At 41.9% G+C, this 72,089-nt stretch overlaps 1 protein-coding gene across 4 annotated transcripts; it reads left to right on the top strand.

Annotated features, from left to right (window-relative positions):
- The first annotated feature begins 816 nt into the window (after window positions 1-816).
- LOC132396322 (uncharacterized) lies at window positions 817-26,942 on the top strand. Of its 4 annotated transcripts, none has more exons than XR_009512951.1 (5): window positions 817-925; window positions 9,929-10,080; window positions 15,728-15,806; window positions 23,001-23,135; window positions 26,528-26,942. XR_009512951.1 is itself a non-coding variant. In XM_059973838.1 (5 exons), exons 3-5 carry the CDS (start codon window positions 15,241-15,243, stop codon window positions 26,848-26,850), a joined length of 555 nt encoding a protein of 184 aa, XP_059829821.1. In that variant the 5' UTR covers window positions 817-925; window positions 9,929-10,080; window positions 15,191-15,240; the 3' UTR covers window positions 26,851-26,936. The 4 variants fall into 4 exon arrangements, 3 of the variants coding, with proteins under 3 accessions (XP_059829821.1, XP_059829820.1, XP_059829822.1); XM_059973838.1 differs by lacking the exon at window positions 15,728-15,806 and adding an exon at window positions 15,191-15,337 and having other exon boundaries at window positions 26,528-26,936; XM_059973837.1 differs by lacking the exons at window positions 817-925; window positions 9,929-10,080; window positions 15,728-15,806 and adding an exon at window positions 14,872-15,337 and having other exon boundaries at window positions 26,528-26,934.
- The last annotated feature ends 45,147 nt before the right edge of the window (window positions 26,943-72,089 follow it).

A 72,089-nucleotide genomic window follows, 5' to 3' on the forward strand; every position in this document is an offset into this window, starting at 1 on the left:
CCAGATGCAATACAATTCCTTGCACACATGAAGCTCAGGGAAAAAAGAGTATGCATGGTAATATTAGATGCAACAATAAATACAGCAATCTGTGCAAAACAGCAGGATGGTATTCAGAATGTAATGACAATTGAATTAGTGCAAAACAATTCTAAAGAGACACACGTGGAATAACTGAGAGAGGTAGAACAAAGAGTCTGAGAATGTGCCAGCATCACCAGAAAGGAGAAGTGGAGAAATGATTGATTTGGAGATCTGATAATAGTGGGGAAGAAGCTGGTCTTGAATGTGAATACTCAGATCAAGCAACGGATGCTATCAGCACATCATGTTCTCTATGTTCGTGAGGGAATTTGCCTCTCTGAAAAAAAGCCACATAGTTGCTTACAAATGTTAAGCTCTGCATAGAGGTTCCTTTTGCATTCACAAAAAAAGAAAATTGATAACTGATAGGTTTTAATTCCAGGTTATTGGAATTTAAATTCTCAAATACTCTGGTGGTCTCCAAATCAATAGTTCAGGACACTGGATACTTTTCCAATAACTCAAGCCTCTCATGTGTTATTCCTGAAGAAAATGGGAGTTGATATTGAATGAAAAAAAATCAGAGCATTACATTTCCACTCTGGTACTTATTTGATTTGTTAATGAGTAAACAATAAGCCATATGATTGTTCCCAGGAGGGAGGTGTCTTGTTCTGTGTGATGTGTTTGCCAATGTTTAATTTCATGGGTCAAAGATAACAGTGGGAAGAACACGGCTGTTTTATTGGACCCAGTATTTTCAGGTGTTTATTAAATGACTCTCAACAATGCTGCTGACTTCCCCTGGGTCCACGTGCCCCTCTCAGTGTTCCTCTTGTGAATGCACCTGCTACTGTGTCACCAGGTCCAAATCTTCAACCTCCAAGCTGTGCAATGTATGGTATGCATTACAAATCTATAATGCTTCATCATTACTAGCCAATAATAGATATTATTATTATAGAATATTAATAGATTATTATATATATTATTATTTATACTAATATAGACTATTATAATGTATAATATAATATAATACCCTAGAATATTATAATACATATAAAATATAATATAATAATATAGAATATTATTAGAATATTATTATTAATAGAATATTACATGCATTAAGGAAAAACAGTCAAATACACCCTTATACATCTTTTATTATAGGAAAGCCTATTAAAAAACATGTTTTTGAGAACTAGCAACTTGTTAAATGTTTTAGTGTGTGTTCTTTCTAAAAACGAGTGATCCAGGTGAAATTGTTTACTTCTGACTATTGTTCAATAGAAATAGAAATACATTTGACAGTAATAAATAGCAATTCTTGATTGAAACCTGAGTGAAGAATGGAAAGGCTGATGCAGTCATATTGAATTCCCACAGGGTAGTTTATGGCAGTTCTGATGGAGCAACTCAGTGAGTTAAGCAGCATTTGTGGAGGTGTCTGCTTTGAATCAGATGTCCTGAAGCAGAGTCCTAACATGAAATGTTGACTGTTTCTTTCTTCCAGAAGGAAAGGTTTCAATCCAAAATGCTGATGAACCATTTCCCTCCTTAGATAATGTGTAATGTGCTGAGTTCCTCCAGCATTGTGTGTGTTCCTCCTAACAAGCTTGCTTCTATCTTTACTTAACTTGCCAGACTGACCCTGCTCTTCCCTAATCTACCAAAGTATAATCAGTCAAACCTACAAGATCAAAGTAACTCTCACATCTCGTATACTGCGCTATCCAGGTAACTTGTTTTGCATCGTAAGTCAACTGTTAGTATTAGCCATTGGTTATAAATGTAGGCTAAAAAGAAGATAGAGTTTAGAAATATACCACCATAAGCTTCCATTTCCAATATACTTATTCTTTATTAATCAAAGTTCAGTTAATTTTATTATCTAAGTACAGATATATCACCATATACAACCCAGAGACTTATTTTTCTCTGGGCATACTCGGCAACTTTATAGAGTAATCCTGTTTGAGCAGGACGATTTCACTGTGCCTAATCACTAATTACACAAACAACAGATTGTCCAGGCTACAGCTAAAAGTATACTCTACTATGTTAAAATGCTATAACCCAACTTGGTAAAGCCTACTAGGGATATCAGATCAATGTTGATGTTTCAAAAGACCTGGGACCAGAGAGTTATTAATTCAGTGCTGTCTGTTCAATTCATTTCAGACAGCCAAGAACAATGGGATAAGAAAAACTGACACAAGAAGTTCAATTGTTTGGCATCCTCAAGTATTTGAGTATGGGTTAAAGGGAGGAATCTGCACTCAAGGCAAAGTGAAATAGTGAAATCTGTTTTGGTCTACACATCAAGGAGAGGGGGAGAGAGAGAGAGAGAGAGAGAGAGAGAGAGAGAGAGAGAGAGAGAGAGAGAGAGAGAGAGAGAGAGAGCTAGAGAGAGAGAGCTAGAGAGAGAGAGAGAGAGAGAGAGAGAGAGAGAGAGAGACTGTGTGTGTGTGAGAGAGAGAGAGTGAGAGAGCGAGAGAGAGAGCTAGAGAGAGAGAGAGCTAGAGAGAGAGAGAGAGAGAGAGAGAGAGAGAGAGAGAGAGAGAGAGAGAGAGCTAGAGAGAGAGAGAGCTAGAGAGAGAGAGAGAGACTGTGTGTGTGTGTGAGAGAGAGAGAGTGAGAGAGCGAGAGAGAGAGAGCTAGAGAGAGAGAGAGCTAGAGAGAGAGAGAGAGAGAGAGAGAGAGAGAGAGAGAGAGAGAGAGAGAGAGAGAGAGAGAGAGAATGAATTGATTCTTATTTTCCTGTGCCAGAAATCTGGTTTTCAATTGATGTTTTTAATTGATTTCACTGCTATGATTGTTTTTTCCAAGGGCTCCTAACCTCATTGTCAAGCAACTTAGACAACAATATAACCATCATTTGTAGCACCTGATGGCAATTATCTACCTACTTGTGGTATGATACAGTGCTGTAGTGATTTGTGATGTGACAGAAAGGACTTATCACGTGACCTGAAGTTCATTTGATCCTGTGGATAAAAGTTTGAGATTTTAATGAAGAGAGCTTTTTTTGGACTGGAAATGGAAGAGATGATAAGGTCTGGTATTCATTATGAAATAAAACAGTCTTATTGTTGACATATTAATTGGATTGAGACTGTATTGTAAATAGCCAGTGTTTTCTACCATTACAACATAGGCACCAAATCCTCTAATTAATTCATTGTCTTGTTTAGTACTATATTTTGATAAACACTAGGTGTCACACGGGATAATAAGACCATGAGTAGAATTAGGCCAATGGGCCTAGCTAGTCCGCTCCACCATTTTGTCATAGCTGATCCAATGTTCCTCTCAGCCCCAATCTCCTGCCTTCTCTCTGTATCCCTTCATGCCCTGACTAACCAATTAGCCTCTGCCTTAATTATACAAAAGGACTTGGCTTCCACAGCTGCCTGTGGCAAAGAATTGCACAGATTCACCACTCTCTGGTGAAAGAAATTCCTTTTCCTCTCCATTCTAAAAGGGTGCTCCTCTATTCTGAGTCTGTGTCCTCTGATCTTAGACTCTCCCATCATAGGAAACATCCTCTCCACATCCACTCCATCAAGGTCTTTCTCCATTTGATAGGTTTCAATGAGGTCACCCTCATTCTTCTGAATTCCAGTGAATACAGGCCCAGAGCTAATCAATCCTGGAATCATTTTTGTGAACCTCCTTTGAAACCTCTCATTTCAGTATATCCTTTCTAAGATAAGAGGCCCTAAATTGTTCACAGTACTTCAAGTGAGGTCTCACCAGTGCTTTTCAAAGTCTCAACTGTACATTCTTGCATTTATATACGAGTCCTCTTGAAATGAATGCTACCATTGCATCTGCCTTCCTCACCAGAAGCTCAACCTGCAAATTAACCTTTAGGAAATCCTGCACATGAACTCCCAAGTCCCTTTACATCTAATTTTATTTGTATTTTCTCTCCATTTAAAAAATAGTCAATCCTTTCATTTCTTCTACCAAAGTGAGGACCATGCACTGTAAACTGCCATATCTTTGTCCATTCTCCTAATCTGTCTAAGTCCTTCTGTAGCCCCTCTACTTCCTCAAGACTACTTGCCCCTCCATCTATCTTCATACTGTCTGCAAACTTTGCAATAAAGCCATCAATTCCGTCATTCAAATCACTAACATGTAACGTAAAAAGAATCGATCTCAAAATACTAGTCACTGGCATCCAACCAGAAAAGTCTTCCTTTATTCCCAATCAGCCTCTGCTTTCTCTATGCTTGAATCTTTCCGGTAATACCATGGGCTTGTTAATTAGCAATGTGGCAGCTTGTCAAAGGCCTTCTGAAAACCTAAATACACAATATCAATTGATTCTCCTTTGTCTATACTGCCTGTTATTTCTTCAAAGAATTCCAAGAGATTTGTCAGGCAACATTTTCTCTTGAGAAAACCATGCTGACTACAGCTTATTTTATCATATGCTTCCAAGTACCCTGAGACCTCATTCTTAATAGCCAGCGCCAACATCTTCACAACCACTAAGGGTAGACTAACTGGCCTAAAGTTTCCTGTCTTCTGCTTCTCTCCTTTATTGAACAGTGAAGTGACATCTTTAGTTTCCAGTCTACTGAAACAATTCCAGAATCTAGTGATTCTTGGAGGATCATTACTAATGCCTCCACAATTTCTTCAGCCACATCTGTCTGAACCCTGAGGTGTATACCATCTGGCCCGGTTGACTTGTCTACCTTCTGACTTTTAGTTTCCCAAGAACTTTCTCTCTAGTAATGGTAACTTCACACCCCTGACACCATACTACTAGTGTCTTCCACAGTGAAGCCTGATGCAAAATACTTATTTATTTCATCCACCATTTCCTAGTCCCCCATTACTACCTCTCCAGCATCATTCTTCCAGCGATCCAACCTACCCTCACCTCTCTTTCACACTTTATGTATCTGAGGAAAATTTTGGTATCCTCTTTTATGTTACTGGTTAGCTTACTTTCGTATTCCATCTTTAGCTTCTTAATGATTTTCTTAGTTGCCTTCAGTTGGTTTTTACAAGCCTCCCAATCCTCTAACTTCCCACTAACTTTTGCTCTATTATATGCCCTCTCTTGGCTTTTATGCTGGTTTTGAGTTCTCTTGTTAGCCATGGTTATGTCATCATGCATTTAGAATACTTCTTCCTCTTTGGAATGAATATATCTTGTGCCTTCCAAATTGCTTCCAGAAATTCCAGCCATTGCTGCTCTGTTGTCATCCCTGCCAGTGTACTTTTCCAATCAATTCTGGCCAACTCCTCTCTCATGACTCTGCAATCCCCTTTACTCCACTGTAATACTGATACATCTGACTTTAGCTTCTCCTTTTCAAGTTTCAGGGTGAATTTGATCATACTTTGATCACTTGTTCCTAAGGATTCTTTTTACCTTAAGGCCTCTAATCAATTCCAGTTCATTGCCAATCCTTAGTGGGCTCAACCACGATTTGTACTAAAAAGAAATCTCATAGGTACTCTAGAAATTCCCCCTCATGAAATCCAGCACCAACCTGATTTTTCCAACCTGCCTGCATATTGAAATCCACCATGACTATTGCAATATTGTCCTTTTGGCCTTCACTTTCTATCTCCCATTTTAATTTGGAAGCCATGTCCATTCTACTGATTGGAGGTCTGTATACAATTCCCATCAGATTCTTTTTAGCTCTGTAGTTCCTTCGTGATTCAATATCTTCCGACCCCATGTCATCTCTTTCTAATGATTTGATTTCATTTTTACCAACAGAGCAATGCCACCCTCTCTGCCTTCCTGCCTGTCTTTTCAATACAACGTATATACTTGGACATTAAGCTCCCAACTATAATCTTTTAACATCTTTTGAATAGTTAGCTGCCACCAATAGTCCATAACTCCTGAAAATGCTTGATTTCTGTAACTACATTTTCTTTTTTTTGTAATTTATTTTTTTATTCAAGTTCATCATCAAACAAACATTTCCATAAGATGTATTTCAGACATTGTACATATATATCATATAATCATATATATCACAAATCTTCACAAAGTACTTATCTGAGGTATATACTCAAAGAAAAGAGTGGAAAGAAAAAACAAGCAAAAGGAAAGAACTATGTACAAGTAGGGAGTGATTTTTTTTTACAACAGATTCATTGATTGGTGAGAATAAAATCAGGCCTATGAGGCATTATGTAGTTAAACCATTTTTCCCAGTATGAATCAAATTGTTCCAAATTGAATAAAATTCTCTTACGTTTGATTGGATTTAATAGCCCATTGACATTGAAAGAAATGAATTTTATCTTGTTCTTAGCCATCTGTATTTATCTGTCAATGTACCATTGAAATTAGAATAAAACTTAATCGATCTACTCCCTGAACAAATAAGAGCAAAGAAACGCAAATAACAACAAAAATGGCAACGAATGTGTGATTCCAAAGCTGAGGTCTCTAGTAGATGACCCTGCGTTGAGCTAGAGGAAATGTCTAGCTGTGGGGGATAACCTCTTCCTACTTGTGAGTTGAGGGCCCTCATTGCAGTATTCATAAAAGTCAGTGAACAAATCCATTATCCATTACTCCTATATACATACATACATACACACACACATATATATATATATATATACACACACACACATACATACCCATACACACACACATTACATGCACATATATATATTTTCATTTTGGTGGGGAAAAAGGAGTAAGTGAGCGAATAAAGAATAACAACTAAGTAATATAAAATCCACATTATAATAAGTATTTCTCGAGATAGGTATATTACTGTGTACTTTTGCTTCCGTTCAGCTTCTCAACATTTTTTAAAGTTAGCCAAACCTTATGGTTCTTCTGAAGGGGCTGAGGACTGTCTTTGGGAAACTCCCGGTCTCTTCCTGATATACTTCCCTTGGCCTCTTCCCGTCTCCTGCCTTCTCGATTCTCACACTATTTCCCAAGCGGAGCGGGATAATTCCTCATTCAGGCTTTCCCTCGTTTTTGTCATGCTGACGGGCAATCCTCTGGCCTTCATGTCTGTAGTCGCCTCTTCCACCGTCTGGTACAACCGCATCCCGTTGTTATAAAACACTCGAAGTTTAGCAGGGTACGGAGTTTGAAATCTAATCTTGTTTTGCTTCAGTACTCGCTTTACTTCAGAGTATTCTTTGCGTTTCTGCAGGACCGCGGGGGGATAAACTTGGTCAAAATATATTAATTTATCATTGTAAAACACTCTCTTCTTACCCCAGGCCCTTTGTAGAACCTGCACCTTGGTGCTGTACCGCAGGAATTTAATTATTATTGAGCGTGGCTTTCTATCCGGGATGGGTTTCAGAACGAACGCGCAGTGGGCACTCTCGACTTCCAGCTCCATAACTGAGGGAAGATCCAACGCATCCCGCAATAACGTTTCGACAAACTCCATCATAGATGAGCCCTCCGCTCGTTGTAGATTCTGATATTTTTCTGCCATGATCTTCCCTCCACGTCAATCAGTTTACTTTCTTGGTGATGTATTATTTTTATTGTCTTGCTCAGTATCCGTTCCACGTTCTGAACGTGATCTTCCACCTTCTCAATGCGAGTCTCTGCCACCACTATTTTTTGATTAAAGCTGGCGAGCTCTGCCTTAATATCACTGAGCTGCTGCTTTACATCTTTCTGGACCTCCCTTATCTCTCAGGATTTCGAAGATATTCACCACTTCGACTGAACGCGGCCCAGCAGCCGCCTTGCTTGCACGCGGTCGGGTCGGAGAGCTGCTCGCTGCACTCCTCTCGGATGCAGGCTCCGCAGTGTCGGTTTTTTAATTTCCATTTCTTCTCCCCATTCTTGCCCCTCTTTTCAGTTCAAATATTTTTTGAAAAATATTATATTTGATGGGATAACGGGGCTTAATACGCATTTTTCCGGAGGAGCTTGTGACTTAAGCTGCCATTTTCGACGATGATGTCACCGGAAACCCCCCGTGTGATCTCCTTCCAATGTCCAGATTGGTCACTGATCAAAGCTCTCTTTTGCTGTAGCAACCCATGCTGACTTTTTTATTTGGGCAGTGGACCTGAGTGAAACCCCCACCAACTCCCCTGGCAGTACATTCCAGGTATCAATCACTCTGTTAAACTCTCTCCCCTCAGATCTCTTTTAAAACTCAGGACTCTCATCTTAAAAGAAAGCCTTCCTATTTATGATATCCCTTCCATCTACCTTATTTATGCCTCTCATAAAGTGATATACCTCTGCTTCAGCCTTCATCCCTCCAGGGAAAAAAGCCCTACCCCATAATAAAATCCTTCCAATTAGGCAAACCCTGATGAATTCCCTCTGCACTCTCTCCAGTACAGCCACATTCTTCCAGTTGTGTGGTCATCAGAACCACACACCAATTATGCCCTCATCTGTGTTTTGCCATTTAACCAGTGTTTGATCTGGATTCAGCTTGTTACCTTGTGGAAAGAATGTGGAAGGATCTTCTTTTTTTTTTCTTTTTCAATCTTTTTATTAATATCAACATGATAAGATTAGTACATAGATAATGGGATTACAAACTTACAAAATTAAGATGAACATAAAAGGATACACAAGCAATAAGCACAATATAGTTAAGTCTTCCCAAATCATGAATGATATAAATATCATATAAATGAAACAAAATTATATATATATATATATATATATATATATATATGATATATATGATTATATATATGTTGAGAGGATCAGAGTGGGGACACTGATGATTCTGTAAGGATCTTCTAAAATTCTCCATTTCATTGAGTGTCCCACAAGTTCAGCAACACTGAATAGTGGAACAGAGGTTGGCGACAATACCCAGATCTAAACTCTCTGTAGCAGCCCCACCACCACACCCTGTTCAACTTCATTAATTCTCAAATGACATGCCAGCTGTGCTCATGTCAGAGCTGGTGTCTGTTATGCCCATTGTTAATGGGGCAGCCTAAGAAAGTTACAACACTTCTCAAAGGAAACATGACCTAATTCTTAAGTTATACAGCACAGAAAGAGGCCTATTGGCCCAGCATGTCCATGCTGACCAAGGTGACTTCCATTTGGATGGAGCCTGGGTGTTCTTCATAATAAAAGCATAAGAAACATGAGCAGGAGTAGGCCATCCGGCCCATTGAGCCTGTTCTGCCATTCAATAAGATCATGGCTGATCTGACCATGGACTCATCGTCACCTACCAGCCTTTTCCCCATCACCCTTAATCCCCCTACTATGTAAAAATCCATCCACAACTGTCTTAAATATATTTACTGAGGTAGGCTCCACTGCTTCATTGGGCAGAGAATTCTGATGATCCTAAAATAGCAAAAAAAAAGGATATGAAAACAACAAAAAAAAAATACCAGAGATGCTTTAACATGGAGCAGCAAACAATCTGCTGGAGGAACTCAATGGGTGTCAATAGCATGTGTGGGAGAAAAGGAACTGTTGATGGTACAGGTCAAGACCTGGCATCAAGACTGAGAGTGGAGAGCCAAGATGGTTATTATAAAGAGAAAGGGCATGGCAAGAAAGGAGTCTGTGATGATTGGTGGATTGAAGAGGGATGTAATATGACAGGCAGGTTGTGTCAGGTGGTGGGGAAGGGGGGGAGGGTGGGGGTGAGGATGAGGATGAGGGTGAGGGTGGAGCAAGTGCCAGATGAATGATTGATGAAGGCAAACTGAGAGAAAGGAAAGAGGAAAAGGGGGAAAATACAGATGGAGCAAAGTGGAAGCTGGGAGTGTGAAGGGTGGAGACAGCTGCTGGAGTTGGTACCAGTTTTGGAATCAGATAAGTTAAAGATATGAGAGTGGGAACCACTGATGAATACAATTTTGTGAAGGAAATTCACAATGTCAAAACACTGACATTTAAATGTTTACGATCATCATATCACTATTGAAGCGTTGCTGTGCCGGTCTGGCGAAGAGCTTTAAAAACCCAGTCTCCATAAAAGAGGGTCCCGTCTAGCAGAGTGGTCTTCATGGGAGCGGTTGTCATCCGAGTGGTCTGAGTCAGAGTGGAAAGGCTTTGGCTGAACCGGGATTTGGCAAGAGGTAAGTAGTTAAGTTCATTCCTTTTTCCTTGAATGAATAGCAGGTATGTCTGCAGGGCCAGTGTTCTGCTCTGGGCGTCAGATGTGGGATTTCAAGGAGATTTCCAGCTTCTCTGATGGCCACATCTGCGCCAAGTGCATCGAGATGCAGCTCCTTAGAGACTGTGTAAAGGAACTGGAGCTGCAGCTCGATGACCTTTGGCTTGTTAAGGAAAGAGAAGAGGTGATAGACAGGAGCTACAAGGAGGTAATCCCCCGATACAGATAAATAGATGATTAGAAAGGGAAGAGAGAATGTAAGATAGTACAGAGCACCTCTGTGGTTGTCCCCCTCAACAATAAGTATTCCATTTTGAGTACTGTTGGGAGGGGGCGAACTACCTGAGGTAATTATCAGTGGCTGTGCCTCATGTACAGAGTCTGATCCTATAGCTCAGTATGACAGGGAACTGAAGAGAAGGGCAGTGGTAATAGGAGACTCTATAGTCAGGGGGACAGATAGGTGATTCTGTGGATATGAATAAAAAACAAGGATGCTAGTTTGCCTCCAGGGTGCCAGGGTCCAAGATATTTCTGAGCGCATCCACAATATGCTGAAAAGGCAAACAGTGCAGCCAGAAGTCATGGTACGTATTGGTACCCTTGACATAGGTAGAAAAAGGGAGGAGGTCCTGAAAGCAGACTACAGGGAGTTAGGAAGGAGGCTGAGAAGCTGCTGCCTGTGCAACGTAACAGTGAGTACAGGAATAGAATGAGGCATGGATAAATATGTGGCTGAAGAATTGGAGCAGGGGGCAGGGATTCAGATTTCTGGATAACTGGCACCTCTTCTGGGGCAGGTGGGACATGTACAAAGGGAATGGGTTGCATTTGAATCTGAGGGGGACCAATATTCTTGTGGAACGATTTGCTAGAGCTGTTGGGAGTTGTTATGCTAGAGGGGTGGAAACCAATATGATAGAGCTGAGGATGAGCCAGAAAGTTTACAAGTAGATGATGGGTGTAACAAGAATGTAAGGAAGGACAAGCCAATGATTGGGTACAAAGGCAGACAGAGCAAAGAGTTAAAATGTACCACAGATGCAAAATTCAAAAGGGCAAGAATGCAGGACTGAAGGTGCTGTATTTAAATGTGCATAGCATTCAGAATAAGGTGGATGAACTTGTGGTTCAATTAGAGATTGGTTGGTATGACATTGTGGGCATCACTGTGTCATGGCTGAAAGAAGGCCATACTTGGGAGTTTAACATCAAAGGATATACTTTGTGTTGAAAGGACAGACAGGAAGGCATAGGCAGTGGTGTGGCTCCGTTGGTAAGAGATGGAATTACATTTTTAGAAAGAGGTGACATAAGGCCAGAGAAAGATGAATCTTTGTGGGTGGAATTATGAAAATGCAAGGGCTAAAAAAAACCATAATGGAATCATATATAGACCTCCAAACAGTAGCCAAGATGTGGGGTTGAGATTGCAAAGGGAGTTGGAAAAGGCATGGAATAGAGGTAATGACACAATTGTAATGGGCAACTTCAATATGCAATGAGATTGGGAAAAATTGGGTTGGTGTCAGATAGCAAGAGACAGAATTTGGGAAAGGCCATCTTAGATTGGGGGTTATGTAATAACCCAGATCTTATTAGGGAGCTTAATGTAAAGGAACCCTTGGGAGACAATGATCATAACATGATTGAATACATACTGTATTTTGAGAGGGAGAAGCATAAGTCATATATATTGCAATGGAATAAAGGGATTCACAGAGGCATGAGAGACGATCTTGCCCTGGTGGATTGGAGGAGGATACTGGCGGGGGTAACAGCAGAGCAGAGATGGCTGAAGTTTCTGGGAATAGTTCACAAGGCACTGGATAGATATGTTCCACAGAAGAATTTCTCAAATGGCAGGGCTAGGCAACCGTGGATGATAAGGGAAGTTAAGGGCTGCATAAAAGCCAAGGAAAGGACAGAAAAGGTAGCAAAAGTGAGTGTGAAGTTGGCTGATTGGGAAGCTTTTAAAATCCAACAAAAGGCAACTAAAACAGCTATAAGAATGGAAAAGATGAAAGATGAGGGCAAGCTAGCCAATAATATTAAACAAGATATTAAAAGCTTTTTCAATTATATAAAGAAGTAAAAGGGAGGTAAGAGTTGATAATGGATCACTGAAAAATGATTCTGGTGAGGTAGTAGTGGGGGGCAACGAAATGGCAGATGAACTAATTGGGTACTTTGCATCAGTCTTTACTATGGAAGACATTGCAGTGTGCCAGAGTTCTGTGAGTGTCAGGGAACAGAACTAATAGCAGAGTGCCATTGCTATTACAAAGAAAAACGGCAAAAGGCAAACTCAAAGGTCTGAAGGTGGATAAGTTACCTGAACCAGATGGACTACATCCCAGAGTCCCGAGAGAAGGTGCTGAAGAGATAATGGATGCAATGGTCATGATATTTCAAGAATCACTCGATTCTGACATGGTCCTGCAGGACTGGAAGATTGCAAACGTCACTCCACTCTTCAAGAAGGGAAGAAAGCAAAAGGAAGGAAATTATAGACCAGTTAGCCTATCCTCAATGGTTAGGAAATTGTTGGAGTCTGTTATTGAGGATGAGGTTTTGGGGTACTATGAGACCAATGGTAAAATAAGTCAAAGTCAGCATGGTTTCTTTGAAGGGAAATGTTACCTGACAAATCTGTTACCATTTTTTGAGGAGCAGGGTGAACAAAGGAAAGGCAGTGGATGACATTTACTTGGATTCTCAGGAGGTATTTGATAAGTTGCCACACATGAGGCTGCTTAATAAGATAAAGTCCAATGACAGTACAAGAAAGATATTGGCATGGATAGAGGAATGACTGACAGGCAGGAAAAAGTGAGTGGGAATAAAATGGACTTTTTCTGGTTGGTTGCCAGTGACAAGTGGTGTTCCTCAGGGGTCAGTATTGGGACCATTATTTTCCACATTGTTTGTCAGTAATTTGGATAATGGAGTTGATGGTTTTGTGGCAAAGCTTGTGGATGATATGAAGATAGGTGGAGGGGTAGGTAGTGCTGAGGAAGCAGTGCAATTGCAGCACAGGACATAGGCAAATTAGAAGAATGGACAAAAAAGTGGCAGATAGAATACAGTGTTGGGAAATGTACGATAACACATTTTGGTAAAAGGAAAAATAATGCAGACTATTACCTAAATGGGGAGAAGATTCAAACATCAGAAGTGCAGAGGGACTTAGGGGCCCTAGAATGTTCATTTACAGGTTGAGTTTGTGGTAAAGAAGGCAAATACAATGTTGGTATTCATTTCAAGGGGAATAGAATATAAAAGTAAGGAGATAATGCTGAGGCTTTATAAGACACCAGTCAGGCCACACTTGGAGTATTGTCTACAGTTTTGGGTCCCATATCTCAGAAAGGATGCGTTGTTATTGGAGAGGGTCCAGAGGAGGTTCACAAAGAGAATTCTGGGATTGAAGGGGTTAACATATAAGGAGCATTTGGCAGCTTTGGCTGTACTCTCTGGAATTTAGAAGAATCCATGGGGATTTCATTGAAATCTACTCAATGTTGAAAGGATTAGATAGGGTGGATGTAGAGAGGATGTTTCCTGTGGTAGGGGTATGCAGAACTGGAGGGCACAGCCTTAAAATTGAGGGTAACCTTTTAGATGGAGGTAAGGAGGAAGATTTTTAGCCAGAGTGGTGAATCTGCCACAGACTGCAGTGGAGGCCTGTTCCATGGGTATATTTAAGATGGAACTTGATCAGCCAGGTTTTCAAAGGATATGGTGAGAAGACAGGTGTATGGGGTTGAGTGGGATCCAGCATCAGCCATGATGGAACGGCAGAGCAGATTTGATGGGCTGAATGGCCTAATTCTGTTCCTGTGTGTTACGGTCTTGTTTCAGATGTTAGTTTGTCTGTGAGAAATGGTGAAATCAGTGGCCCTGCTCAGACCACCTCATGATCTTTCAACATCTTAGTGCTGATGATAAATATTTGACTGCTTTAATTGTGTCTGCTAAAAACTTTAAAAAATTAGCGAAGAAAAATCGAATTTAACTGCATTTTACACTTATATCCCATTCAAATGAGTTGGGTCACACAGCTTTAGCCACAACCAAGGGAATGGATACAAGATCCATGCAGATCCATGCTAGGGATGGAGGTTAGATACGCACATATCTGACCTCTAGTTCATTTGTGACCTCTGCCTTGCAATGGACTGGAAGTTAAAAGCAGGCTGACCATCAAAGAACATACCATCAACATGCACTATTGTACCAGCACAAGGTCTACTGTGTCAGTGTAACATCATTCCAGCACTTTGAAGTTAAAATGACTCAATCTAATATATTGCAAAATTAATATTGCATTCTGCATGTGATCATTAACATTAATACTGCATTGATTGCATTTTTAATCCTACCCACATTCTCATCATTTTCTCAAAGCTTCTACCACATACCCACAAAACAAGAGAAACCTGCAGAGGCCAATTAAACTACCAGTTTGTCTTCAGGATGTGGAAGGAAACTGGAGCACATGGAAGAAACTCGTGCGCAATGGGGAGAATGTTCAGACTCCACTCAGACAGGGCAGGGGGTCAGAATTGAAGCCAGATCACTAGAACTGTGAGACAGAGGCTCTACTGCACTACTCAGCTGAAGTAACTGATCAGCCAGGATCTGACTGGATGGGAGAGAAGGCAGATTGACTCTTCCTGACCTTTTCCTCAAATGTTCTTAGGTTAACTGGTTCGAGTAAAGATTAATCAAGGAAAGAGTTGTTGTTACATTTAGTTGAGACATAATGGATCTATCATGTTGGAAAAACTTCACCATCACTCAGAAAAGGAACAAAAGTTAATAGAAAACACAGGCGAGACACAAGAAAACAGCACAATTACCATTAAGGTAAATAATTGCGAAAGCCAGAGAGAAAAAAAGATGTTCAGAATGAATTGAGAAATTCAATCAAGTAGGAGTTTGAGAGAGAAAAAGAAATTTAGGACAGCTTCAGTTTGTATTGTAGAGGAAATTGAGAGAGATTGGGACACCTGTATTTGGTTCTTATACAAAGAATAAAATGATGTACCTGGTGCTTATTCTGGCAGCAGGTCTGTCACTGCACTCACTTTCATCTACTAGAAGAATCAATGCTGAAATGGTAAAGAACTGCCTACAGAACACACAAATAATGATGGACATCATGTGTGGACGTTATTCTACCAACCGGATTTTTGTCAGTTCCTATCAACCTGGTGAGTATTGAAACATCTTCTCTAGTTGAGAGTGGAGAAATAGTCAGCCACCAACAAGGTATTTACTGTAGGTGTCATAGTTATTGAAATGTGACATCATGATCATGAATTCAGTTTGCATATTGGCATTATCACTTAATGTCACTTAATAAGTGTTGATCTACGTAGGTATAAAAAAAAGGCACTTAATCTATATTAACACAAGATTGAGATAGTACTAGTGCTTGTTTACTCAACTGACATCAAGAGATCAAGACCTTTGATGCAAAGACACGTTTGAATCCCAATATGACAATTGGAGAAATTATTAAATGAATCTGGTATCAGCAATTTTATCCGTGAAGCTAATGGATTGTCATAAGACTGATTTCACTGATGTGTCCCTTTTAGCCACAGGTAAGGTCCCAGAAGACTGAAGACTGAAGAACCCATTTTTTCCCAGAGTGGAAATGTCAAAAACTAAAATTTAGTAAGTGAAGGGGGAAGCTCGCGAGAAAAGTTTTTTTTTACCAGAGACTGAAATGTGTTTAGAATCCATGAACGCGGGAGGTGGTAGAAGCATTACATTTAAGAGACATTTAGATAGGCACATGAACAGGCAGAATAAAGAGGGGTATTAATCATGCGTAGGCAGATAGGATTCGTGTTTATATTGTGTAGTTAAATAGGGTTTTTTTTTTGTCAAATTCAAGGATTACTTATAGTCATGAAATGCTCATGAATGTAAGCGATTCAATGCCATTGTGATATTTCCTGTGTTTGTCTGCGGTTTAGAAAATTTACCACTAAAGCTTCTTCGGACTCAAGAGCAATGATGGCGGCTGGAAAAATGCTCACCTCCAGAAGATATAGATGTAAACGTGTGGTCGCTCTGTCACGCTGGTAACACACAGGCTTCCGCACTGCTCCCCCGGCAATCTGCCAATCTCCCGGCAGTCCTCGTTCTTATAATTGAGAGGAAAGAGTTAGTGCTACTCATCAGGACTAACAAGGATTGTGCATATATTTCTGCCTTTTGGTTTGTTAAAGCATGGCTTAACTCAAACAAACCAGACAACTTGGTTCAAATGCCAGGATGCCAGCTATTTAGAGCAGATGGTAATATTACACTATGCAGCAATTCATGTGGTGCTGGTTTATTCATGTTTATAAGTAATAAATAGTGCAGGATCGTGTCTGTCATTCTTTATGTTTCCTCTGCTGACTTAGAGGTTCTTTTCATTTATTGTAAACCATTCTATCTATGCTGGGAATTGCACTCTGTTATCCTGGCTGGTATTTACATTTTCCACTCATGTGAACTCTCAATCTGCACAATGGCAGTTGGCTCTTAACATTAATGATTTGGAAAATAAATTTCCTAATACCTTTATTTTCATTATGGGGGGATTTTAACCTTTGGAAGATGAAACTATTGCCCAAGTGCCATCAGAGGATTCGCTGCCCCACACCTGAGGGCAGAACTTTACATCACTTCTATACCAACATTAAAGGGGCATTCTGTCCTAATCCAGGGCACTGCTTGTCAACTCTGACCATGGCATGATTGTGCTAGTTCCCAGCTATAATTGCAAACTGAAACACTCTAAACCAACCAGCACCATCAAATGGTGATGGACTCCTGATGCTGTTGGAAGGCTGACAGGCTGCTTAGGCTCCACGGATTGGAGGGCCATAGAAGGTTGGTGTCGCAGTATAGATGAATATGCTGACACTGTAACGTCCAACGTTAGTGAAGACATGTGTCTTCCTAAAAAGATCATTGTCAGGTATAATAATGACAAACTGTGGGTCACTAGGGAGTTGAGGATCCACACATCGACAAAGGATCATGCCTACAGGTCTGGAAATAGAGCTCTGCCAAACAGCAGTTTAATAAAGCACTGAAAGTGGTGAAAGCCACTTGCAAGGATCAGCTAGAGATAGGCTTTAACAACAGTAGCCGGCGAGTCTGGAGTTCTCTACAAAGACTTACAAACTTCAAACAGAAGTGCTCCCAAGTGTACCCCTCCCCTACCTTGGCCATTAGCCAATCAGTTTTATTATCAGTTTGAAAAAGAAAATCAACCTCTATCTCTTCTCACTTCCTCTGATCCTGATGTGCTGAGCTCTTACTCCACTTCCCTTTAACAAACATTCTAGTGTCATTATCCCCCCTTCACCCCAGCCCCATTCACCTTTTTCAGCTTCCTCCCCCTCTTGCCCTCTCATTCCATCCCACCCTACACTTTCTGTGAAGCAAGAAGACATGCACAAACTATCTGATAAACAGAACATCAGGAAAGCTGTAGGCTCTGATGGTGTCTCAACTGGTACTCAACACTAGGCGAATCAGCCTGCACCTGTCTCCACTGAGATATTTAACACATCCTTGTAACTATGCAGGGTTGGGCTGCTTTAAAGTCAAACAATCATTCGAGTTCCCAAGAAAACTTTTCATTGCTGTTTGTAAGTCAGTCGCTCTGAATTCAGTAGTCATGAAACCCTTGAATACTTGCTGTTGGCCTACCTTTAAGTCCATTACTGATCCACTTCTTGACCTGCTGCTTGTGGACCAAATCGCTCGATTAAGGATGCAGTTCATTTGTGCCGTCACTACAGTCTTCAACATTTGGACTCCTTGACACCTTGTTTGTGGATTTTAACTCCACCTTCAACGCTATTGTTCTGGAGTTGCTCCACAGAAAGCTAACCCAGCCAACTAAACCCTATAGTATCTGTCAAACTTCCTTACAGGAAGGCTGCACTCCCACTTGTTAGACATAATGCCTATAAGCACAGGCTCTCCCCAGGGCTTCGTTCTTTCACCCCTCCTATTCTCACTTTATACAAATTACTCAACCTCCAGAGACAAGTATGTTAAAATCCTGAAGTTCATGGTTGTCATAGCTGTAGTTGGTCTCACTCATCTTTAATAACAAAGTGATGTGCCTCAAAGAGAGGTAGACTGTCTTGCAGCATGGTGTGTTCATAACAGTTTGGAGCTTAATGCTATCAAGAGAGTGAAAAAGAGGATTGACTAATGACAACCTCCTATCTTGCCCCTGCACTTGCTGTATCTGTGTCAAGTCATTGAAATTTCTGGAGATGACTATTATCAATATTGTGAAGTAGGACAAGTATGTTACATTCATCTCTAGAAAGCCCAGCAAGGATTGTTCTTCCTATGCCAGATTAGGAAACTTAACATCTCAAGGGCAATTCTGGTGAATTTTTACTCAGCCATCATTGAGAGTGTTGTGACCACATCTATCACCATTTAGTTTCCTGCTGCCTCCTCCCTCTCTGAGTCCAGGTTGCAGTGAGTAGTTCACTCAGTGTAGAAGATCATTTGACTGTCAGCTACTGATATCAAAAGACTTGTTTATTGCCAGAGCAAAGAAAAGAGTTGAAAAATTAATGCTAACTCCACCCATCTTAACAGTCACCTATTCACCAAGTTGCCTTCATGGAGACACCACAAGTCCATGACCACCTTTCTGCTCTCCTTGTTCTGTTGATAACTACTGAGTCTGCTCATATGTTCACATTTATTTTAGTTTGTTGCATTTGCATTTGTGGCCATTCTTCTAACTGTTGATTTTTCATGGCTGTTTGGACTATTCTCTTGTAAATTGTTGGTTTCCATTGTGTTGTCTGTTATGGTATTGTCCATGCTTGGCACCCAACCGCAATCAATTCTGTTATGGCAGTAAAGAGATTCTGATTCTGTTTCTGATTGTGCTGTTATATAGACAATAATATCCTAGAGGCCATGAAATCTGCCATCTTTGCCCTGTCTGACCTATCTGTGACACCATGCCTGTCACTGGGTTTCATTTTTAACTTGCTCCAATGTTCAGAAGCAGTTAGGATGAATTGTAAATGTTCACTTTTTAGCAACATTGGTTTCTAGTGAAAAAGGAAATGAAGTAATTGGCATCATAGTGTGAAATGAAGGCACATCCATTTGATGAAATATACAGGCAAATATTGTACTCCAAAAGCATTATCACAGTTTTAACTTTCAATGTCCAAAGTTAAAGTTAAGTTTATTGTCATATGCATAAGAAGATGTTTGCACAGGGGCAATGACAAACTTACTTATAACAATATCACAGCCACATTGCATCATATAAGCAGTATTCACAAGAAAAACATAAATGCAACATTTTTAAGAATGAGACAATTAGAACAAAATATACACGAGAAAATCTACAGATGCCGGAAATCCAAGCAATGCACAAAAAGTACTGGAAGAACACAGCAGGCCAGGCAGCATCTATGGAAAAGAATAAACAGATGTCATTTCGGGCCGAGACCCTTCATCAGGACTGGAAAAAATGATGAGAAGTCAGAGTGAGAAGGTGGGGGAGGGGAGAAAGATAATTGGGCAGGTAAGGAGATACGATGAGAGAGGGAGATGGGAATGGGGGAATGGTGAAGGAAGGGGCATGTGTGTAGCCTCCAAACTGATAGCATAAACATTGATGTCTTGAACTTTTGGCAATTGCTCCCCGCCCTTCACCACTCACCTTATCTCCTTACCTACCCACCAGCTCCCTTTGTGCCCCAACACCTTCCTTTTCTTCCTTGGACTTCTATCCTGTCTATCAGATTGCTCCTTCTCCAGCCCTTTATCTCTTTCACCAATCAACTTCCCAACTCCATTTTTTTCACCCCTCCCCCTCTCTCAGTTTCACCTACCATCATGTACTTCTTCCTCCCCTCCCCCACTTCCTTGATCTCACTTCTGATCTTTTTTTCCAGTCACGGTGAAGTGTCCCAGCTTGAAACATTGAATGTTTACTCTTATCCATAGATCCTGACTGGCTTGTTGAATTCCTCCAGAATTTTGTGTGTATTGCTGGAATAAAATACATCTGTTTTGGTGCAAAGTGATCAATGTGGTCATGGCATTGCTTAATTCTATTGATTAGGGTTGTGCTGGGCTAATTGGCTTCATTGTTCAAGCACAAGTACATGAAGACCAATCAGAAAAAGTCATCAGTGTCAGTTCAAGTCAACTTAAAGGGGAGGTTCTGATTGCGAATGAGTCAAAGTGGAAGTCATTGCTTATGGCTGAGAAGGTTGATGAAAGCTAAGGTGGACCACATAACAGAAGATGTGCCTATCCCTCCCCACTATTGAGGGCATTCTCAAGAGGCTGTGCCTCAACAGGTGACATGCATCACCATTGGGCATGCTTTCTTCTCATAACTACCATCAGGCAAGACCCAAACTCAATGATTCAGAAACAGCTTCTTCCCCTTCACCATCAGATTTCTGAATAGTCCATGAACTCAAGAATTTCCTCATTGTTTCTTCTTTGTTGCATTATTATTTATTTTTATGATTTATATTAATTTTCCATCTTTGTGTACAGCTGTTGCAAAATTAAAATATTCATTATTTAATCAGTAATAAATTTGATTCTGATTCTGAAGTTGGTTGCACTGCATAAGGAACAATACGATCGTCTTTCACCTTCCTTCACACATCCTGCTTCCCCTTCACCCAAGTCTCTTGTGATTTATAAATTATAGAAGTAATATTGCAATCACCCACTTACTGCAGTCACAGGCTACTGACCTGTACATAGCGGAGGCACGATGACAACTCGCTGATACCTCCTCTTATCTACCTCTGGACCATGACCCCACTAGGGAGCACCAGTCCATTGTCTCCCAAACCATTTCCAATCTCATCAGCTCGGGAGATCTCCCATCCACGGCCACCAAACTTATAGTTCCCACACCCCACACTTCCCGTTTCTACCTCCTACCTAAGATTCACAAACCTGCCTGTCCAGGCAGACCCATTTTCTCTACTTGCTCCTGCCCCACTGAACTCATTTCTGCCTATCTCGACACTGTTTTATCTCCCCTTGTTCAATCCCTTCCCACCTATGTCCGTGATACTTCCCATGCTTTACACCTCTTCAAAGATTTCAAGTTCCCTGGCCCCCACTGCCTTATTTTCACGATGGACGTCCAGTCCCTATATACCTCTATCCCCCACCAGGAAGGTCTCCAAGCTCTCCGTTTCTTCCTGGATTCCAGACCCAGACGGTCAACCTCTACCATCACTCTTCTCTGCCTCGTGGAATTAGTCCTCACCCTTAACAATTTCTCCTTTGGCTCCTCCCACTTCCTCCAAACTAAAGGTGTAGCTATGGACACCTGCATGGGTCCGAGCTACGCCTTCCTTTTTGTCGGCTATGTGGAGCAATCTATGTTCCAAGCCTACACTGGTACCTGTCCTCCTCTTTTCTTGTGTTATATCGATGACTGCATCGGTGCTGCTTCCTGCACGCATGGTGAGCTCGTTGACTTCATTAACTTGGCCTCCAACTTTCACCCCGCCCTCAAATTCATCTGGTCTGTTTCTATCTCCCTCCTCCTGACTAGCTATCGTGTCTTCTCTAGACATCCTACCCCGATGTCTACTAACACAGTCTATCTAGACTATTCCTCCTCCCACCTGTCTCCTGCAAAAATGCTATCCTTTCTCTCAATCCTCCACCTCTGCCGCATCTGCTCTCAGGATGAGGCCTTTTCATTCTGGACAAAGGAGATGTCTTCCTTTTTTAAAGAAAGGGGCTTCTCTTTGTCCACTATCAACTCTTGCCCTCAGATCGCGTCTCTGTATTTCACGCAGGCTCCTGCTCAGACCAGTACCCCTCTGCCAGCCACCAGGATAGAGTCCCCTGGTCCGCACCTATCACCCTACCAGCCTACAGATCCGATCTTAACCGTAACTTCCGCCACCTCCTACGTGATCCACCACCAGCCACATCTTCCCCTCCCCCCCACTCCCAGCTTTCCACAGGGATCGCTTCCTGCATGACTCCCTTGTCCATTCATCCTCCCATCCCTCCCCACCGGCCTCCCTCCAGGCACTTATCCCTGCAAACGGAAGAAGTGCTACACCTGCCCCCACATTTCTTCCCTCACCACCATCCCAGGCCCCAGACAGTCCTTTCAGGTGAGGCACCACTTCACCTGCGAGTCAACTGGGGTGATATACTGTATCCGGTGCTCCCGATGTGGCCATTTATATATTGGGGAGACCCGCCGCAGACTGGGAGACCGTTTCGCCGAACACCGGAGCGCAGTCCTCCAGCAGTGGCGGGATCTCCCTGTGGCCACACACTTCAATTCTACAGATCACTCCCACTCCGACATGTCTGTCCATGGCCTCCTCTACCGTCAAGATGAGGCCACACGCAGGTCGATGGAGCAATACCTTATCTCCCACCTAGGTAGCCTCCTACCTGCTGGCATGAACATTCAACTCACAGACCTCCGTTGATACCCCTGCACCCCCCCACCCCATCCCTATCTATAATTTTAGTCTGATTCTCTTTCTCTCTCTTTTCCTCCCTCATTATAATCTCCCCCCAGCCCTACCTTTCTTTCTCTTTTATTTCCCGTAATTCTCCACCTTCCCCCCCTAGCCCATTTCCCTCCAGCCTATCACTTCCCAGCTCTCTACTTTATCCCTCCCCCCACTTCTTATCCCCCCTCGACCATCCCATGTTACTTCACTCCTGATGAAAGGTTTTGGCCTGAAACGTCGTCACTGCCTCCTCCCATAGATGCTGTCTGGCCTACTGAGTTCTGTCAGCATTTTGTGTTTTTATAGATTACTGTTATTCTACTTTTCGTATTTTCTGTTTCAGGTCTTGAAACCCTATTTGCCCAGTCAAGCAGCAAAAAAAACACCCTGCCTCTTGTTCTGGACCCTGCAGCCATCAGCTTGGATGCAGACACTTCAGACCCAGAAGGGAGCAGCCTAGAGGAGACATCTGCAAATGGTGAGTCACTAGGCAGGAGTAGCTTCCAGACGGAAAGGGTAGACACGGATCCACTCACCCAGAGGAAAATCTCATCCAATCTATGCCACAAATGAAAAGTAACAATGCAACAGCCTGCAGACATCAAAGGTTGATGACATCATGCAATGAAATGCTCAGTGACCTGGCCAGTGCTCCACAAGTGCACTCAGTTCACAGAGGTGACTATGCGCTTCTGGCTGTCTGTCATTTTAATTCCCCATCCCACTCTCACCCTGAACTCTCTGTGGCCCCCTGCACTATTGCAATAAGGCCTAACAAGCTGGGAACAATACCTAATTTTTCATCTGGTATGTTGCAGTAATGGATTTTCCAACTTTAGCTATTTTGCTGTTTCTTTCCACTGTACATACCATTCCTCTCCCTTTATTCTCATTGCCATAAACTGCCTGTACAGCACATTTCAACAGGCCTGTCCATACAACATCACGTAGTCTTCACAACACTGGCAACGCATTACATAGACAACTCTCCATTCAACCTCTGTCCATCATTTCACCCTATAACAGACATTCTATTAATTGTCTCTCCTACCACTTTGGTTAGTTAGATCAACTTGCCTTCAACATTTCTTAGTTCTGATGAAGGGTCTTTGACCTGAAATGCTGACTTATTTCTGCTTCACCAAAGTTCTTCCAGCATTTCTGTCTTTTCTTCCAATTCCAGCCTTAGTTGTTTTCCTACTCTGCAAGATGCAACACCACAGAGTATATAAGGGCATTGTTTGAAAATAGATTGTAAAAAACATTAAAGGGGCAGCACTGTAACGTAACTGGTAGAAAATGCAGAGTAGTTGACTTTACCTAAGCAGTTGGAGAAAGCAGTTGGCTCTTCCCAATACATCAGGGGTACATTCCTTCCTATCATGGGTAGCATGCAAAGAGTGAGCAGTTTCAAGTTCCTAGGTGTCAATGTCTCTGAAGATCTATCCCGAGCCAAACATATTGATGCAATTACAAAGGCACTACAGCGGCTATATTTTATTAGAAGTTTCAGGATATTTGATACGCCATCAAAGACTAGCAAATTTCTGCAGATGTACTATGGAGAGCATTCTAACTGGTTGCATCACTGTCTGGTATGGAGGGACCAGTGCACAGGATCAGAAAAAGCTGCAGAAGGTTGCAAAGTCATCCAGCTCCATCATGGGCACTGGCCTCCCCAGCATCAATGATATCTTCAAAAGGTAATCCCTCAAAAAGGCAGCATCCATTGTTGACTCCCATTGCCCAGGACATGCCTTCTTCTCATTCCTCCCATCAGGGAGGAGGTATAGGAGCATAAAGATACACACTCAACATCTTAGTAACAGCTTCTTTCCCTCTGCCATCAGATTTTTGAACTGACGATGAACCAACCCATGAACACTACCTCACTATTTTTGTTTTTCTTTCTCTCTTTTTGCACTGCTTATTTAATTTAATTATATATATATCGTATGCGACTGATATTAAACCTGATTCAGACATCTGCAGGAGGTGCTGCCTCAAGGAAGCAGAATCCATCAAAAGGAACAGCTTCTTCCCTGCCACCATCAAATTTCTGAACAGCCCATAAACCCATGAACTCTACTTCACTACTTTGCACTTTTTACCACAATTATTTTATTACATATGTATTTTTATTATAATTTTGATGTGTTGCACTGTATTGCTGCCACAGAACAACAAATTTCATGACGTGCATCAATGATAATAAACCTGATTCTGATTGAAAGATTCCCACCATCTTTCACAGCTGCCATGGGACAGCAGGTACAGATGCCAGAAGACCCACACCATCAGTTTCAAGAACAGCTATTTCCCTTTAACCATTCACTTCTTGAACCTACCTGGAAAACATTAATCACTACTACAGTTTAGCAACACTCTGAACACTCTGATCACTTTTCACTAAAATGGACATTTTTTGTTTTAATTGAGTTATATTTCTTGTAAATATTGTTTATAATTTGTTTAATAATCATTTTCTCCTGAATGCTGCTTACATGATGCTAAGTAGCTATGATGCTTATGCAAGTAATTTTTCATTGCACTTGTCATACGTGTACTTCTGCATGTAACAATAAACTTGACTTTGACTTTGAAAGGTGAGGTTTAAAAGAATATCAATTGAAAATATAGAGAATAAGGGTCAAAAATATATTGTGAAATTATTAACTTTAATAAAATATTGAAAGAATATGCCTCTGTAAAGAGGATGGTGAACCTGCTTTATGGATCTCCCAATCCATAGATTAGTCAATTAAGTCTCTCAAGTGGAGCACCGAACAGCTTTGAAGAAGTTGCAAAAATGACTACCATTGGTTTCTATGTTATTCTGTACATTCAAAAGCTTAACCAGATATGAATCATAGAGTAATACAGCTTAAAAACAGGCCCTTCAGCCCAACTGGTTCATGCTGACCATAACTCAGATCTAAGCTAGTACAATTTGGATCATGTCCCTCTGACCGTCTTCTACCTGTAGATTTGCCCAAGTGTTGTAAATGTACATGGCTAAACTACCTCTTCTGGCAGCTCATTCCATATGTACACCTTAGAGTGTCAAAGTAATAGAATAATTGTTCATATGTGTTTTTTTCTCTGTATAAGTAGATGTCCTCCACTGGTTGGAGTTGAGTGTGAGTATTGCATTCAAGCTGTCTACGTGATATGCAAGCCAGTGCCCAAGTCAAGGCAATATGATATGGAGAGCAAGCTGCTGCCCTCGCTGAAGCTTCTCCTCTCCACGCAGCGGCTCAATCCAAAGGAACAGCAACACCAACATCGTTTGGCGCCAGTGGAGTCACAGCAGTTTCCAGTCAGTGTTGAATTCAGCACATGACTGCCTTAGGGACTCCAGCCCCAGATTCTTCCTCAGGGTTTACTCCCAAAACCTACCCTATGAGTGGGTATAACCACAAGGTAGCAGGGGTTTGAGATCAGAGTTTTCCTTCTCCTAGATGAGCTGCCATCTACAGCTGATGAGCCCCATCTGCCCGAAGTGACTGGTTTTAAGGCACTAGTACCCTACCTTTGTCCCTCCTCCTGTCAGTAGAAATGGTTCTGCCAGGCTTAGGGACTAAGCCACATGTGAAGGTCAGGATTTGGTTGTCAGAGGTTATTTGAGATGCACGCCATTGGGAGCATTTAATCGGCAGTGTCAGCTTATTCCTCACTATTTCCTCCTGGCAATGACAACCTGAAGGAACCTTGAAGCATAGTATCTGAGCTTACTCCAACAGAGTAGCTCAGACTCCCTCCCCTTTGAAAGAGAGAAAGAGAGCAGCAAAGTGTGGTGATACAAAGGAAAATAAAACCAATCCCAATAACCCTGTAGTGTTCACAGCCGGAATTCTATCTCTGTTGCAGCTGACTTTCAGGCTTTGTATACAAATGACGATACTAATAAGCAGGATGTGAGGATGATTCCAGATATAAATGTGATCCATGGGAAACATCTGTGGAAGTCATACAATGGCCAGCAACAATTGCAGACTGAAGGCAGTCGAGAAGATGAGATGGCGAGTGATTTTATGGACTACATGACTGCAGGTGTACGTGACAACATAATACAAACTATTACTCCAAAAAATCACAGATTTAAAAATATGTCAGGCAAACAAATATCGGTTTTATTTAGATGTTGCGTTGAAGGCTGTGCCAAAAATGATTTATATGAATACTGCAAATAATAAAATAATGTTGACCTCAAATCTTCATTTCTGGATTCTTAAATACATTAATTCATGAAAAGCTGGAGGATAAATTTTCAGAAATAAGCTAGGTTGATGAATCCCCTTAATCTTCCAACATGCATTTTTGGAAATTAATTACAGAAGTCAACACACCTTGCAGGAACATGAACACACATCAGTCCTTGGTGTAGACTAGTGTGACTAATCGAACTGCCAGTTGTAATTCAGTGAAAGATGCTGCTCACAAACTGAGACAAGGTTCCGGTGATTACTTTCTATATGAATCAGAAAAATATGGCTCCCTCTGGAACTTCCTGAATGCCAATCACTACCTTCCCACAGCTCTTAATTAGCGTTACCCATCGTCATCTGTTCCCATGGCATCCCTCCACTAGTGGTTAGAAACATTGGGTTTCTTAACAACCACACTGGATTTCACAGCATACTTGGCCTCATTTGATGGAAGCTACTCCCATTAACACAAATTCCCTCTGGCTACACTAACGAACATTGGCCTTCTTTAAAGGAATTAGCCACCCTACCCAATCTCTGCCCAAAGACCTTTGAAATACCCCACATACTCTCCTTGCCCCTGCACCCTCCTGCCATTCTCATTACCTCCTTCCACAACATTGGTTTCCAGATAGCAGCTGTCCTTCACCCTTTCCTGACCTGCAGTCAAGTAATATACAGTGACTAGTATAATCTGTATGCTTGACAAATAAATTATAAGTCAAAATATATGAGGACTGTTCCTGCTGAAAAACTCTTTATTATCTGAACAAAGATAGTAATGGAAGGTTGGTGGGATGTAATGGTGTCCATATTAGGAGATTCGCTAACAGACCTTATTAAATAAAAATTGTAGGTAGTTCTGCTTTATATTTGCAGATCAAGTGAGAGAGATAGTGATGTCCTAATGCATTACTCTGATGCAGAGTCTGGACCCAATGCACTGACCATCTCTTTTGTCCCACGTATGCAACTTGACCTGCTGAGTTCCTCCAGCAGTTTGTTCTTTGTTCCAGATTCCAGCATCTGCAATCTTTTGTTCACTTTACAAATTGTTAGTTAATGAAATCTTGTCTTTAATGTCTGATCTTGTTAATAACTATACATAAAATTGTAGCCTGTGTTTGTTAATGATTGCTGCATCTGTGATACAAGCAGGATAGGACTAACATTCAGGTTAAGCTTCTACCAAAGACTCTAGCAAATTTCTACAAATGTACTGTGGGGTGCATTCTAATAGGTTGCATCACCATCTGGTAGGGAGGGCCCAGAGGATAGGAAAAAGCTACAGAGATGTGCAAACTCAGCCAGCTCCATCATGGGCACTAGCCTCCTCAGCATCCAGGACATCTTCAAAAGGCAATGCCTCTAAAAGTGGCATTCATCATTAATAACACTCAGCACCGAGGACATGCTCTCATCTCATTTCTACCATCAGAAAGGAGGTAGAGGAGACTGAAAACATGCACTTAATGTTTCAGGAACATCTTCTGCCCCTCTGCCATCAGATTTATGAACAGACAAGGAATCAACCCATGAATACCACCTCACTATCTTTTTTCTGTCTTTTTGTACTACTTAGTTAATTTAATTTCTGTTTGCATACCACCCAAACAGATCATACAGAAGCACATCAAGGTAGCACAAAAGGGAAAAAAATATTTCAGGATGCAGAATATGGTGCTACTGTTACAGGGAAGACAAGTGTTATGATCCCAGCCCCCTCCTTTGTGAGAATGGCAAGAGCACCCGTTGAGGGGGGAGGGTCAGTAGACCCAGGAAGTGGGAGAGAGAGAGACGTGCTGAATAGACACAGGAAGTGGGAGAGAGAGAAATGTGCCGAATAGCACGTTCCACCGGGATGCAAAATAAGGCGACAGTGACTATTGTCTCATGGAGACCACGTGTAAAGCCCTCGGGCAAAGTGGGCTGGTTGAGAGAGAGATTGCATCATCCCAACCTGATTGGCACCTGCGACACCGTGAGGGAGTATAAAGGAGGGTCTAAGGGGGACGGCCCCTTCAGACGCACCAAGCAGACACGAGAGTGATCCCACCGTAGCGGGAAGCCGTTTTGAAGGAAGCCACGTGCGGTAGATTCCAGGATTGGAATTTGTGGTTGGAATCACAGAAAACCGTTTCTAACTAACATCGGGGGGGGGGGGGGGGGAACCAACGCTCCCCCGATTCAACGGAAGCTTCATAAAGACCCAGTAAGTCTTTCCTCTTCTCCCCAATCTCTCTCTCTCTCTGTCGCAACACGTGAAACCCAGCGATCCCCAAAAGGCTGAAGCCTGCAGACTTCTGAGTGACTTTTATATCTCCAATGGACAATATATTATCCCCTAGACAACAGTAGAGCTCATTTCATTAATGATGATTATTACTATACCCGTGCTTTAGATTGAGTATTGATGATGTGCATTATCTGAATGTTTGTATTAACCTTACTTTTGTGCCCCTTTACAAATAAAAACGTTTGAAAATAGTGACATCAGACTTTAACAGACCTCTCTATCTTTGCTGGTAAGTTATCCAGTTACGGGATACGTAACAACTTGGGTTTCTCGTCTCCGAATTTGACACCAAACTGGGAGGCCAGTGAATCGGGCTTGTAAGTCCAAAACTTGAATCTGGTTACGCGAGTAGCCAGACGGGAAACCAGCAAAGATGGACGTGGGTGAATTTATGAAAAACCCGACTGTGGGGGTGCTAGAGGCGGCCACCAAATCAGACTTGTTAAATTTGGCGAAGGGGTTGAACCTCGCAGAAGTGAGGTCGTCCATGAAAAAGCGGGAGGTGCGAAGGGCCATAACTCAGTATTACATTGGGAAGAGTGTGTTTGAAGCTGAGGTATTGGGAGATATCCCTGAAAAGGTACCATCAAGTGGGACGGTTCAGTTAGAGGTAGAGAAATTAAGGTTGGAACATGAAATTAAGTTAAAAGAGCTGGAAGCAGCTGAGAGAGAGAAAGAAAGGGAGCAGGCGTTCCACATAAAGGGGTTAGAGGTGAAAAAGGAGCAGGACCAAGCTGAGAGGCAAAGACAGCATGAAATTCAGCTAAAGGAGCTAGAAGCAGCCGAGAAAGAGAAGCAGAGGAAACATGACTGGGAGATGGAGAAGATGAGGAACGAGCGAAGAGATCAAGGGTTAGACCGAGCGGAGCGGTTTAATGTTAGTAGGGAGTTGAGATTGGTACCCCCGTTCGAGGAGACAGATGTCGATAGTTATTTCTTGCTTTTTGAAAAGGTGGCAGTAAAACAGAAGTGGCCAAAAGAGCAGTGGGTGGCGTTGTTACAAAGTGTGTTAAAGGGGAAGGCCCAACGAGCATATGCGGCGTTGTCCCTGGAGGAGGGAGGAGCGGAGAATTATGCTGAAGTAAAGGAGGCCATTCTCCGGACTTACGAATTGGTACCTGAGGCCTATAGACAAAAGTTTAGAAATTTAAGGAAAGGGTGGAATCAAACGTATACCGAGCTAGCCCATGAGAAGGGGGTGCTCTTGGACCGTTGGTGCACCGCGGAAAGGGTGGACGAGGATTATGGGCATCTCAGGGAGTTACTTTTGATTGAGGAATTTAAAAGTTGTGTTCCGGAGGAGATCCGGATGTATTTGAATGAGAAGCCGGATAAGTCCATTTCAGAATTTGCTAGGTTTGCGGACGAATATGTCCTAGCCCACAAGACAAAGACTTCCTCGAATAAAAATCCCCAGAGAGACCGTGGGAACGATCGAGGAAGTCCGACGAGTGAGGCAGAGGTCCCACCGGGAGCTAGCGGTAAGGTTGAGGGGGAAAGGCAAGACGGCCAGAGGTTTCCAGGTTTGACCTGTGTTAATTGTGGAAAGGAGGGGCATATTGCATCTCGATGCTTTGCTCTGAGGAAAGAGATAGGAAGAGGGAAAGCCACAGTCCCTATCGGGTGTGCTGTGGTAATCAGTAAATCGACCAGAGAGCCAAGAGTAGACAGAGTACGAGAAGGCTCTGAGAGTTGTCTGTCACACGGAACCGTGTCGGTGACGGAGGGAGACACACCAGTTCCCATACGAATCTGGAGAGACACAGGGGCTGAGCTGTCGCTGATCAGCAGTAAGGTACTAGAATTTGGTTGGAAAACAGGCATGGTAAAGGTAGAAGGAATAAATAAGATAGAAATGGTGTCCTTACATAAAGTCATTCTGGATTGTGAGCTGGTGTATGGATCAGTTGAAATAGGGGTGCCATCAGAATTCCCGAGAGCTGATGTGGACATCCTGCTGGGGAACGACTTAGCAGGGGGTAAGGTTTAGTCAACAATGCTGCCGACCTCCGACCGGCGAGTGTGGTGGCCCCACCCCTAGCGCCCAAGGACGAGCGCGAGAGAGGCAGCTGAGAACGAGAGCAGTTTAAATCTGGCCAGTTTTGATTTGGCCGAGACGTCTTTGCTGACCCTGTGCCATGAGGGTTTAGGGGGTGGTAAGACGAAGAGTAGTAAAGTGAAAGGGGGTAAGGGAGAGGAGACAGATCTGCCCTTAGCGAAGAGAAAGGTCCTAGAGGTAGGAAATAAAGATGAGAAACAGATAAAGCTGTTAAAAGGTCCAGAGTTGGACATGGATGATCTGTCTGGTTTGGCAGAATTGTTTGAAGAACTTGAGAGTTCTAAAGGTGTTCCCGATAATGAGGTGAGGGCAGTCCTAGATGGAAAGGGTACCCTTGCCTCGAAGGAGTCTGCTGAAAAGGCCGAGGAGGTTGTTTCAGCTCGCAGGGTTGCGCCTTCCCCGGGTGGGAGCTGCCCAGAGAGTAACTGGTAGGATTGGGGGAAGTTAGAATTTGAAAAAGATACGGGCGTTGAAAGCCTGGAAGAGGCCAATGTCCCGTTTGAGTGTGACCAAGATGGGGGATGCACGTGGTGCTGAACCTGGTAACGGAGCTCAGAAGAAGTCTGAGGTATCTGATTCAGTGGAATGGGGCGGTCATCCTTGTGGGTCAGGTAGACTTGGTTCAGTGGGAAAAGGGTTAACCTTGGTAACCGGGGGAAGTGTGGTTATTGAATTGAAGTCTGATGCTACAAGACTTTAGTATCGTACGCGATGTTAAGATATTAAAGAAAGGGACACTGTAATCGTTAACTATTTAGATACTGACTTGAATGTATAACGGTAGTACTCTGTGAAAAGAAAAACTTGTGTATTGTGTTAGATTCAAAAATCCTGTAAGACTGTGTACCACTCCGTTTTAACCGCTGGTAAAAACGTTTTTAAGAGGGGAGGTATTATGATCCTAGCCCCCTCCTTTGTGAGAATCGCAAGAGCACCCGTTGGGGGGGGGGGTCAGTAGACCCAGGAAGTGGGAGAGAGAGAGACGTGCTGAATAGACACAGGAAGTGGGAGAGAGAGAAATGTGCCAAATAGCACGTTCCACCGGGATGCAAAATAAGGCGACAGTGACTATTGTCTCATGGAGACCACGTGTAAAGCCCTTGGGCAAAGTGGGCTGGTTGAGAGAGAGATTGCATCATCCCAACCTGATTGACACCTGTGACCCCATGAGGGAGTATAAAGGAGGGTCTAAGGGGGACGGCCCCTTCAGACGCACCAAAAAGACACGAGAGTGATCCCGCCGTAGCAGGAAGCCATTTTGAAGGAAGCCACGTGCGGTAGATTCCAGGATTGGAATTTGTGGCTGGAATCACAGAAAACCGCTTCTAACTAACATCGGTGGGGGGGGGGGGAACCAATGCTCCCCTGATTCAACGGAAGCTTCATAAAGACCCGGTAAGTCTTCCCTCTTCTCCCCAATCTCTCTCTCTCTGTCGCACCATGTGAAACCCAGCGATCCCCAAAAGGCTGAAGTCTGCAGACTTCTGAGTGACTTTTATATTTCCAACGGACAATATATTATCCCCTAGACAACAGTAGAGCTCATTTCTTAATGATGATTATTACCATACCCGCGCTTTAGATTGAGTATTGACGACGTGCATTATCTGAATGTTTGTGTTAACCTTACTTTTGTGCCCATTTTTAAATAAAAACATTTGAAAATATTGACATCAGACTTCAACGGACCTCTCTATCTTTGCCGGTAAGTTATCCAGTTATGGGATACGTAACACAAGTAAACTACAAGAGGCATGACCATGTAAATTGAAAGATCAAGAGTTCATATTTATTGAATAAGTGGTCCATTCACTGGTCTTGTAGCAGCAGGATACAAGCTGTCCTTGAGCCTGGTTGATGTGTTCTTAAGCTTCCGAAAGAAGTCTGAAGAAGAGAGAATGATCGGGGTTGTAGGGGTGTTTGATTATACTGTATAGTTTAGCAATGCAGCATAAAATGTAGACATAGTCATAGAGGCTGGTTTTCATGATAAACTGCACTATTTTTGCAACTTACAGCCAAAATGTATAATTGAATTATTTAATTGGGTATAAGAATAAAGAGTACAGTCAGGCCACTCCTGTTCCTAATAAAGTAACTACTGAGTGTACCTGCATGATCGTGGTCTTTTGCTGCTGTAGTCCATCCACTTCAAAGTTTGACGTGTTGTATATTCAGAGACAGTTCTCTGCACATCACTGTTCTAACGCATGGTTATTTGAGTTACTGTCGCCTTCCTGTCAGCTTGAACCAGTCTGGCCATTCGCCTCCGACCTCTCTCATTAACAAGGCATTTTCATCTACAGAACTACTGCTCAATCATTCCATGGCCAAGCTCACTTGGATCATGTTTCTTCCCCATTCTGATGTTTGGTCTGAAAAACAACTGAATCTCTTGTCCATGTCAATAGATGCAGGAAAGTTGTTTCCACTGATAAGTGAGACTAGAACTAGGGGACATAGGCTCAAGATTTGGGGGAGTAGATTTAGGACGGAGATGAGGAGGAACTTTTCTCTCTACAGGATAGTAGAGAATCTGTGGAATTCTCTGCCCAATGAACCAGTGGAGGCTACCTCAGTAAATACATTTAAGACAAGGTTGGATACATTTTGCATAATAGTGGAATTAAGGGTTATGGGGAAAAGGAGGTGAGTTCCTGGCCAGATCAGCCATGATCTTATTGAATGGTGGAGCAGGCTCAATGGGACAGATGACCTACTCCTTCTCCTATTTCTTATGTTCTTGTGTCAGCATGCTTTTATGCATTAACTTGCTGCCACATGATTGGCTGATTAGATATTTTCATTCATGAACAGGTGTACAAGAGTACCTAATAATGAGGCCACTGAATGTACACATACACATTTGTGTGAATTGCACTGTGGTTCTGCAGCAAAACAACAAATTTCATGACATATGCCAGTGTTATTAAACCTGATTCTGATTCTGAAATTGTTGAAAAACACAACAGTGGATCCTAAATTTTCCATCTGCCACAAAACGTTGAAAAGAAACTCTTAATTATTCCAACATTTTACATCATTAAGAATAAATTGATAGATATGAAAAAATCTTATATTTAAACAGTTATTACACTTTTGAAGGGTTTGTCCTCTTGTCAATTCTGTTTGGCAATTGCCAAGTGTGCTTTGTTAGTCATTTCAACCAGAGTACATTTGAGCTCTTACGTACACACAAATCTGATGCTCTAAAGGTACAACTAACTTGTGGCCGTTGAGAGAGAGAAAAATCTCCACTGCATTACAGAATTCTCCTTCACCAATATTCCCATCCACAAATACTGCACACGCTTCTTTGTGTCCAGTGTGTCAAACTTTTCTCTGAATCATTCTGCTACATTTTCTGAAAGGGCATGCCTTTACAGAACTTTCAGTCACTGTGAGTTCATTCTCTCAATGGCCTCTGCTGTCTTCTGAAAGGTGCTCTTTGTTTACTAGCAAAAGCAGACCATAGTTTTGCACAAGGACCATTATTTTTCAATGGTTTTGGGTAACAGAAACCCACTGCAATCCCTCAAAACTCAACTGAGTTCTGCTTAGTATCAATCCAAGTGGGAGGGACAGTGGGCTACCACAGTCTAGCAGTTCAGAATATTTGTTGTTTATAAATTGGTCTTTATCTTCCAAATGAGCAATATAAATGTGGAAGTGTTATAATCTTTCACAGCAAGGTACTCCAAGTCAGTCAGATGGTTATCTGCAGATGGAGACAGCAATGAATAATGTGAGCACTGTAAACAATATCAAATATCACTTCACGAGGAAATCTGCAGATGCTGGAAATTCAAACAACAACACACACAAAATGCTGGTGGAACACAGCAAGCCAGGCAGCATCTACAGGGAGAAGCGCTGCCGACATTTCGGGCCGAGACCCTTTGTCAGGACGGAGGGTGTCAAATATCCCTTTGCCTTTTGCTTGACATCACCACAATTGTATGTATCAAATCAATCTTTTTCAGTTAATTAGTTGTTGACATTCATAAAACATAGAACAGTGCAGCACAAGTACAGGCCAGCTAAAAAGCAGATCAAAAACACCCAAACATTTATCCCCCCTACCTACACCATATCCAAACCCCTCTATCTTCCCTGAATCCATGTGTCTATCCAACTGTCTCTTAAAAGCTTCTAATATATTTACTACTGCCACAATAACTAGTAGTGCATTCCAAGCATCTCCCACTAAGTAAACAACTTACTCCTCACATCTCCCTTGAACCCCCTCACCTGCAATTCATGCCCTAGATATTAGACATTTCAACCCTGGAAAAGAGAAACTCCCCATTTACTCTATCGATGCTTCTCAAAATCTTATAAAATTCTATCAGATCTCTCCTCAGCCTTCACTGCTCCAGAGAAAACAACCCAAGTTTATCCAGCCTCTCATGATAGCACATGCCTTCCAAACCAGGCAGCATCCTGATAAACCTCCTCTGCACCTTTTCCAATTCTCAACATCCTTCCTATAGTGGGGCAACCAGTAGTGTGTGCAATATTCCAGATGTAGCCTGATCAGAATTTTATTAATTTGACATGTGTCCTCTTGACCTTTGAACGCAATGCTTTGACTGATAAAAGCAACCATTCTTAATCACCTTATCCACCTGTGTAGCTACTTCCAAGAGGCTATGAACTTGGATCCCATGATCTCTCTGCTCAGCAACACTGTTAAGGATTTTGCCCTTAACAATGGACTTGCATTTGCCCTGCTGAGGTGCAACACCTCACATTCATCTGGGTTAAACTCTGTCTGCCATTTCTGTGCCCATATATACAATTGATCTATATCATACTGTATTCTTTGCCGGTATTCTACACTATACACAACTCCACCAATCTTAGTATAATCTGCAAATTTATTAACCTGCATATCTACATTTTCATCCAGGTCATTCTTTGACATCACAAACTGCAAAGGTGCCAGCACAGATCTCTGCAGAACACCACTAAATGCAGACCTCCAGTTCAAATAAGCTCCTTCAACTACTACCCTCTATGTTCTATATGCAAGCCAGTTCTGAATCCAAACAGCCTAGAAGCTGTGGACCCCATGTATCTTAATCTTCTGGATTAGCATCCCATGAGGGACTTTGTCAAGCACCTTACTAAAATCCATGTAGACAATATCCACTGCTTTACCCTTATCAATCTCTCTCGTCACCTTGTCAAAAAAGTCTATCAATTTGATTAGGCATGATATGCCCCTCAGAGAGCTGTGCCAGCTCTCCCTAATTAGACCATAGGTTTCCAAATGTTTGTATATCCTAAGCCTAAGAATTTTCTCCAGCAATCTCCTTCCAACTGACATGAGACTCACCAGTCTGTAGTTCCCAGGATTTGCCCTTGTTCCCTTCTTAAATAGAGATACTCACCAGATCATCAGAAACTTGCCTCTGGCTAGAGAGGACACAAAGGTACTGGTCAAGGCCCAGCAATCTCATTTCTTGCCTCAGTCAATAATCTGAGGTAAATCCCATCAGATACTGAGGATTTATCTTCCTTAATACTCATTAGGAGGCCCAACACTTCCTCCTCCTTGATCTCTAAATGCCCTAATGTATTTATCCTCAGCATTGATCACCTGGTTCTCCATATCATTTTCCTTGGTAAATGCTGAAGCAAAGTACTCATTCAGTACCTCAATCATATTCTCCAAATCCAAGCAAATGTTCCTTCCTTTATTCTTGTGTGGTCCTACCCTCTCCCTTGATATCCTCTTGCACATCATAAGTCAGAAGTTTCTCATGAAAGAGCAGGAAATTCAGTAATTTCTGTTTTCACACTAGCTATTGAAAGAAAGTAACACAAAAATACTGGGAACTGTCAAGCCCTTATTTTGTTTGATGCTTCTGAACTAAATTTTGTACATTGTAAATTGTTTACATTGAAAGGGTAAAGAATTAAAAGGGATCCAAGAGACAACTTCCTTACGCAGAGTGTGGTGGGCATATGGAATGAGCTGCTGGGGAAGTGGTTGAGGCAGGTAAAATAATCTCATTTCAAAGATTTTGGACAGGTACGTGGATAGGAAAGATTCAGAAGGGCCAAATCTAGACAACTAGGACAACCTTCCATGAGCATCTCTGCCAGCATCAGTGAGATGGGCCAAAGGGCCAGTTTCTATGCTGTATTCCCTTCTGTCTTTGGATCTGAATGAATACACACAGTTCTCACCGACTTCAGTCGATGAGTGTGTGCCTTTGAGAATATACTGGATATACCCAAACCAAAAACCATGGGTGAACCAGGAGACTCATAGTACTGAGGTATTCAAGACGGTGATTCTGAACTATTTAAGAAGTCCATGTATGTCCTATAAAATGCTATTTCAAAAGTGAATAAACAATTCCAATTGAAGTTAGAGATGGAATCAGATGCAAGTCAACTCTGGCAGAATATGCAGGCCATTACTTCCTACAAGGCAAAGCCTAGCATCACGAATGGCTGTTATGCTTCACTCACAGAAGATCTCAATGCCTTTTATGCATGTTATGAAAGAGAGAATAAAGCCACTCCTGTGCAAATCCCTGCAGCATCTGTTAACCTTGTAATCTCTGACTCAGAGGCGGACATCAGAATAGCTTTCATGATAAACCATCGCAAGGCATCAAGACATGATAGTGTACCTAGTAGGGCTCCAAAACTCTGCACCAACCAACTCACAGGAGTTTTTAAGGACATCTTCAATCCCTCACTGCTGCAGTCGGTGGTTCCCACCTGCTTCAAAAGGGCGACAATCATACCAGTGCCCAAGAAGAGCAGGGTGAGCTGCCTCAATGACTATCACTCAGTGGCATTCACATCTACTGTGATGAAGTGCTTGAGAGGATGGTCATGGCTGGAGTCAGCTCCTGCCTAAGCAAAGTCCTGGACCTGCTACAAGTTGTCTTTCACCACTATGTCTACAGCAGATGCAATTTCACTGGCTCTCCACTCACCTTGATAGTAGCAATATCTACATCAGGCTGCTCTTTATTAATTACAGCTCAGCATTCAACACCATCTTACCCTCTACATTAATCAACAAGCTCCAAAACCTGGGCCTCTGTACCTCCCTCTGCAAACGAATACTTGACTTTCACACTGGGAGACCACAGTCAGCACAATGGGGCAAGGCAGAAAAAGCAGCAGTTTGTTGCAAAGTCATCCAGCTCCATTCTGGGCATTAGCTTCCCCACCAGTGAGGACATGTTCAAAATGTGATGCCTCAGACAAGGAAGCATCCATCATTAAGGACTCCCATTACCCAGAACATGCTTTCTTCTCATTGCTACCATCAAGAAGGTACAGGAGCCTAAAGACACACTCTCAACATTTTAGGAACAGCTTCTTCCCCAAACCATCAGATTTCTGAACAGATAAAGAAGCCACGCACACTACCTCACTACTTTTCCTCTCTTTTTGCACTATTTAAATAATTTAATTTTTGTATATATTTCTTATTATAATTTATAGTTTTTTAAAAATTATGTATTGCCATGTACTGCTGCCACAAAACAACATATCTCAAAACATATGCCAATATATTAAACCTGTTTCTGATATTGCTCCATGACTCGCTGACTATCTTTTAATGTACCCTGTGGTGTTTTGGTTGGTAATGACAGCAGAACTTGTAGATGATGCTTTGGATTTTGTCAGTGTAGATAGAAATTTCATACAGCAAAGTTTTAATCCTTTGCAACTTGCAGTCAGTCTGAAACTATGTCAGTGATGAACAGGATGGAAAACAAAAAATACTTCACTCCCATTAATCATTTTCTATATAATGCTTCACAAAATCTGTAGCACAGAGCTCCGTAACACCAGACATCCCAGTTCAATCTTATCATTTGATCTCTCTGTGTGGAGTTTGGATGTTCTCCCTGTGATTGTGTGGGTTTCCTCCAGATGCTCTGGTTTGCTCCCACAGCTCAAAAATGAATGGGTTGGTGGGCGAATTGGCCACTGTAAGTTAACCTTAGTGAGTAAGTGAATGGCAGAATATGGTGGGAATTGACGGGAGCATGGGGAGAATAAAAACATGGGATTTAGTATAAGATTTGTGTAAATAGTTAATTGTTGGTTGGCGTGAACTCAGTGGTTTAAAGGGCCTGTCTCCAAGTTGCATTCCATAACACTAGGTGTTATACGCATATTTCACTCAGTGGTGAAGTGTTTATTCTTGTTCAAAGGTGCTGAGCAATGCCATTTCAGGTGCTGTGGAAGTTTAAAATGTTCTCCACAAGTCTGATAAATTACACCTGTCAGCTACTGAAGAGTTTTCTTCAAAATTTAAATTAGATTCAAACATTCTTATTGAAAGAGTAGAGATTATGTTTCTCCAGTGCTAATATATTTTCACTGTAGCATGCTTAGTATGGTATGTACAGCTGATCAGGGCAATAACCTTTATTGCCGCAGGTGGTTATTTAAATTATTTTATACTATAAGCTTAAATAAGGGAGTGTTGTGTTAAAAGTGGTGCTATCCCTCCAAGAAAGTGACTGAAAAGATACACTTTTTACTTGATTGAATACTTAAGTCTTCTGGTAGCCACAGTTCGAAGAATACTTTGGGTAAGACTGATAGCGTACTTATCATTTATGTTAAACCTCGAAATATTATTGATAGTGGGATCATTTTCCATTCAGACACAATTGTTCCAAGTTTGCTCAGACTAAGTTTGTGTGCTCTAGCTTCTTCCTGAAGCCTGTCTAACATTTAGTTTGGAAGTTCAGTGCAGTGTCAGAACATTATATCTAATGGGGATAGTCCAGAATAAAGCAGAAGGAAGACCACAAGGTAGATTTGGCCTTCTTTATGCTGACAAATCAATGCCATCAATATACCAGAGAGAGAGATGAAGGTGTCTAATCAATGGTGCTGGCATTTTCTTCTGTACTGAAACTATTGAAGTTGTATGAAGACAAACAAGATCCGGAAACATATTTAAAAAAAAACTTATTTTACATTCCTAAATAAATGACATGATAGGTTCAAACACCTAGATAATAAGAACTCTAAACAGTATTGTGCTTTGACATGGCAGAGGAGGCCATTTAGCCCATCAGACCCATGCTGAATCACAGGGCAATTCCATCAGTCCCATTCACTTAGTCTATCCTCTCTCACATAATCATTAACATACTCCTGATTCTCCCATCAGACACCTACGTGAAAGGTATTTTAAGGTAGTCAGGTATCTGACTGCATGCACATCACTGGGATGCAGGGAAAATTGGATCACAAAGTGCAGGTCTATGCAAACACAGAGAGATTGTGTAAATTCCACACAACAGAGGACAGAATCAAACCCAGAATGATGGGACTGTGAGGCATTGTTCTGGCAAGCGCTCTGGTGCTTTTAAGGAATATAAAAGTGGATAAATCTCCAGGTCCTGACAGGATATTCCCTAGGACCTTGAGGGAAGTTAGTGTAGAAATAGCAGGGGCTCTGACAGAAATATTTCAAATGTCATTAGAAATGGGGATGGTGCCAGAGGATTGGCCTATTGCTCATGTGGTTCCATTGTTTAAAAAGGGTTCTAAGAGTAAACCTAGCAATAATAGGCCTGTCAGTATGACAACAGTGGTGAGTAAATTAATGGAAAGTATTCTATAATTATCTGGATAGACAAGGTCTGATTAGGAACAGTCAACATGGATTTGTGCGTGGAGGGTCATGTTTGACAAATCTTATTGAATTTTTTGAAGAGGTTACTAGGAAAGTTGATGAGGGTAAAGCAGTGGATGTTGTCTATATGGACTTCAGTAAGGCCTTTGACAAGGTTCCACACGGAATGTTAGTTAGGAAGGTTCAATCGTTAGGTATTAATATTGAAGTAGTAAAATGAATTCAACAGTGGCTGGATGGGAGATGCCAGAGAGTAGTGGTGGATAACTGTTGGTCAGGTTGGAGGCCGGTGACTAGTGGTGTGCCTCAGGGATCTGTACTGGGTCCAATGTTGTTTGTCATATACATTAATGACCTGGATGATGAGGTGGTAAATTGAACTAGTAAGTATGCAGATGATACTAAGGTAGGTGGCATTGTGGATAATGAAGTAGGTTTTCAAAGCTTGCAGAGAGACTTAGGTCACTTAGAAGAATGGGCTGAACGATGGCAGATGGAGTTTAATGCTGATAAGCGTGAGGTGATACACTTTGGTAGGAATAATCCAAATAGGACATACATGGTAAATGGTAGGGCATTGAAAAATGCAGTAGAACAGAGTGATCTAGGAATAATGGTGACTAGTTCCCTGAAGGTGGAAACTCATGTGGATAGGGTGGTGAAGAAAGCTTTTGGTATGCTGGCTTTTATAAATCAGAGCATTGAGTATAGGAATTGGGGTGTAATGTTAAAATTGTACAAGGCATTGGTAAGGCCGAATTTGGAGTATTGTGTACAGTTCTGGTCACCGAATTATAGGAAAGATGTCAACAAAATAGAGAGAGTACAGAGAAGATTTACTAGAATGTTGCCTGGGTTTTAGCACCTAAGTTACAGGGAAAATTTGAACAAGTTATGTCTTTATTCTTTGGAGCATAGAAGGTTGAAGTACTTAAAATTATGAGGGGGATAGATAGAGTTGACGTGGATAGGTTTTTTCCATTGAGAGTAGGGGAGAAACAAACAAGGGGACATGAGTTGAGAGTTAGGGGGCAAAAGTTTAAGGGTAACACGAGGGGGAATTTCTTTACTCAGAGAGTGGTAGCTGTGTGGAACGAGCTTCCAGTAGAAGTGGTAGAGGCAGGTTCGGTATTGTCGTTTAAAGTAAAATTGGATAGGTATATGGACAGGAAAGGAATGGAGGGTTATGGGCTGAGTGCGGGCCAGTGGGACTAGGTGAGAGTAAACATTCGGCATGGGTTAAAAGGGCCGAGATGGCCTGTTTCTGTGCTGTAATTGTTATATGGTTTTTCCCACTCCCCCAGTGTCAAGATTCTTTATCTTAAGAGTACACCATCTTCAGAATTCATTGTCGTAGACTACTACAGCACTGAAAACAGGCTCTTTGTCAATATAGTCCATGCTGACTTTATTTTCTGCCTAGTCATCCCACACCTCTTCCATCCATGTACCTATCCAAATTTCTCTTAAATGTTACAATTGAACTCACATCTACCAATTCTGCTGGCAGTTCATTCCACTCTTGCAACACCCTCTGAGTGAAGAATTTTCCCTCAGGTTATCTTTGACTACTGCAATTTTTCAATTTCAATTTCAATACTTCAATTTCAAATTTCACACTAAACCTATGACTTCTAGTTCTAGTTTCACCCAATTTGAAACCTACTGCTGTCACTCATCAGTTTTACCATGACAGCATTCACAAACAGACTACTTCCACCACAAAGATGGATGACAACAATAAAAGCAAGGAAGCACATACTTTTCAAATCAAACATCATACTAACCTGAAGTGTATCATCGTTCCTTAATTGTTACTGGATCTCAGTCTTTGATCTATCTAACAGCCTTGTGTGAATAGCTTAAAGCAATTCTAAATCTTTCATCATGATCTTCTCAAGAGGTATTAAGGAGTTTAATAGTTTTTGGCATTTGCATCCCAATAAATAATGGAATATATCATAGTCATACAGCATACTGACCAAGATGTCCATCAGATCTGGTCCCGTTTCCCCTTGTTTGGACCTTATCCTTTCCATCTATGTACCTGTCCAAGTGTTTTTTAAATGTTGTCATTGCACCCACCTCAGCCACTTCCTCTGGTAGCTCAGTCTATTTAGGGACCATCCTCTGGTGAGCAAGTTCCCTTTCAAGTTCATCTTGAATCTCTCCTCCCTTACCAATGACCTCTAGTTCTTAAATCCCAACTCTAAGAAAAAGATAGTGCACATTCACCCTCTTGATGTTCCTTTTGATTTTATATATTTTTCATTCCCTTCTGCTCCAGCAAATAAAGTCCTAGCCTGTCCATCACCTCTCTATAGCACAACCCCTTGAATCCTAGCAGCATATTTGTAAGTCTTTTCTGTCCTTGTTCCAGCTTTCCTCTAGCAGAGAAACAAAAAGTGAGCACAATATGCCTCACCAATATCTTGTACAACTGCATCATAATATTTCAATTTTAATACTCAAGTCCTGTCTGATGGAGGTCAGCATGCTAAAAGCATTCTTCACCAACCTACCTACCAGTGAAGTTACTTTCAAGGAATATGGTAATATGTATGTTAACTAGATAATAATTCCAATTGTAAACTGCCAGCAGCAATGCCAAGCCATTTCAAATGTATAACAGAACTTGCAACTCCTTAAGAGGTGTTAGACATCAATTGCAACACACAAAGTACCTTAGCAGGTCAGGCAGCATTTATGGAGAGAAGTTAACAGTTTATGTTTCAAGATGAGACATTTTGGTCCAGTTGAAGGGTCTCGACCTGAAATGCTGAAGTCTGTTTCCTGACCCTCTGAGTGTGGTGCTTTAGATGTCAGCACCGGAGTCTTGTACATCTCCATCAGATATATTATTTTTGACATACAGTCTGGAGTAGACCCTTACAGCCCTTCAAGCCATGCTGCCCAACAATCCCCAATTTAACCTAGCCTGATCACAGGATAAATCACAATGTCCAATTAACCTGTCAACTGGTATGTTTTTGGAATGTGAGAGGAAAATGGAGCACGTGAAGGAAACACACGTGGTCACAGTGAGAACATACAAACCCCTTACAGGCACAGAATTTGTGGGAATTGAACCCAGGTCGGTTGGTACTATAAAGCACTATGCGACCGTTCCTCCCCAAATGGATGGCACAGAAGCACAGTGATTAGAACTTCTGTATCACAGCTCAAGTAACCTAATTCAGGTTACTACCTCAAGTACTCTTTGTATGTAGTTTGCATAATTTCCCTGTGTCTGCATGGATTTCCCACGGGCGCTCAGGTATCTTTCCATTTCCCAACTACCAGGATGGTAATTTAATTAGCTGCTCTAAACTACCCCGAGCATGTAGGTGAGTGGCAGATTCTAGGGGAATTTAAAGGAGATGTGGGGAGAATAAAATGGATTTGAGCAGGATTTTTGTAAGATAGCTGTGCTGCTCCAGAGAGCTATATGAGGTAATTCTTACCCTCGGCCATTAGACTTTATAATGAGTCAATCTATAGCCAGGGAAGTGATGACTCTGTCCTGTTAGACTGCTTGTGTTAACTTATTTTTTATTCTTTCTAGTTCTTTTCTAATATTGTATATTTGTGCACTTGTAATGTTACTGTGATACAGCAATTTCCTTTGGGATCAATAAGGTATCTATCTATCTATCTAAAATTGGGTAGTCAGAGGCTCAATGGGCTGAAAGGCTTGATTTGTGTTGTATTTCTCCATACCAATGAACACTAACTGGTTAGATTCAACATGAAGAAAGTCTTGTGGTTAAACATTGTGAGAATCCTGCGGACTGGAGTTATTTGAAAAATGGCAAAAGACAATATAATGAGGAACAATAGTTAATGAATTAGCAGTGAATCACAGAATGGGACCAAAATGGCTATAAAGAGAGAACAGACAAATAAATGTAAAAATTAAAGGATAGAGAAGAGATAATAAGATGATCAGAGTCAAATGGGAAATTCAGTTGTAACTGTTAGTTTTGGAGGACAGTTTTTTTACTAAAGTCATTTACAATTTGTGTACTGGAAACATGAGGGAGAAATCAGGACTGCTGGCTCTGACGTCCTGTAGAGTGCTGGAGTGGCTGAAACCAATGGGTGTCAACTAAGATGAAGCAGCCAGCATTTATTCTGCTGTTCTTGCTGTTGTTCTCCTGCTTTATAACCCCTGCAAAGCCTGCAAGCCATCTATATGAACTGTGCAGTAAGGATTTACAGATTTAAATAATTCACATCTGCAGAAAGAAATAATGGTGAGTTGATGTTCCCAATCCACACAATGATTGCCACCATCTTTTATACTGCAAAGCAGTCATTGGTCTCCAACAAGATAAGTGCAAAATCTTTTGCCCATTCTGATTATAAAGAATGATCCTGATAGCTCACTCAAATAGTAGTGTAGGCCTCCGTTAGTCTCAATAGATCATGGATTGGCGCCTTGGAAAGTTTCCAGGGCGTAAGCCTAGGCAAGGTTTCTTTATGGAAGACTGGCAGTTAGCCAATCTGCAAGTCTCCCCTCTCCACACCACTGATGTTGTCCAAGGGAAGGGCATTATGACTCATACAGCTTGGCACTGGTGTTGTTGCAGAGCAATGTGTGGTTAAGTGCCTTGCTCAAGGACACACACGCAGCCTCAGTGAAGGCTCGAACTAACGACCTTCAGATCACTAGATGAACACCTTAACCACTTGTCCATGCGCCAATACTGCCTACAAATATAGCATAAGAAAATAAGGAATATGGAAAGGAATAGATTATCCAGCTCCCTCAAAGTCTTTTCATCACTCAGTAAGATCATGGTTGACCTGTTGGTTGGCCTCAACCACACCACCTTGTTTGATTCCTGTTGAAGGTATGTTTTGTAGATCCAGCAGAACCTTTTAATGTTACCACAGCAACAGCTACCTGACAATGTGATACATTGCCCAGAGATGTTGTGTTTACATGATGCAGGGCAAAATTAATTCAGCCAATTTCTATCGAAAGAGTCTATCTTCAATCATCAGCGAAGTGATGGAAAGTGCCATTTACGATTCTGTCAAGCTGGACGTAGTCACCATTCACTGCTCATACACTCAATGGCCACTTTATTAATTAACTACTAATGCCTTCTGCCACTGTAGCGCATCCACTTACAAGGTTTGACATGTTGTGCATTCAGAGATGCTCTCCTGCACTCCACTGTTGGAACATGTGGTTATATGAGTTGCTGTTGCCTTCCTGTCAGATTGAACCAGTCTGGCTATTCTCCTCTGATCTCATATTTTTGCCCACAGAACTACTGCTCACTGGATTTTCTTTTTGTTTTTCGTACAATTCTCAGAAACTCTAGAGACACAGTTGTGCATGAAAATCCCAGGAGATCAGCTATTTCTGACGTAGTTAAACCACCCCTCTCGCACTGACAACCATCCCACGGTCAAAGTCACATTGATCACATTACTTCCCCATTCTGATGTTTAGTGTAAACAACAATTGAACCTCTTGACCACGTCTGCATGCTTTTATGCACTGAGTTGCTGCAACATGATTGGCTGATTATATATTTTCATTATGAGCATGTGTACAGGTGCACTTAATAAAGGGAACATGAGGGACAGAGTAGGGTACATATGTAGAACAAGCTAATAGAAGAAGTGGTTCAGACAGGTAAATGTTTAAAAGAAACTTGGTCAGATACATGTATAAAAGGGCTTGGAGAGATAACAGCTAAATGCAGGCAAATGGGACTAGCTTAGTTGGATATTTTAGTTAACAGGGACAAGCTGAGCCAAATGACCAGTTGCTGCACAATGTTACTCTATGCCGCTATCATTCAGTCAACTCTAGGCCCTGGTCTCAATCTACCATAATGAAAAAAGAAGAAAGAAATGTTAACAAGAGTCCTTGCCTGAAGCAGGCTTCAAGCTAGAGCTATATTGACTAGAAATCTAATGGATGTTTCAGGCTGCCTCTTAAAGTTTGGTTTGGTCATGGACACCTTATCCCTCAGTCTTGACATTGTTCTCTATCTAAAAGGAACATTTTAGCTGAACAATATTCACATTTCTGTCTTTTTTGGTTAAAGAATGAGATACCATTGTACTCCATTGTGGTTCTTCCCTTCATCTGTGACCTGGCCTCAAACCCCAAAGTCATTTCCTCAGGGAAATATTGCAGTCCCATGCAACATCATGTCTTCCATTTTAAGGTATTACTTCCACAAGAATCACTAGAATTTTGTGAGCTACCTAATCTCGGCACTCCTTTTGATCTCTTGGATGTGCATAGTTTGCTGGTTTGGATATCATTTAGGATACAGATCACCAGCCCATGGACTGAATCTGATTTCAAGTCCATAACTGAGGTGTAGAAGTTACTGACAAGGCACAGGATGTCCATGAGAAAAAGGAGAAACATACACTTGAGGCAGAGGCAAAAAACATCAATTCAACCTCTATAAACCCTCAGTTTTCACAGCTGGACTTCTACTTCTGTTTCAGATCCCTCCCAGGCCAAAGATGACAGCAACAATCCCAAGAAGGTGTATGTGAGGGAGGCTGAGATGATGTTGGACAATGACAGGGCTGAGCTGAGCAGGTTCCGTGTTTAGACTTTAGGCCAATCCCCAAGCCATCTCATTATATATATATATATATAGCTATGCAGACAGTCACGACACCAAGCGTTTCTACGACACTTTGAAGGCTATGTATGGACCTCAGTCCTCTGGCTCCTCCCCCCTCCTCAGTGCAGTTGAGATTCAGCTGCTGACAGAGAAAAAGCAGATTTTGGAGAGATGGACTGAACACTTCAACCAGGTCCTCAACCGCCCTGCCGAAATCAATGATGAGGCCATTGCTCGCCTACCTCAGGTGGAGATCGACCCGGACCTTGACAACCTCCCCACAGAAGAAGAAGTCAGAAAAGCCATCAGGCAACTTTCTTGTAGCAAAGCCCCAGGATCAGATGCAATCCCTGCTGAAGTCTACAAAACAGGAGACCCATTCATGATGCAGAAGCTGACTGAGCTCTTCCAGTCTATGTGGAACGAAGGAAAGGTCCCACAACAGTTGAAAGATGCCAGCATTGTCCACATCTACAAGAGGAAAGTCTTGTGACAATCACTGAGGCATCTCCCTCCTGTCCAGAGCTGGGAAGGTCTTGGCTCGCGTCCTGCTTAATCACCTTCTCTAACACCTTGAGCAAGGTCTCCTCCCAGAAAGCCAGTGTGGCTTCCGCGCAGAGCATGGAACTGTCGACATGATATTTGCTGCACGCCAACTCCAGGACAAATGTCAAGAGCAGCACAGCGACCTCTTTATGACCTTCGTCGATCTGACCAAGGCATTTGATACGGTCAGCAGAGATGGCTTATGGAAGATAATGGAGAAGTTTGGCTGCCCTAACAGGTTCATCACGATTGTTCGGCAGTTCCACAATGGCATGATGGTGAAAGTTTTGGATGATGGTGACGAGTCAGACACCTTCCCAATAACGAACGAATGCAAGGATACGTTCTTGACCCTACACTCTTTAGCATGGTCTTCTCTGCTATGCTGAATGATGCCTTCCGCGATTGTCAGGATGGTATACACTTCAGATACAGGACTGGCGGTGGGCTATTCAACCTCTGGCCTCTACAGGCTGTTACAAAGGTAAAGGAGATCGTAGTCAGAGACCTCTTATTCACTGATGATTGCATCCTCAACACCAGCACAGAGCAGAAGATGCAGCGAGAAATGGACTGCTTCTCACGAGCCTGTGACAACTTTGGACTTACAATCAGCACCAAAAAGACCGAAGTTATGTCTCAGCCCACACCTGGAAAGCCCTACCAGGAACTACACATCACAGTAAAGGGGCAGAAGCTACTGGCAGTCGACAGCTTTACTTATCTGGGCAGTACTCTATCACGAGCAGTGAACATAGATGCAGAGATCAGCAACAGAATTGCCAAAGCCAGTGCTGCCTTTGGGAGACTCTGTGAGAATGTACGGGAGCGGAGAGGACTCAGCCTTACCACCAAGCTGAAGGTCTACCGAGCAGTGGTTCTCACCACCCTCCTCTATGCCAGCGAGACCTGGACTGTCTACAGCAGACACGCTAAACAGCTCAACCACTTCCACTTGAGCTGCCTCCGCAGACTTCTCCACGTACGAAGGCAGGACAAAGTCCCAGACACGGAGGTCCTGGAACGAGCTAGCACCCACAGCATCTATACCCTCCTACGGAAAGCCCAAGCCAGATGGGCTGGCCATGTCGTCAGGATGTCTGACAGTCGACTACCAAAACAGCTGTTGTATGGAGAGCTGAACCGGTGCAAGCGCTCAGTTGGAGGACAGAAGAAACATTTCAAAGACTGCCTCAAAGTGTCCCTCAACGACCTCAACATCAATCCCAGTAGCTGGGAATCACTTGCTCTGGACCCCCCAACCTGGTGGAGCAGGACCACTAAAGGAGCGTATGCAGCGGAAATCAGACGCACCGCAGAGGCTCAGAGGAAACGTGCCATGCGCAAGGCTCAAACTACCTCCACTTCCACTTCCACTCCAGCACCTACCCTCATGTGTCCCACATGTGGGCGAGCTTTCAGTGCCAGGATTGGCCTCACCAGTCACCTCCGGACCCACAGTCACAAACCCTCCACCTGACAGAAGTCGTGGTCGTCTTCGACTCCGAAGGACGAACAACAACAACAACAACATCTAGTTTATGCACAATTTACATCAATTTTCTGTACTTAAGGCAGCACAATCATTGGTGTGGGTTTGAGTTTGTGGGATATTGGCACAAGTATTTGGGAAGAAGGGACCTATTCCAATGGGGAGATGGGATCCTCCTGAACTATACTGGGACCAGAGTCCTGTGGATAAGTAAATATCCTTGTTTGAACTTCCTATGTCTTGTATATGTTATTGTAAGCACCATAACAAGTGATACAGGTGATTGATAAAGGTGTATCAGCAATCATTCTTGTCAATATGTTTCTCATGTTAGGAGAGAAGATACCTAGCAGAAGTGTCTAAGATGAGTGGGAAGTCAACCAACATGAGTGGTTTTAGAGACACAGACACCTTACTGTGAAGATTGAAATTGCAGTCAGATTTACTTGTGGATTTTAGTGATAGAAGTGCATCTGGGTGCAGCACCTTTCAGACTGTGCTAGGAAGCAAGAGATGGATGACCTTCAGCTCACTTGGGAGAATGAGGAGGAGGTCACTCTTAGGTTGCAGGAGGCAGGTAACTGGGTACTGTCAGGAGAGAGAAAGGAAAGAGGCAGATAATACAGAGTATCCTTGTGGCCATTCCCCTCAATAACAGGCATACCACTTTGATATTGTTGGAGGGACAATCTACCAGGGGAAAGCCACAGTGACCAGGTCTCTGGTACTGAGTCTGGCTCTGTGGCTCAGAAGGGAAAGTGGGGGAGAAGAGGTGGTGATAGGGGATTCAATAGCTAATGGAGCAGACACATTGGTAGACATGAAAGGGACTCTCAGATGGCATGTTGCCTCCCAGGTGCCAGACTCATGATCAATTCAGATTGAATCCTCAGCATTCTAAAGGGAAAAGTTGAGCAGCCAAATGCTGTAGTGCGTATTAGTAACAACAACATACATTAGGAGACAATGTATCAGGTATCCCTGTACCTAATAAAGTGGCAATTGAGTGTATGTTAATTGTTTTTTTCTTCCGTTGCAAGGCTCAACTTGTGCATTCACGCTACATCCACACCACACTGGATAAATCTGTAACCGAAGGTTTTTCTCTTCGTTTTGCCCTCTGTCCGCACTAAAATGGCATTTTCGTCCCCAGAAACCAGGGGAAAAAGCTTTTCAGAAACACTCTCCAAAGTGTGTAATTTTGAAAATGGTGCTTGGGCAGATCAGTGTGGACGGGGTAACTGGAGAAATCTGAAAACACTGTCAGACGGCAGCATGCCATTTCATTGTTTTCCTGAATGCAACCTAACAATTTCAGAACAGACGACAACGAGACTGAAGCCAGAAGAGTTAGAAATGTACTCACCAAATACTTTGACCCATAACTTACTGAATAAATAAGTATACTCACTTTGCCCTGTTTTCTGTCTTTGCTCGTATGAAGGTGGTTTACCTATTTATGCAAGTACTTCTCTGACAGTAGATGTGTAAAAGCCTAATGTAACATTGTATGGAAATACAAGATAACACTGATGCAGACATTTTTTATACATTTAACAAGGTGCTTTATTAATGCAACAGAGTTAGTCAGTTTTTCAACGTTCGTCGTCAGCCAGGTCAATCTGTCCGTGAACTCCCTGTCAGTTGCCTCCGTACGCTCTTGTATTTGTTTTTTTTTAATTGTTAAATTCTCCTGTGTGACAGCCAACAGCTGCCTGTCATTTTAAGTTTTTCTAGACTGTAACTACACAAACTTGCAGTTTCACAGCGAGATTCGACACCAAACATGTCGCTTGTTTTCGGTAGATGTGTCCTGTGCATGCGCAGTAGGAGGAGATTCGCCAAAATCTCCATTTCAATGTGGACAGAGATATTTTTTAAAATGCATAGTGTGGACGCCTATTGTTTTTACACGAAACTAGTGTTTTCAAAATTATCCGGTCTCAAGTAGATGCAGCCTCAGAGATGATCTTCTCCACACCACTGTTGTAACACATTGGTTAATTAAGTTATTGTCACCTTCCTATTAGCTTGAATAATTCTGGCCATTCTCCTATGACCTCTCTCATTAACAAGACATTTTTGCCCATGTAACTGACATACACTGGATTTTTTTTTTAAGTTTTCACACCATTCTCTGTAAATTCTAGAGACTATTGTGTACGAATATTCCGGGAGACCAGCTATGATCAAACCATCACATCCATCACTAACATTCATTCCATGGTCAAAGTCACAGATCACATTTCTTCTCCATTCTGATGTCTGGTCTTGACCATGTCTACGTGATTTTACACATTGAGTTGTTGCTACATGATTGGTTGATCAGATATTGGCATTAATGAGCAGGTATACAGGTGTACTTATCTGAAGAGGGAATACAGAAAGCTAGGTAGGAAGCTGAAAAGTGGGATTTCCAGGGTAGTAATCTCTGGAGTGCTGCCTGTGTCACTTCCCTGTGAGGGTAAGAATAGGATGATATGGCAAATAATTGTGTACCTGAAAAATTGGTTCAGGGAGAATGGTTACAGATTTGTGGAAGAGGTAACATATGATCTGTGTAAATGGGATAGGTTATACCTGAACTCGAGAGTGGGGAAGAAGGATGACAGGGTGGGAAGAGGTGTAGTCAAGGGAATCGATAGGTTTATAAAAGATGTCAGTCAACAGCTTGTCTCCAGAGATGGAGACAAAGAGATTGAGAAAAGGAAGGAAGGAAGGTGTCAGAAATGGATCAAGAAAGGGGAGGGAAAATTTGGTCATTTAGCTTTTGTAAAGAATGTCAGTCATAATCAAGACAAGATTTGAGAGTTTTGAAGACAGGTATAATATATTATAACTATAATACCCTTTGAGATAGCTGACTACAGTGTGAGATGAGCAAAAACTGGCTCACAAGAATGTTAACTGACTGGACAGAAGTGTTTTGTGCAAACACTGCTGCTCTGCCCAGCTTATGGTAAGATATTAGCAGGGACAATCTGAGTTCCACACAGTTCCTTGTCAATGATGCTTTCCTAGGAACAGCCAAAGAGGGTTTTCATGGACCTCAGTGCAAAACAGGTCGACAAACATAGTTTAAGGGATTACAGCAACCTGGTATGTGTCCAACTAAACTTTAATCACAGGTTTGTTTGGTCAATCATTAACTATGGATGGATAAAATGGACTGAGAGCTCCCATGAGCTCTCAGAAGGACTGCAGATGGGCCATCTGCTGATTGTACAGGAATAGTCAATGTGAAGGCTGTTGTCAAGAGTACATTGAATGAATGCTGACTGCAGGAAGATGTGTCTGTGTGAAGAGTCAGTCAGCAATGCATAACAACACCATGCTTTCCCTATTACAACTGTAGAAATGGATGACTCAACCCTTCCAATGTGCCTTTGCTGGCTGAGGAAGAAAGGGGTCATACTCAAAATGGATTGAAGTCAAATGTAAAGTTGTATTTTCTGCTGGACTCTCCTCACCTTGGCCCTGTATTGCACCTCATTCCAGCTTCTGTTCTTCATACCCTCCCCACTTTTCTTTTATGAAGTCTACTTCAGTCACCTAATTCCTCTTACATAATCAACCATGCAATTTGCCCTCTTGTCTCCTCTGATAGTTGACAGGTTAAATGTTTCCCTCCCTTCAGATACTGCCCCTTTCTAACAAACCATCCACCTCAAGAGACCTTCACCTCTTCACCCCTAAGAACCACAGCATTATCCAAAACTTCCCATTCTTCTCCGCTTAAAATCTATTTTTCCAGTAGCACTATGTTTTAATATTTCAAATTCTTTTTCTGTCATGCAGAAAGATGTCTCAAGAACTGGCAAATGACAATCAGTAGTTAAATTATGTGCCCAATGCACCTCAGCTGTTCTGCAATGACACATTGCTAATGATCTAGAGCCAATTATGTAGAGGCCTGTACTAACTGACTCAAAGTCCCACCTCAACTAATTCAATTAAACTAGAACAAAATGTTAATACAGAACCAGACATGGAGAAGGTTGGTGCATGCGTGAATGTGGTTTGGAACTTGTTGAGGGAAAGAGAGTGGGGAAGGAGTGGGAATTGCTGGGAGAGGGTTGCCCGGGTCTGGTAATGGCAGACAAGGTGAGAGGAGGGGCTGAGGGAAAGAGAGTGGAGAAGGAGCGGGATAGGGATTTGGGATCAGAGGTAGGCAGCTGGGGAGAAATGGATTATTGTGAAGGGAGAAACGAAGGGAATAAGGAGATAGTGAGGGGATGGATGAATGAAAACTGAGACAAAGGGAATAAAAGAATAAGAAATGACAGTGGAGAGAGTTCTGAAAGTGAGTAAGATGAACAAGTTCAGAGAGGAGGTGTTGTCATAATTAGGTTTAATGAGAAGGTGCAAGGACACATGAAGAAAATTAACCCGTTTGTGCTAACAACAACTCTGGCAAATAAGATAGGGGAAATAGTATTTGCAAAAGTCCTTAATGATGGCAATCCATTAGTAAGATGTGCGAATGAGGAACAACTTGAGAAAGCACTCAAGCTAAAAGAGATAGGAAAATGCAAGGTGGAATATACAGGGAGGGTGGGAGCACGAAATGGTGGTTGTAAAGAAGTGATCACGGGTGTACCAATGAGTATAAACATGGAGGAGTTAAAGAGGAATATCAAAGGGGGAAAAGTAATTAATGTCCTAAGACTGACAGCAACAAAGGAGGGAATGAAAAAGGAAAGTGAAACAGTATTGACTGAATTTGAAGAAGAAAGAGTGCCAAGGAAAGTGTTCCTGGGTTTCATAAGTTACCCAGTAAGGGTATATGTGCCAAAGCCATTGAGGCGCTATAATTGTCAAAGGTTTGGACACATAGCTAAAAACTGTAAAAGGCAGCGGAGATGTGCTAGATGTGGGGGTGATCATGAATATGGAAAGTGCAGAAAAGGAGTGCAACCAAAATGCTGTAATTGTGGAGGAGCTCATAATGTGGCATATAGTGGGTGTGAGGTTATGAGACGGGAGAATAAAATTCAAGAAATAAGAGTGAAAAGAAAGATCACTTGTGCAGAAGCTGTAAGAATATCAAGAAAACAGAATAATGCTCCTAATGAACAGGGAGCAATAGGGATGCAAGAGATGCAGCAAAGAATAAATGACAGGATTTATGTAGAAAAAAAAGCCCTAGTAACATTCATTGCAGGAGTGATTAATAGTACAGCTGAGGTAAAGTCAAAAAGTGACAAAATTCAGCTGGTGGTCAAAGCAGAAGTAAACCATTTAGGGTTAGTAGGACTGACATGGGAAGAAGTGAAGGAGAACCTCACTAATCAGTCAAGCCAGGAAGTGTCATAGGTTGGTTAATACTCATTATGGTGATTCTTTTGCAATGGAATGCAAGGAGTTTACTGGAATTTAGCCAGGAATTTAAGGACTTTATTAAGGAAATGGTTGTAAAACTGGATGTAGTGTGTATTCAGGAAACTTGTTTGAAACCAGCTTTAGACTTTGTGGTATATGGGTATATAATGATAAGGAAAGATGGAAATTTAGGGGGAGGAGGAGGTTGTGCTATGTTAATCAAGCAAGGTATACTGTATAGGGCACTGGAAAAAGGAGACAATCAGGAATACATAGTGGTGGAAATGTGGGAGAGAAGGGAGGGAGTGGTTATAATTAACCACTACAATCCATGTAAAAGGTTGGATTTGGACAGCCTACTAAGGATACAAGGACAAAACAGACATAAAGTGGTGTGGTGTGCAGATTTCAATGCTCACAGCACAATATGGGGGGGATCCGATTACAGATTCAAATGGAATGGTAATTGAAGATTTGATGGAAGAAAGGGATTTGGTATGTATGAATGATGGTAGAGGAACAAGGATAACCATAACAGCAGGAACTGAGTCGGTATTAGATATTACGTTAGTGTCTAATGTCTTGGCTGGCATCAGTAACTGGGGAGTTTGGACTGCTTCAACAGTAAGCAGTGATCACTACCCAGTTTTATGTTCAGTGGGTGAAAGAGTTGAAGTAAGACTACGTGGGGGAGTCCCAAAGTAGGTGTTTGGAAAAGCAGATTGGGGTAAGTTCCGGAAGTTAAGTGAAGAAGTATTGACAAAGATTTACATTTCTGGAAATATAGATGAATTAAACAGTCAGGTGACTTCAGCAATTATTATGGCAACAGAAGGATCTATACCCAGGAGTAAAAATAGGATGAATAGAAAAATAGTACCATGGTGGACAGAGGAATGTTGTCAGGCTGTAAAAAACAGAAATAGAGCATTCAGGCTAGTTAAAAGAACCCATAATATGCAGCATTTGATTCAACATAAGAAAGCACAGGCAGTGGTGAGAACTATATGTCAACCTAAAAGGGCAAGTTGGAGGAGTTTTTGCAACAAAATAGGAAGAACAACGCCTGTGGGAGAGATATGGGGAATGATTAAGAGGATGGGGGGGAGATAGAAGGGATTGGGAATATCCAGTAATGATATCTGAGGAGGAAACAGCAGTCTCCAGCAGGGATAAGGCTGAGATCATGGCCAAGTCATTTGTAAAGATACATAGTTCAGAAAACTTGTCTGAAGAAGGGGGAAGCAGAAGGGAAAGAACAATGAATCAATACCCAGGTGTGTTAAACAGGAGGGAAGAAACAGATGAAATAATTGATGATCCATTTACTTTGGCAGAAATAGTGAGAGCAATAAAGAGATTGAGACCAACCTCCCCGGGGAAAGATCTAATATGCTATGTTATGCTAAAAAATCTAGGAGAAGGAGCGCTCTTGAAGTTACTGCATCTTTACAACAGAGTGTGGGAGGAGGGAAGATTACCAAGTGCATGGAAAGAAGCAGTAGTAATTCCAATAAGGAAACCTGGCAAGGATCCGTCAAAACCCACTAGCTACAGGCCAATAGCACTAACATCAAATATATGTAAGGTAATGGAAAGGATGATAACTGAAAGGTTATCATATGATCTTGAGAAGAGAGGAATGCTGGTTTTAGGAAGGGAAGGAATTCCATGGACTCAGTGATGAGGTTAGAGACTGAAATAAGAAAGGCCCAGGCAAATAAAGAATCAGTAGCTGCAGTGTTTTTTGACATTGAAAAAGCCTATGATATGATGTGGAAGGAAGAATTATTAATTAAACTGCACAAGATGGGGGTTGGGAGGAGAGTTTTTAATTGGATTAAAGATTTTTTGTTTGGTAGAAAAATTCAAGTTCAGATTGGATCAGAATTATCAAAACAGTACATCGTGGGAAATGGCACACCTCAGGGTAGTGTGATTAGCCCGTTACTTTTCATCATTATGATCAATGATGTCTTCACAAAGGTACCAGTGGATATAGGTCGGTCACTGTTTGCGGATGATGGGGCCTTGTGGAAAAGAGGCAGAAAAGTGGAGCATATAATCAGGAAACTACAAGGAACAATTGATGAAGTGGTAGAGTGTGGTTATGATTGAGGATGTAGATTTTTAGTAGAAAAAACTCAAACTGTATTTTTCACCAGGAAAAAAACTGAGGTAGGGAAGAAGTTAAGGATGTATGGGATTGAATTAGAAAGGATTGGATTATTTAAATTTCTGGGAGTTATATTTGATTCACGATTAACATGGGCAGACCATATCAGGAAAGTTGAGGAGAAATGTAAAAAAGTAATTAACATGATGAGATGTTTGACTGGTGGGGAATGGGGAGCAGGCTGTTCAGCATTGAAGAGAATGTATGTGGCTTTAGTAAGATCTGTGTTGGATTATGGAAGTGTAGCATATGGATCAGCAGCTGGGTCCCTTATAAGGAAACTGGATGTGATTCAGGCTCAGGTTTTGAGAGTGTGCCGTGGGGCTTTTAAAACATCACCAGTATCAGCCCTGCAGGTAGAAATGGGAGTAATGCCTTTGGAATTAAGAAGGATGCAGTTGATGGCAAACTACTGGGCTAATTTAAGGGACACAATTATTCTCACCCTGCTAAAGGAGTGTTGGGAAAATGGGAGGTTTCAGAGGGATAACTTTAGTCAGGTAGGGAATGATATTGCTAGATCATGTAGAGTGTTTGATCTAAGGATAAGTCCTTCAGTAGTTTATCTGATTGTAGCTCCATGGAAGCTTGTATGGCCTGACGTAGACTGGCATTTGTTAGAGGTAAAAAGGAAAGGAAAATATAAAACTGATTTGGTAAGTGCATTTAACTGTCATGTGATGGAAAAGTATAGTGATTGTACTCAGGTCTACACAGATGGTGCTAAGGAACCTGAAGCAGGAGTGACAGGGTTTGGGTTGGCTACACCAACAAAAGCAATTGCAATCAGCAGAAGAATATCTGATAAGTTAGCGGTGTATACAGTGGAGATGATGGCAGTGTAGGTTGCGTTGCGTTAGATGGAGAAAGCTAGACTAGTCAAATGCTCAGATTCATCTTCAGTTCGAGCAAGTTTAAGGTCTTCTCACTCAAACAGCCGGCAAGATGTACTTCATGAAGTCCTTCAGTCAGTCACAAGAGTTACAAATCAGGGAGGTCAGGTTAAATATCTATGGGTTCCAGTTCATGTAGGGGTGAAGGGGAATGAAAGGGTGGATGAGTTGGCAAAGAGGGCATTAAAGAAAGAAAATATAGAAATGCATTTACATTAGTATCAGTAAAGCAGAGGCTAGGTGTGCAATCTGGGAAAAAATCAACCAAATGTGTCAAGAAAGATGGGACAGGGAGGGGAAAGGGAGGCATTTATATCAAATACAAAAAAAGTGTTGCAGGTACTAGGGTAGGTAGTAGATGCAGAAGAGAGGAAATTGTGTGGTCTAGGTTAAGGCTGGGGCACTGTGCACTAAAACAAACATTGAAATTGATAGGGAAACACCAGACAGGACTGTGTGAGGAATGTCAGGAAGAGGAGTCAGTAGAACATGTAGTTCTGAGTTGCAGGAAATATGGGATACAGAGAGAGATGATGAGAATTAATCTAAGGGAATTGGGGGTGCAGGAATTCACATTAAAAGGGTTGCTGGGCATGGGTAAGAGAACACAGGTTAGGGTATTTTTAGCTTTCTTAAGGGGTACAGTGGTTTTTTATAGGATACGATGGATAAACAGGAATAAGGTACAAGGATGGCCAAAGATGGGAGGATAAAGTGTAGGTTATAGTATGCGTGTGTGTGCGATTGGATGAAGGGATTTAGAATGTGAGTCTATCGCACACTCTAGAGCAGAAGGTGGCGGTAATGCACCATTAAGCTGGTTGCCAATCACCATAAAACAAGACGGAGAGAGAGAGAGAGAGAAAATGTTAGTACCAGCAAAATTGACCTTGAAACCTCCAGTCACTTTCTCTGTAGAACTCTGAGCCATTGCCCATTCTGGCCCGCGACACTACAATTGTTGCTAACAATGCTCATGTTTCAAAAATGAATTAAAAATCTTTTCATGTTTAAATAAGCCATCGCACACACCACGCACATATCTCTCTCCCTCTCCTCCAAGATGAGCGACATATCTTCATATCTGTCTCAATAGTCAATCCCCCAACTATCCAGTGTCTTGACTTCTGTTGAATGCCCAGGTTACTCTACCCTGTCTGAAGTGTCTCATCTTTGAAAGGTTTTATTTTTAAGGTAGAGCCCCACTAGCTACTATCAGCTGTACTGTAGACTTCCTTCTAATCTTTTACCAGGTTTCACGCTTCCATCTGAGAAGATTGTACTTCAGAGACCAGAGTTGCTGGAGTCTAGAGCAACACACACAGAGAAACTCAGCAAATCAAGTAGCATCTGTAAGAGGAAAGGGATTGATGACACTTTAAGTCAAAATTCTGCATCAGGATTAAGAGAAGCGAGGGGAGATGGCCAGTATGAAAAGCAGAGGTGGGGGTGGATAGACAGGGGCCAATGTTAGATTGGTAGACTAAGGAGGGGTGAAAGATGGTGGGCAGATAAAGCTAGGTGAGGGAGGGGGAGGGTGAAGGTGGAGACAACTAGGAGGGAGATAGGCAGGAACAGAAAGTCTACTGGAGCTGAATCAGAGGCAATGCACAAATGGAGCTGGAACCAGATGGGGAAGAGGGTATCGGAAAGGAAGATGGATGCAATGTGTGAGTATTAAGTGAATAAACCAGGCGGACAAGGGGGAAGGAATTTCAGTTCAGTCTGCATACCTGTGTCTCAGCTTTTTGATGCAGTGTTATGTTTATTATGTTATAAAGTCACAATCTCCATTACATACTAGGCAATAAATGTTTTCAACAATTGCAATAGGATTACACTTAAAAAGATTTTTGAGTTTAAATGAGAAGATAGTCACAATAGATTAGCACACTCACAATTAGGTTACATTTCAGACGGGGAAATACAAACTCGGAGCTGATCTTTGGCCGATTGAAGCACTGAGCCAGATTAAAAAGAATCAATTTTTAAACCCTTATTCTTTTTAATCTGGCAGAGGATGAACAGCCTGCTCACTACTCCAGCAGGTTTTACTTACCTCAGCACCGAACCGACTCTGGAGCTGCGGCCTGCCGCCATCGGCACTCAGCTCAGCACCGAACCGACTCTGGGGCTGCGGCCTGCCGCCATCGGCACTCAGCTCAGCACTGACCGACTCTGGGGCTGCGGCCTGCCGCCATCGGCACTCAGCTCAGCACTGACCGACTCTGGGGCTGCGGCCTGCCGCCATCGGCACTCAGCTCAGCACTGACCGACTCTGGGGCTGCGGCCTGCCGCCATCGGCACTCAGCTCAGCACCGAACCGACTCTGGGGCTGCGGCCTGCCGCCATCGGCACTCAGCTCAGCACTGACCGACTCTGGGGCTGCGGCCTGCCGCCATCGGCACTCAGCTCAGCACTGACCGACTCTGGGGCTGCGGCCTGCCGCCATCGGCACTCAGCTCAGCACTGACCGACTCTGGGGCTGCGGCCTGCCGCCATCGGCACTCAGCTCAGCACTGACCGACTCTGGGGCTGCGGCCTGCCGCCATCGGCACTCAGCTCAGCACCGAACCGACTCTGGGGCTGCGGCCTGCCGCCATCGGCACTCAGCTCAGCACTGACCGACTCTGGGGCTGCGGCCTGCCGCCATCGGCACTCAGCTCAGCACTGACCGACTCTGGGGCTGCGGCCTGCCGCCATCGGCACTCAGCTCAGCACTGACCGACTCTGGGGCTGCGGCCTGCCGCCATCGGCACTCAGCTCAGCACTGACCGACTCTGGGGCTGCGGCCTGCCGCCATCGGCACTCAGCTCAGCACTGACCGACTCTGGGGCTGCGGCCTGCCGCCATCGGCACTCAGCTCAGCACCGAACCGACTCTGGGGCTGCGGCCTGCCACCATCGGCACTCAGCTCAGCACCGAACCGACTCTGGGGCTGCGGCCTGCCGCCATCGGCACTCAGCTCAGCACTGACCGACTCTGGGGCTGCGGCCTGCCGCCATTGGCACTCAGCTCAGCACTGACCGACTCTGGGGCTGCGGCCTGCCGCCATCGGCACTCAGCTCAGCACTGACCGACTCTCAGGCTCTTGGACCGGCTGCAGCGCTGAACTTACTTCCCAGGACTCTGCAATTCATGTTCTGCGGATTGTTAGTTTGCTTTTTTTTAATTGTTTGCGCATTTTGTTCTTTCTTTTTCTTTGGATGTATGACCGTCTTTGAGGAGCGGAGTGTTTTGTGAATTCGATTGTGTTTCTATATTTTGTGGCTGCCTGCAAGAGGATGAAACTCAAGCTTGTATATGGTATACAGTACATACTTTGATAATAAATCCATTTTGCACTTGTACTTTGTACGTTATACATACTTCTACTTCCATCATATCTTTAACTGGCACATTCCCGATTCCACCAATTGTCTCTGTGAGAAAGCTTTCCCTCTCAAATCCCCTGTAAATATTCTACCTCCCATTAAAGCTATGCCCTATTTTCATAGACATCCCCAAAGATAAATATTTTTTAACAAACTTTCAGTCGACATAATGCTTGCCTGCCTGTCTTTTGTTTGAAACCTGCGGGAGATGCATTCTGCATTCTGAATATACTTGATCAATGCAAGTTGATACAATTGACAATCTGCTTTATTGATTGCAAAATCTTTAATGTTCATATAAGAAATCAGATCATTCAAAAATAGATTTTTATCAAAATGGCTGTTGAATTCAAATGAAATAAAGAGTGTGGCAATTTATATTAAAAAAAATTCACCTCAGCGTGACGACAAGATTCTTTCTGGATTTTCTGGACAGTTGGGCTACTGCTCCTATTTCTTATGTTCTTATATAAGTTGAATGTAGTTATCCTTTTTTATTCAGGAGCCTGATGGTTGTGGGGTGGGGGGGGGGGGGGTAGTAATTGTTCTTGAACCTGGTGGTGCAAGTCCTGAGGCTGTCCACCCAATCGCAGCAGTGAGAAGAGAGCATGACCTGGGTGGTGAGACTCGCCGTTGTATGCTGCTTTCCTACAACAGCCTTTCATGTAGATCTACTCACCAGTGGGAAGGGCTTTACTGTAATATACTGGGCCAAATCCACTGCTTGTTTGGAAAACTGGTGTTTACAGCATTGAATTGCTCCAGTCCTTGAAGGAATTTGAATTTAGGAGCTGAGGTCATCAAACGGTGAAGGAGTTTTCAGTAGATACTCCTGCAGCTTGAAAATCTTGCAGGAACTACTAATGACATTGACCTATTGATAGATCAAGTTCTCTGCCAGGACCCTGAATTACTGAAGTTTCCCGGATTAGAGGGTATGAGCTACATGTGAGATTGGACAAGCTTGGGTTGCTTTCTCTGGAACATCAGAGGCTGAGGAAGGACCTGATGGAAGTCTCTCCTCATCAGGAGAGGTAAGGATAGGGCGGACATTAAATATTAAAGGACAATTTTAAGGTGAGAAAAGAGAAGCTTAAAGGTGATGTTTGGAGGCAAGCTTTATACACAGAGTTTGCCTAGAACAAGCTGCTGGGGAGAGCTGTGGAAGCCAATACCACAGTGGCATTTAAGAGTCTGTTCTATAGTGACATGATTATGCAGGGAATGGAGGGTTATGGATTTGGTACAGACAGAAAGGTTTGGTTTAATTTGCTACCTTGCATGGCAGAGATAATTAGTGAATTCGGCCCAGTACATGACAGGTAAGGCCTTTTCCACCAGTGAACACGTCTACACGAAATACTATCGTAGGAAAACAGCACCTATCATCAGAGATCCCCTCCATCTAGGAAATGGTCTCTGCTCGCTGCTGCCATCAGAATGGAGGTACAAGAGCCTCAGGACTCGCACCAGGTTCATGAACAATTCCTACCCCTCAAACTTCAGGTTCTTGAATGAAAAGGGATAACTACATTCAACTTCACTTGCCCACAACCAATTATCTCACTTTCAGAAACTCATTATCTCATTTTCTCATATTCTCATTATTTATTGTTATTTATTTATCTTTGCATTTGCACAGCTTGTTGTCTTCTGCACTCTGGTTGATCTTTCCTTATAGTTACTATTCTATAAATTTGCTGACTATGCTCAAAAGAACATGAATCTCAGGTTGTATATGGTTTGATATATATATACACACTTTGATAATAAAATTTACTTTGAACTTTGAACATTCCGTGCTGAGCTGTTCTATTTTTATGTTCTATAGTTCTATGTTCTACGTTCTAATTTTCATTCTTCAAATCTGAGTGATTCTGAATCCACACACATGGAGTATTCTACAAACACTAAGATATGGTCAGCATCATTTTATTTGAAAACACAGTCAACGGATCTGCTTCACTGTACAGCTGTTCTGGCAGCAACGGTCACTGGTTGAAATCTGCCATTTGCTCACTCTGGGATGGATTGACCTTTTCTCAAGAGCCGGTTGTGCCTTGTGATCTCCCTCAGCCTTGGGAACAAACCCCTGAACATCTGCTGTCATGCGCTCTTTGTTCTTGAGTTATTGGTACAATCCCTAGTCTCTAAAGTACTTGCCTGGTTTCTGAGTCCCATTATGGGGGAGCAACCTTTCAGCCTTCATCACACCTTTCAAGTTGACATCATTTCCCGAAGCTTGAGAGGGATCTGGAGCAAAAGTAGAATCCAATTTATCAATACTGAGAGACTATTAAAATCAGTTTTATTTTCCTTTCCCGACACAGCTACAACTTCTATTGAATATTCAGTAACTATAATTATAGACAGAAGCATCCTGGCTGATTGCATTATGATCAGGTATGGTAATTCAAATGCAGAGAAATATAAGAAGCTGCAGAGATAGTGGGCTTATCCCAATGCATCACAGGCACATTCCTTCTCACCATTTGTACTATCGGCATGAGACGTCACTACAAGAAGGCAACACTCATCATCAAAAATTCCCACCATTTGGGCTATCCCATCTTCTCTTAGCTACCATCGGGCAGGAGGTAGATACAGAAAACTGAAATCCCACACCACTAGGCTTAGAAACAGTTACTTTCCTTCAATTATTCAGATCCTGAACCAACATGCACAACTTTAATCACTACCTCAATAGCAATGCATTCAATATTTTGATCCCTTTACAACACAAAGTACTTTTTCCTGTTCTAGTTGTTCATAATTGTGCATAATTTATGTTTTTTTCTTGTGAACATTATGTATCAAATGCTATTTGCCTGTGATACTGCTGCAAGTAAGTTTTTTCATTGAGCAAATATATTTTCATTCTCCATCACGCTGAGCACCAGCGTCCCTCAGGGTGTGTGCTCAGCACCCACTGGTCACGTTGCAGATGCATGACTGTGCTGCTAGACCCAGTTCAAACTGAATCAGCAAGTTCGCTGATGACACAACAGTGACAGGCCTCATCAACAACAATGATGAGATGGCATACAGAGAGGATGAAGAGTGGCTGGTTGAATGGTGCGAGGACAACAACTTGAGTCTCGATGTGGACAAGCACAAAGATGATTCTGTACTTTAGGAAGGTGCACGTTGACTCCTCACTGCACATAAACAGCTTCTCATTGGAGAGAGTTAGGACCACCGATTTTCTGGGAGTGCACATAACCAATGATCTCACCAGGCTCGTTAACATAACCTGTTTAGCCAAGAAAGCACAGTAGCGTCTCCAATTTTTGAGGGGATTGGGGCAAGGCCTCCCTTCCACCAGCCCATTTTAACCAATTTTAACAAGAGCACTATTGAGAGTGTCATTACTAGCTACATCAGGGGAATTGCAAGATCTCTGATCACAAGAACCTAAAAAGGATTGGATGGACTGGTGAGAGGATCATTAGTGTCTCTCTCCCACCCATCCAAGATATTTGTCAAGAGTGTTGAGTGCACTGTCAGTGATGCCTCCTATCCATCTAAAACTCTTTTTGAATCTCCAACCATCAGGCAGAAGGTACTGTAGTATTAGGACAAGAACTGTTAGGAAGGGAAACAGCTTCTTCTCTCAGGCCATGAGACCACTGAACCCCTGTCACCACCCATGTGTCATCATATAAGAAGTGTCAGTAGGTATACTGTTTACTTCCTGACTTGCGTTGCAAAATGCACCCTATTATTTGTTAATTTTTTTGGGGGGTAATAAAACCTTTGTGTTGAGTATGAGTTATATGTTATATGTACTGTGTTGTTCACCTTTATCCAGAGGAAAGTTGCTTCATTTGGTGGTATATACTTTATGTATATGGTTGACTGGCAATAAACTTGAAATTAAATTTGATATACTACTTGTTTATGCATATAACAATGAAATTGATTTTGACTTTGACCTTGATGCTAGAATATGGAACAGAGAAACAGAGAGCTGTTTTGCATTGAGATGCCACATCAGGACATGCTGAAGAGCCTTAACTGGAATCTCTTACCTCCACAGATGCTGCTTGACCTATTGTAATTACTATGCCCTGTGCCCATCTGTTACCTGAGTGCAGTCTTCCGCAGTGCAGTGACAATAATAGGACAGCCCTCCAGATTTCAAGAGTGCAGATTTACTCTAACATGTTTCTCCTCTATTATTTATTTATTGGGAGCCATACCGCCCTGCAATCCCTGATTTAACACCAGCGTTATCACTGGACAATTTACAAGACCAAGTACATCTTTGGACTATGGGAGGAAACCAGAACACCCGGAAGAAACCCACACAGTCACAGGGAAAACGCACAAACTCCTTACAGACAGTGATGGGAATTGAGCCCGTGTTGTTGGTACTATAAAACCTTCTGCTAACCATTACGCATCAGAGCCTTGATCACAATTGCATTAGGAGACCCAGTATTCACATTCCCAATGTAGATCATGCACATTAAGATATCATTGTCCAGTGTAACAGAATGTACGAGGGATGATTGATAAATTTGTGGTCTAATGTAGAAGGAGATGAGTTATACAGTTCTTGTTACATGCACATGCAGGTCAACCCTTGGAGTGATTATACAGAAAGTTTGGGTAATAACTCATCTTTTCTACCTTAGGCCACAAACTTATCAATCACCCCTGCACACTTTCTGGAGGCCCAAGATCTGTATGCTCCTTGACTGCTGGACTAAGTGTGTAAACTTGTTGAAAAATAAATGAGCTAGGTTTTGTAAAATTGACTCCTTCTACCTTAGGCCACGAACTTATCAATCACCCCTCGTAGCTGGCTTTGGGAATAGTTTACATCTCTATATGTCTGTTATTATTCCTGCTTCTTTTATGTTTTATAATTTTAGGAATCATCTCCTTCACTCTGTTTTGGAAGTTCCTATACCAATGTGGTCTGCTTGTCCAATATATTGTCCACTTTGTTCATCTCTAGTGAAAAAAAACTTTATATTGGTATTTTTACTGTATTGCTGTGAATTGTTAACACCTGGGACATGAGTTTGTATATTATAAAGTGGTCCTGATGCCTTCCTCATTTAGCTGTTTGCTTTTTTTTAAATGTAATTCTAAAAACATCCCAATTTCATTTCCAGCTTTTACAAATTACATTTTTACATATTTCCTAATGTTTTTGTAATCATTATTTCCGGCATTGTTTATTCAATATATTTTTTCCATAGCCTGAATTTTCCATATCCACCCACACCTATTGTCTCTCCATCTTTTAGTTGAATATTTCTTGAACTCATTGATTACACTTTTTAAACATTTTCTACAGATTATCTACCTTTTCAATGACATTTTTCCTGATCATCTTCCCTAGTTTAATTCACGAACCATCAAAATCAGTATTTTTGTCCAGCCTATTGATTTTGTCCCAGACTGACTTGTAACTTTTCCAATCATTTTAATAAATATTATGCTGTGATTGTTATTGCCTCAATGTTCCTAATGATTACTTTTCATCTTTGATCTGCATCAATTGCTGTTGTTAGGTCAGGCATTGAGTTCATTTCTATTTAATTTTGTACTCACTACATAAATAGGGAACAGTACATACACAATATGCTATGCATATCCTTTCTATTATCCCATTCTACTAGCCTATCTGTGGTAGATGATTTATACTGTGGACAAATTTTGATACCTTTTATTAAATTTTCTTAATTGTTTTTCTTCAATTTCATTTCCACAATTAATATATTGATTGATGTATTAATTTTCTTTACTACAGTTCATATGGATATTTTCTTTCTTCTGATTTATGTAGAATTATTCTCTTTGCATTAGGTTAGCTATAGTTAATGATATTCACCACTAATATTCCTAAAAATGCAAAATATAATCATTAATTTTGTTCTTTAAATATTAATGTTTTTTTAACTCACTATCATGCCTAATGTAACTGAATGACCCCACATATAGAACGAGGAGCATATCCATCAATTATTTTGATGTCAATTTTATCATTGAATTTATCTACTACTGACCAATAAAACTGCAACAAATCTTAATTACAGTTTCTAAACCCTGACCCGAACAACATCTTCCAAACTCATTACCACTTAGAAGGACTAGGTCAAGTCAAGTCAAAATATTGTCATTTCACAAGTACATGGATGCACAGGTGCAATGAAACACTTACTTGCAGCAGTATCATAGGTGCATAACATTAGAGGCACAAAATACAAAAGAAAAGCATGATTATTCTATCAAAATTATGTAATAATTGTACAAGAAAGAACACAATTGAAACCAAAAAATAAACAAAACAGCAAAAAATATGAACATGACAACCTAGAAGTTGGTCTCCAAGCCAAGTAACATCTTTCACCATCATTGGTCAGACTCCCGACACTTTCTCCTTAACAACATTGTTGGTATACCCACATCTCAAGATTACAGAGATTCAAGAAAGTTCTCTGTACTTTCTGAAGAGCAGCCAGTGATAGGCAATTAAATGCAGGCTCGAATAAATTAAAGACGCAAGATCAAGAGACAATTTCCACACAGAGCAGAGGAGAGTGAGCACTTACTGTCGAGCTGGAGAAGAAGATCTAGCGAGCTGGTTTCCCTGCACCACAAAGTCACAACCACAGAGTTTTGTGAATTTCTCATCAAGGTTTATTGCTGTGGCCTCTGTAGAGCCAACAAGAGTGGTGAGCAGCAGCCCCATTGATAGGGTGGACAGCAGACTCCTCGTTTCAACTTACAGGGTGTCTCCCTGACCTTTCTACAACAGAAACTGGTGCTGAATTTTTCCAGCAGGATAACTTACTTTACCGTCTCAAACTCCCACTTGTCTGGACTCCTTGGTAGATTCTGGGTATTTCACTATATCTTTCCAGTCACTAACCTTTGCATTTACCTGCTCCTTCTTCCTTTAAAATGGTTTTGCACTCACCCTAACTATGGTTCATTGGTTTTTCATTAACTTTTCTCCCATTCACTGGTGACTTTTGACATTTTTCCAATGTCTTAAATGTCTGATTACCTAATCAGACATAGCTGCAGCCTTCCCTTTGACTAATGTGTGCTTTAACCAATTCAGTGTTGATAACTGATGTTGGACCCCTGATATAGCAGCTAACATGTTGCAGTGCTGGGAACACCTGAAATATTTTGTTGTCAGCAAACTTTAATGCTTGACATAATCATTTTATACCTCTTAATCTATGTTTGGAACAATGCATTATTAACTGGGGTATGTGTTCAGCAAAACAAACAGAAGCTGTTCAGTCTGTTTCCTGATGAGTGGGTCCTGGTCAAGAAACCACAAAAGGAACGACTAGAAGCTCAGTAGGAAGGTCCTTGCCCAGTACTGTTAATTGCCAATTTGGCAACCAAGGTAAAAGTAAATGGACACAGGTCAGCCACTACAAGCAAGCTAAAGTGACACTAGATTAAGTGTTGTGGGAAGACTTCAAACACAGATATAATTATTGGATTTTATGGATTTCAAAGTTCAATGTAAAGTTTATTATCAGAGTACATACATGTTACCATGTACAACCCTGAGGTGTTTGTTGTTGTTATATGCTTACCTACTTCCCTTACTCATGATGTTTGGGTTGAAATGACTCATAATGTATACTTACGGGTATCACACAAATATGCAGATGAGGTTACCAATAAAGCAGTATTTTAATACCAATGGGGGCTACAGGAAGAGTTAATTAAGTAGAGCAGGTCCTGATTGGAGAATAAAATGAGATCCACAGGTCTAGCAGTAAATCCAATTTTCTATTGCAATAATGGATGCATGCTGTAACAAAATTAGAGACAATCCTGAATCTTGGGTGCTGTCACTGCTGCATTCCATGTCTCCACTTTTGTCTGCAGTTGCCTGTTATCATGTCCACCTCTCTATTTACTAATTATTAGCCCTCCAAATTCCTTCCCCTACAACAGTCCTCACATTGAGATTCTTGACTGAGAATGGCCAACAGGGCCTAAAGATTAGGTCTCTAACAGTACCCTTGTCTGGCCTACTAAATGACAATTCCCCTTACACCAATGCTTTAGCTGCACTCTAAAATAATAACTATCATTAAAATACTCAGCTGTAGAACAACAATGAAAATCGAATCCAGAGATAGATTTGTACATCCAAACCCTAATTCCAAATGTTGTCCCAAAAGGAAGGGTTCCCTAGAACTACTTTGGCCCTAGTCTAATGATCCATTATCCTTTTTTCAACAGTGCATCTCATTTCTTAATGATTTCCTTATACCCCACAGCCCTCATCCCCCAAATGATATTTTATCAATCAGCAGTAAAATGTGGAATGGGTGGTAGTTCTGTGGCTCCATATTTCTGCAAACCCTTGTCTGTGTCTGTGTCCATAAAAAGGAAGCTCCAGCTTTAGTGACCCTTGTTCAGCAGGCTTTGCCCCACATCCGTTAATTCAGTTGAAATGTCTCTGATTGCCACTTTATATCCAGTCAAATTGCTTTGTAACTGACCCTTGTAATATGCTCTTGCTGATGTTATAAGTTGGTATTGTTGGTCACCAAAGTGAAATTCAAGAAGGTTTTATTTTTAATAATATGAAGAGGGAACAGTTACCATGTGTAGTAGGGCTCTTGGTGCATTCTCCTCTGGATGTACCAGTGATCCCTCCTTTGCTGACATTGCATCAGGTTCACCCTCTTTTCAACTTGTGTATCATAACTACATCAGGCAGCAGGTTGCTTGGAGAGATCCGAGTTCCCTCATGGTATTTTCTGACATTATGCGCTCACATAAGAGAGTACGTCTGATTGTCACCGTGGGGGGGGGGGGGTGCTGCTGCAATTTATAGTGAACTCCTCTCCACAGTCTCTCAGGACATGAATAATCAGAGTGAGACCTCAAGTGTGGCACACAAGGGTACCATCACCTACCCATGCTTTTAGCTAGTTGTCTGATGTCCTGTCCAGTCCAGGACACTGTAGCCTTCTAACTGAAGAACATTTGTCCCTACTGCAGGGAAGAGCCAGGCTGCTTAGAGTACAGGCTGCATTTTTATCACAGCGTTGGGTGCCATTATTCATTCTATCAATAACCTCATTAGTTATATCCTTTAATGGCTGCAATTACTGGATAGTTTCCAACTCCAGTTTTGCCCTTTGCTTCTCTAAGCTACTAGTTTTCCCCAAGACACCATAATTCTGTCTGATGATCACCTTAAATTTTGTCAAAGTTTGTGTACTTATTTTTGCTATATCTAAATACTGACAATGGGTGCACCCACTGAACGTCCTGATCCTATCAACTCTATTGAACCCCTTTTCTAATAAATTTACTTTAAACTTGCTTTCTCCTCCCCACCCCTCTTATTGTGCAATTTTCAGTTTTCTTCTCATTTTTCCAGTTTGTGTTTGGTTAAAGTCAATCATCACCAGAATAATCCAAGCTGTATAGGTGTTCGTGATGGATTTAATCATGACATAATGCTATTAATACTTTTAAGAACAAGTACCATGTATATTTGATATTATACAACTGAAGTAGTTTTGATTACACTATAATGTAGATACTTTAAGTTTTTCTGCCTTAATATTTTCAGATATAATGATTCTAAATGTGTGATTTAGGATCAAATGGGGGTTGTTGAAATAAATTGTTTTTTATGCTTTTAATAAGGTAGTATTTGAATTAAGAATGGGTTTAGCATGATTAAAATTGTAGTTTTTACTAACCCACAATTTGTATTTTTAATTCATATTTTTCACATTATGAGTATTACTTTCTCAGCTAGCACATGGGCTAACATCTCGGCAAAGCAATCCCGACATGAGAATGTTTCCACCCACCTGTTGAAGCAATCAATGATCACAAAGCAATACTTCTCCTTGACCAGGCTGCCATGCAAGCACATATTACTCCAAAAGTGTACCTACTGTCTGTGAGTATGTTCACCCTGTCTCTTGTCTATTTTAAGGGCCTCCAGTGGTGCTTTTAGTTCTGCCATTCTTGTTTACCTGTGGCCTCCTCCTTTTGGTTCACTTCTCCATCTACATCAGTGGATTACTTCTTTATTTCCATTGGGTGTTACTTCCTTACCTTGTCTAATCTTGTGTCCAAAATGCACTACCTCAGACTGTCCAAACTGTACCTGGTAGTCCCACATTTTCAATAACCTGTATCTATGTACTGTAGTACTTGTGTCCTCAATCTGTATTGTAATAGGTCCTCTTAATTAAGCAAGTATGGATTGTCCCACAATTACTGCATTTTTAACCTGGCTTCTCCCCCTGTTCTTACAATCCAGTGGCACATGCCCCCTCTTTCTGCACCTGAGACATTGAAAATCACCTGATCTGTCCTCTGTTAATCCCACCACTATGGCTGCACATTCTCTTGTTTACCCCCTCTCTATTCCTGCTCTTGTTGCCCAAGTCAAAATTTAATTATATCTGTGGCCAACGGGTAGCCCCAATGTTATTATCCAGGTCAGATGTGAATTCATTCCATCTTGTTGCTTAAAAGACTGATATTTTCACTGAGCATAATCCTCAACTTTCTCCTTTGGTTCTTGCTTAATTAAAGTAATCATGATCTAATTTACCTATCCTTTACCTATCTCTTCCTCAGTAAAATCGCCCAGTTTGTATTCTGGGGATTTGTTTCTCCCTTTAATCCAATTTTTATTTTGGATATGGCCAGACCTGTCTGGGTGAATAGCCTTTAAAAGGATGTACGTATCATCGACTCAGATGGAGAGCCTCCCTTAATTTTGTCAAAAAGCATATTACCTTTGTTATGTTTGACAGTGGGTAACTCATTCAGCAGTAAGGG

The sequence above is a fragment of the Hypanus sabinus genome, chromosome 7 (genome assembly GCF_030144855.1).
Source record: "Hypanus sabinus isolate sHypSab1 chromosome 7, sHypSab1.hap1, whole genome shotgun sequence".
Classification (NCBI taxonomy): domain Eukaryota; kingdom Metazoa; phylum Chordata; class Chondrichthyes; order Myliobatiformes; family Dasyatidae; genus Hypanus; species Hypanus sabinus.

Bases quoted from the DNA above. Each gene is read 5' to 3' on its own strand.
- LOC132396322 (XM_059973837.1), top strand. From the start codon at position 15,163: ATGATGTACCTGGTGCTTATTCTGGCAGCAGGTCTGTCACTGCACTCA. The intron at 15,338-23,000 runs GTGAGTATTGAA...TTTCTGTTTCAG, and splicing joins TGTCAGTTCCTATCAACCTG to GTCTTGAAACCCTATTTGCC. The intron at 23,136-26,527 runs GTGAGTCACTAG...TCTCTGTTGCAG, and splicing joins AGAGGAGACATCTGCAAATG to CTGACTTTCAGGCTTTGTAT.